This window comes from Aquarana catesbeiana, linkage group LG09 (assembly GCF_042186555.1).
Source record: "Aquarana catesbeiana isolate 2022-GZ linkage group LG09, ASM4218655v1, whole genome shotgun sequence".
NCBI lineage: Eukaryota > Metazoa > Chordata > Amphibia > Anura > Ranidae > Aquarana > Aquarana catesbeiana.
The window spans coordinates 64,777,973-64,833,120 of NC_133332.1; the positions used below are offsets into that span (position 1 = coordinate 64,777,973).

General features: G+C 45.6%; 1 protein-coding gene across 1 annotated transcript; it reads right to left on the minus strand.

Annotated features, from left to right (window-relative positions):
* Window positions 1–29,893: 29,893 nt before the first annotated feature.
* On the minus strand, window positions 29,894–40,692 carry B9D2 (B9 domain containing 2). Its single transcript, XM_073598671.1, has 4 exons — window positions 40,541–40,692; window positions 37,986–38,075; window positions 33,796–33,921; window positions 29,894–30,501 (listed from the first exon to the last, which is right to left on the minus strand). The coding sequence occupies exons 2-4, from the start codon at window positions 38,071–38,073 to the stop codon at window positions 30,188–30,190; spliced, it is 528 nt and encodes a 175-aa protein (XP_073454772.1). The 5' UTR covers window positions 38,074–38,075; window positions 40,541–40,692; the 3' UTR covers window positions 29,894–30,187.
* Window positions 40,693–55,148: the final 14,456 nt, after the last annotated feature.

The window sequence follows — 55,148 nt, forward strand, 5'->3', positions numbered from 1 at the left end:
GGCAGTGAAAGTAATTTACGGTTAGACGTGGTGAGTAATTAACATGTGATGCACTTGTAGAACATTAGGGAGAGTTACAATTATGAGTGGTAAATATTTACTGTAAGTTATCGCAATGTGCCGTGGCTTGTTCCATCGGCAAGTTTTAGCAAGCTGAACCCGAGCGGCTCCTTCCCGAGTGATGCACGAGGTATGCGGAGAACATCTGGTTTACTGGTAACTATGTCAAGACAGCAATGTGTACACCTTGTAGCACCTCATTACATGTCGCTGCGCAGCCAGAAAACAACAAGCCCATTCTGAGACAATGTGCAGATATTCCCACCGGACGGACTTCAGCATCGTCCGCATTAAAGCTCAACTCCGGGGAAAGGAAAAATACTCCTGTACAGTGGGGCCGCTCCTGTACTGCAAGGGTTAAATGCTTGTTATGCCTAGGGGAACAAGAAAAGCACTTTTAGGCTTCCTTAACACTTGTGGTTGGTGGGCAGAAAAGAACATGCAGTTGAGCCACATTTTTAACACTCCCCACCCTCCGTCAAAGTGGGAGTAAACTCCCATCTCTGACTTTTACTTATAGGTAAGCCTATAATAAGGCTTACCTATAGGTACTGTAAATATCTCCTTAACGTGCACCGTTTAGGAGATATTTACTGTACATGCAGCCAGTGATGTCACCGGCACATGCGCTCTGAAGGAACAGCCACCCGGGTCATTCCTTCAGAGCCCTGTGCCATAAGCAGTGGCGCCTGTGCACATGCGTGAGAGTGACATCATCACGGCTCCAGCCACTCACACAGCCAGAGCCTGCGAACCCAGAAGGAAGACGGATGAAGATGGAAGCCCTCTCAGCAATGACAGCGTGGTGCTGGAGAGCTTTGTAGTAAGGTAAGTTTCACATAATGTGCTAATATGTGATGCACATTATAGCTTTACCTTGCAGGTTGCAAAAAAAACACACACAGAGCGGTTTACTACTGCTTTAAGCTACAAATGTAGGAAACGGGTGTACACATGGCATGGCTGTGATGCTTTGATCCATTTTCGGTGGGTGGTATCACCACCGCATGCAACCCATTCAAGCACATGGGCCGTGTGACAAAAATGTTAGTCGTATTATCATTTATTTAAAAATAAATTGTTCTTTGAGTGTGCAGTGCACTGTACGGGGTGCTGGACTAATGAGAGTCTATTATGCCTGTCATTTTTGACAAGCATGTGATTAGAGCCTGAGGCTCTAATTGGCTGGTTTTAAGTTGTCCTCGGGGCGCAGAGGACTGCGCCCCAAACCCTCCCACTTTTGATTTTGGCAAATCAATATTCACCATTGCGTCACTTCTGGTTTTCAGCTTCTCGACCCCAGCCAATCAGGAGGCTGAAGATTTGGAACCCAGAAAGAAGACTGGGTTAACACGGAAGCCGCAGAGGGGAGCTGTGACCCTGGTGAGTGAGGACCTGGAGGTGTTTGTTTGCGCCCCCCCAAAAATGTTTATAGGTAAAGGTGCTTTTCCTGGACAGAAATAAAGTTTTAACCCTTGCAGTGCAGGGGGGCAGTCCCACTGTAGGGGACCATTTCTTCTTCCTCTGGAATTGAACTTTAATTAAGGAAGCTAAGCTTGTTCACCTGCACAGCGTGTAATGCAGAGCACGCAATGCATGTGAGCAATGCGTTGTTATAACACATTGCAGTAACAGTTAAGCAAAGGATAAAGCCCATGAAGCCACACATCAATGCATACCCACTGGTATTGGAATTAAATGGCAGTGTCAGCCTGGCAACGCCCCCAGCAACCAGGCAACGCCCCCAACGTGTTTCACTCTGCCCCTCAGAGCTTAATCATGGGCATTTCATTAACTGCTTTTCTTATTTTCTATTTTTTTTATTACTTTTGTGTTATTAATTCTATGTGCTGCATTGTGTTGTAACATGCCGGGATAAAATGACGCCTCATTTGATCATAAACCACACCAACATGGTATGAACACTTTTCAAGGGACAAACCTTCTTCTTCTTTGCTCTGAAGAAGAGGGCTTTTTCCTTGAAACTCGTCAGCTGGCAAGTCTGATTGATGTCAAGGTCATGTGAGTTTCATCTCTAATCAAGAACCACCTTGCCCCCTGGTTTATGTACATTTGTTTTTTAGCCTACGGCTATTGTGACTATGCATTTGGTTGATTTAAATTTTCTAATAAAATGTTGCTAATGCACTAGACCTCTGCGCCCTTTTGTTTCGTTTAATTTGTTTCAAGATTTGCCGTTCTGAAGAGGGCGGCATTGGCGCAGATTACCAGTCTTGGATGGGGAGCCGATACTAGAATGGTCATCTCTCACAACTGCTTGAGTTCTCAGTAATTCCTTAGGGCTACGGTGTCAAGTGTGTTCACTTTGGTATATACAATGTTTTGTAGTCAGTTTTATAAGCTGAATGTGAATGCGATCACCTAAAGGGGAGCTGAACCCGTTTAAATACGACAATGTTTTTTACTATGCCAGCACCCCAGATTTCCTCTTCCCCCTCCTCATGAAAATAAAATGTGTAAACCCTGACTTCAGATAGGATCATCTGCTCTGCCGGTTAACCTCAGTAGCATCTTCAACTTCTGCTAGCCTGCAGGTTGCGTAATATTGTGCATGCAATAATTTAAAGATAAACTTTATCAAAAGCACAGCCCTGCTGCAAGGGTCAAATGCTTGCTTATGTCTAGAGCAGGGTTTCTCAACCAGGGATCCTCCAGAGGTTGCTACAGGTTCCCTGAGCGATGAACAATTTCTACCTCTCAGATAAGTTCCCACTGACACCATTGATCTTTTTAGCTACAGTATCTCATTTTATGTGACAACACTGAAGAAATGACACTTTGCTACAATGTAAAGTAGTGAGTGTACAGCTTGTATAACATTGTAAATTTGCTGTTCCCTCAAAATAACTCAACACACAGCCATTAATGTCTAAACCTCTGGCAACAAAAGCGGGTACACCCCTGAGTGAAAATGTCCAAATTGGGACCAATTTGTAATTTTCCCTCCCCGATGTCATGTGACTCGTTAGTGTTACAAAGTCTCATGTGTGAATGGGGAGCAGGTGTGTTAAATGTGGTGTTATCGCTCTCACTCTCTTATGCTGGTCACTGGAAGTTCAACATGGCAGCCCATGGCAAAGAACTCTCTGAGGATTTGAAAAAAAGAAATTGTTGCTCTACATAAAGATGGCCTAGGCTATAAGAAGATTGCCAAGACCCTGAAACTGAGCTGCAGCACGGTGGCCAAGACCATACAGCGGTTTACCAGGACAGGTTCCACTCAGAACAGGCCTTGCCATGGTCGACCAAAGAAGTTGAGTGCACATGCTCAGCGTCCAATCCAGAAGTTGTCTTTGGGAAATAGACATATGAGTGCTACCAGCATTTCTGCAGAGGTTTAAGGGGTGGGGGTGGGGGGTCAGCCTGTCAGTGTTCAGAGCATACGCCGCACACTGCATCAAATTGGTCTGCATGGCTGTCGTCCCAGAAGGAAGCCTCTTCTAAAGATGATGCACAAGAAAGCCCGCAAACAGTTTGCTGAAGACAAGCAGACTAAGAACATGGATTACTGGAACCATGTCCTGTGGTCTGATGAGACCAAGATAAACTTATTTGGTTCAGATGGTGTCAAGTGTGTGTGGCGCCAACCAGGTGAGGAGTACAAAGACAAGTGTGTCTTGCCCATAGTCAAGCATGGTGGTGGGAGTATCATGGTCTGGGGCTGCATGAGTGCTGCCGGCACTGGGGAGCTACAGTTCATTGAGGGAACCATGAATGCCAACATGTACTGTGACATACTGAAGCAGAGCATGATCCCCTCCCTTCGGAGACTGGGCCACGGGGCAGTATTCCGACATGATAACGACCCCAAACACACCTCAAAAACGACCACTGCCTTGCTAAAGAAGCTGAGGGTAAAGGTGATGGACTGGCCAAGCATGTCTCCAGACCTAAACACTATTGAGCATCTGTGGGGCATCCTCAAACAGAAGGTGGAGGAGTGCAAAGTCTCTAGCATCCACCAGCTCTGTGATGTCATTATGGAGGAGGGGAAGAGGACTCCAGTGACAACCTATGAAGCTCTGGTGAACTCCATGCCCAAGAGGGTTAAGGCAGTGCTGGAAAATAAAGGTGGCCACACAAAATATTAACACTTTTGGCCCAATTTTACTTAGGGGTGTACTCACTTTTGTTGCCAGCGGTTTAGACATTAATGGCTGTGTGTTGAGTTATTTTGAGGGGACAGCAAATTTACACTGTTATACAAGCTGTACACTCACTACTTTACATTGTAGAAAAGTGTCATTTCTTCAGTGTTATCACTTGAAAAGATATAATAAAATCTTGTAAAACTTTAAAAATTTTGTAAAATCTGTGAGGGGTGTACTCACTTTTGTGAGATACTGTGTATATATTGCATGTAGTGCTTTTGCTCAGGGGCTTAGAATTCTGTTCAAACTTTCACTTTTGGTAAAAAAAAAAAAAAATAACATTATGGGTTCCCCTTGGTATGTTCATGGGGGGTTTGATGAGTAGTTATGTAAAGTAGAGGACACATAAAGTAGAAACGTCATTCAATACTTATTACTCAGCAGGGTCGGTTATTCACATCTGTAATAGATTTAGATTTTAGAATGAAAAGTAAAACTTTGAAACAAGCTGAACCCTTTGATGTACCTAGAGTTTGTGAGTCACGGAATTCAGACCATGTGTGAACGTATATACTGTTGATTTTACTGTGTAATGCCATGGGAAGATTGGCGTTGCATGTGGCCGGTCTGATCAAAAGGCCAGAGAATAAGTCACAAACAAAATCAGTGCAAGTGAATGATGCAGAGCTTATGAAATGTTTGATTACACGCTGACCACATAAGTGACTGTCCAACGCCTGTCACTGATCCCCCTCTCTGAGTAACCTGATGATGGAAGGGGGGACCCCCGGTCTGACCAGCGGTCAGTATAAATATGATTAACTGCGGCAGCGACATAATAACAGGTTGCAGCTCAGACAGACGGAAATGTTTGTCCTTCTGTAGAGGAGAAAGCCAGACGCTTCCTTTCCCTGCCAGACAGGACTCAACCATTCCTGTACTGAGTTATTGTACGGCATGGTGATGCGAGGGATCTGCGCACTGATGATGCTGGATATCTATGATCTGTAATCATACTGCTCTGTGTATTGGTGTTCAGTATCTATTTCGTGATAATGACCACAAACAGCTCTGTACAATAATGATACAAATTCTCTCTATGGTCTTAGGCCCCTTGCACCTTGGGGCCATCCAGTTGCAGTGCATCACTCCCAACATTTTAGTGCACCCAGGAAGGAAAGTTGCAGCATCCAGCCCTACTGCCTTTTAAAGTTAATGGCAGGCTGCGGCTGAATGCTGTACCAAGGGGTACCTGTGTTTAGTGCGCTCTGTATTCAGGGACACAGGTCTCCTGCATTCCGGACATTCGTCCCTGAATGCATAGGGCCATAAACACCGGTACCACTTGGTACAGCATTCAGGCTCATACAGCTGCTGCCTGCCATTTACTTTGGCAGGAAGAAGGGCTGGACACAGCAGCAATCCCCCCGAGCACACTAAAATGCTGGGATGCACTGAGGCTACATGACCCTGTCTGCAAAGGGCTTTTATAATGATCATACTGCTTTGTGTAATAATACAGAGATAGTCAGAGAGTGTGGGTATGATACAATAGCTGGCCAGAGACTGCAGACATGGTACAAGGGATGGCCAGAGACTGCAGACATTATACAAGAGATGGCCAGAGACTGCAGACATGATACAAGAGATGGCGGCCAGAGACTGCGGACATGATACAAGAGATGGCCAGGGGCTGCAGTCATGGTACAAGAGATGGCGGCCAGAGACTGCGGACATGATACAAGAGATGGCCAGGGGCTGCAGACATGGTACAAGAGATGGTGAGGGACTGCAGACATGATACAAGAGATGGTCAAGGACGGCAGACACGGCAGAGGCTGAGATCATGATACAAGACATGGTCAGAGACTGCAGACATGGTACAAGAGATGGCCACAAACGTCAGACATGGTACAAGACATGAACAGGGACTGTGGTCATGATACAAGAGATGGTCAGGGATTGCAGACATGGTACAAGAGATGGTCAGGGATATCTTTTGAGGATATCTTTCCTCGCCCTCTGCCCATTCTGAATCCCATATTGGTCCCCATTGGTGAACCCCGTCCTCACTTTGGATGAGTCGGAACTCCTACCATTGACCTGGCCAGTGGACACTCTGGCCAAAAGGTCCATGTCCTTTCCCTTATCCCCTTCCCCTTTTTTGATACACGATACAAGAGATGGCCAGAGACTGCAGACATGATACAAGAGATAGCCAGAGACTGCGGACATGACACAAGAGATGGATAGAGACTGCAGACATGATACAATAGCTGGCCAGAGACAGCAGACATGGTACAAGGGATGGCAAGAGACTGCAGACATTATACAAGAGATGGCCAGAGAATGCGGACATGATACATGAGATGGCCAGGGACTGCAGACATGGTACAGTAGATGGTGAGGGACTGCAGACATGATACAAGAGATGGTCAGGGACGGTAGACATGGTACAAGAGATGCCCAGAGGCTGAGATCATGATACAAGACATGGTCAGAGACTGCAGACACGGTACAAGAGATGGTCAGAGACTGCAGACATGGTACAAGAGATGGCCAGAGACTGCAGACATGGTACAAGAAATGGCAACAAACGTCAGACATGGTACAAGACATGGACTGTGGTCATGATAGAAGAGATGGTCAGGGACTGCAGACATGGTACAAGAGATGGCCAGAGACTGTGGTCGTGATACAAGAGATAGCCAGGGACTGCAGACATGGTACAAGAGATGGTCAGAGACTGCAGACATGGTACAAGAGATGGTCAGAGACTGAAGACATGGTACAAGAGATGGCCAGAAACTACAAACATGGTACAAGAGATGGCCAGAGACTGTGGTCATGGTACAAGAGATGGTCAGGGACTGTATACATGGTACAAGAGATAGCCAGAGACTGCAGACATGACACAAGAGATGGATAGAGACTGTAGACATGGTACAAAAGGTAGCCAGAGACTGCAGACATGATACAAGAGATGGCCAGAGACTGCAGACATGATACAAGAGATGGCCAGAGACTGCAGACATGATACAAGAGATGGCCAGAGACTGCAGACTTGGTACAAGGGATGGCCAGAGACTGCAGACATTATACAAGAGATGGCCAGAGACTGCAGACATGGTACAAGAGATGGCCAGGGACTGCAGACATTATACAAGAGATGGCCAGAGACTGCAGACATGGTACAAGGGATGGCCAGAGACTGCAGACATTATACAAGAGATGGCCAGAGACTGCAGACATGGTACAAGGGATGGCCAGAGACTGCAGACATTATACAAGAGATGGCCAGAGAATGCGGACATGATACAAGAGATGGCCAGGGACTGCAGACATGGTACAAGAGATGGTGAGGGACTGCAGACATGATACAAGAGATGGTCAGGGATGGTAGACATGGTACAAGAGATGCCCAGAGGCTGAGATCATGATACAAGACATGGTCAGAGACTGCAGAGACGGTACAAGAAATGGCCACAAACGTCAGACATGGTACAAGACATGGACTGTGGTCATGATAGAAGAGATGGTCAGGGACTGCAGAGATGGTACAAGAGATGGCCAGAGACTGTGTTCATGATACAAGAGATGGCCAGAGACTGTGGTCATGGTACAAGAGATGGTCAGGGACTGTATACATGGTACAAGAGATGGTCAGGGACTGTATACATGGTACAAGAGATGGTCAGGGACTGTATACATGGTACAAGAGATGGTCAGGAACTGCAGACACGCTTGCGGAGGCGTCGGAGACTGTGATAAGTGATAAATTGTTGGAGACTGGGGACATTCTTCAAGGGAGTCATAGACTGGAAACACATTACATGAGACTGCTAGAGATCATTGCTAAAACAGGGCAATAGGGAAACACAGATTAGGGCCTGCAGGTTGGGCACCAAGAATCTTTACACTGATAATGGCCACACAGCTCTGTATAATAATATTGAGTATCTATACACTGATAATGATCATACACTGCTCAAGGTGCTGAGTATCTATACACATATTGATCACTCTGCTATATATATATAATAATTATGAGTATGTAAGATAAAGGTCATAATGTTCTGTATAATGATGTGGGATTTCTATGCATGAATGAGCACATTGACTTGTCAAATGAAGCTGGGTAGCTAAAGTTATAAATCCAAAGTGCACTGCATAATGATGTGTAATGATGCGCTGTCTCCAGCATTTTACCATCTGCAAAGGTCTGTGTAATAATGATGCATATCTATAGCCTTAACACAGCCTCAGCGCTTAGTTTAATGAAGAAGATTGTCTATGCAATAATGATCAGACTGCCTTCTATAATGAAGCTGAATAGTCAAGGTGATCCATCCACATTGCTCTGTATAATGATGCTATCTGTACTATTTTGCTAATCTCAATGTTCTGTGTAATAATGAGGCACGTCTTATCGCCACACTGCTCTGTATAATGATGTCTAGTTTCCAAACACTGACAATAACCTCAGTAGTTTAAAAAAAAAATATGCCAGCTATCTGTACCATAGAGTGGGGCTTTTAAGCATATTTGAAGAATAAATATATAGCAAGGTATCGGGTAACAATATATAGTTTGATTTTCAATGTCATTCTTAGAGGTGTTTTCCTAAAAAAAAAAAAAAAAAGAAAAACTTTCCCAGTGAAAGTGCATGTGCATTTAGTCTGTGCGAAACGGGCAAAAAAAAAAACCTAATGTTATTAGGCAATTTTATGCACACGTTGAATGTTTTAAATTGATTTAACAGAGAAAATACTGTATTTGGCCACTAGGTGGCTCTAAGTATCATAGAAATTCTACTTGACCACCCAGTGGTCAAATGCAATATTTTCCATTATAATCAACAACAAAAATTTGACTAGCACAGGAAATAGCCTCATAACATTACAAACAGGGTGGGTGGGGGCTACGGAATCATGCCATGTTCCACCCCAAAATATAGGTGTAAAATTTAAAAAAGTCATAAAGGTGGAATTAGCCTTGTTTCCCCTTTATGTATTGGTTAAAAATAATATTACTTTTAGACAAAGCTAATATATTTAGGTGAATCTTTTTTTTTGTTTTGTTTTTTATTTAGCATGTTGTATTCATCTGAACAGCAGGACTGGTAAAAGGGAGGGGCAGCAGCATGTAAATATGCCCTCAAACTAATAATTAATACTGCACTGATGCTGCGGGAACAAAGTTGTCACACTAGGAAGAACGCTATATTACCAAAAGTATTGGGACACCTGCCTTTACACACACATGAACTGTAATGGTATCCCAGTCTAAGTCCTTAGGGTTCAATATTGAGTTGGCCCATCCTTTGCAGCTATAACAGCTTCAACTCTTCTGGGAAGGCTGTCCACAAGGTTTAGGAGTGTGTCTATGGGAATGTGTGACCATTCTTCCAGAAGTGCATTTGTGAGATCAGGCACTGATATTGGACGAGAAGGCCTGGCTTGCAGTCTCTGCTCTAATTCATCCCAAAGGTGTTCTATGGGGTTGAGGTCAGGACTCTGTGCAGGCCGTCAAGTTCCTCCACCCCAAACTCGCTATCCATGTCTTTATGGACCTTGCTTTGCGCACTGGTCCAAATCATTTGGTGGGGGGGGATTATGGTGTGGGGTTATTTTTCAGGGGTTGGACTTGGCCCCTTAGTTCCAGTGAAGGGAACTCTTAAGGCATCAGCATACCGAGACATTTTGGACAATTTCATTCTCCCAATGATGGCCCCTTCCTGTTCCAACATGACTGCGCACCAGTGCACAAAGCAAGATCCATAAAGACGTGGATGAGTGAGTTTGGGGTGGATGAACTTGACTGGCCTGCACAGAGTCCTGACCTCAACCCCATAGAACACCTTTGGGATGAATTAGAGCGGAGACTGTGAGCCAGGACTTCTTATCCAAAATCAGTACCTTACCTCACAAATGCGCTTCTGGAAGAATGGTCAAACATTCCCATAGACCCACTCCTAAACCTTGTGGACGGCCTTCTCAGAAGAGTTGAAGCTGTTATAGCTGCAAAGGGTGGACCAACTCAATATTGAACCCTACGGACTAAGACTGGGATGCCATTAAAGTTCGTGTGTGTGTAAAGACAGGCGTCCCAATACTTTTGGTAATATAGTGTATTTCAGTGCTACAGAAGGCCTTCCCCTCACCTCATCTCTATAATAATTAAGAGAGAGGTGTTCTGTAATCCACAGAGAGAGCTGGCAACAATGCTAACTGATAGCAATAAGCAGATGAAGAGAACACAGAAAGTTATCAGCTCACTAGATTTCTGGAAGGATTTAAAGTGGTTGTAAAAGCTGAAGGTGTGTGCTGCTCCCCCCCACAGCCCCTCACCTGAGCTCCCTCTTGCTGAGCATGGGAGCTCCGGTTGTCCCAGGTGTCTCTTTCCTCATTGGCTGAGACACAGCTGTGGGAGCCATTGGCGCCCACTGCTGTCAATCACAGCCAGTGAGCCAATGAGGAGAGAGTGGGCGGGGGCTGGGCCAAGGCATGGCTCTATGTGTCTTATGGATGCATAGAGTGGGGCTTGGGAGTGATCAAACACCAGTGCCCTCATAGAAAGCGGCTTCCTATTGGGGGCATTGTTCAAGGTGGACGAGTAAGGAGCGCCGGCAGGGGACCTGAGAAGAAGAGATCGGGCTGCTCTGTGCAAAACCATTACACAGAACAGGGAAGTATGCATAGCTCCCAACTGTCCCTGATTTCGAGGGACTGTCCCTGATTTCGAGGGACTGTCCCTGATTTGGAGCAATGTCCCTCTTTCCCCCTCATTTGTCCCTCATTTTGGTCTGATTCATATAGTTGTATATAAAATGCACTTTTTATCTTTCAAAAAGTGTTTCCCAGTGCTAAACCTTTCATCCAATTCTAAATGGCTGCATTTGTACATTTTAAAAGCCAATATAAAGGAATAGTAGTGGTAAAAAAAAAGTCCTTGTGGATTTAATTAACTATTTTTTTGGTTAATTCTCCTTTAAGGGGGTGTGGCAGGGGGCGTGTCCTATGCCTATATATACGTTTGTTAGTAGGTGTCCCTCATTCCCATCTCAAAATGCTGGGAGGTATGAGTATGACAGGTTTGTGACTTTAAAAACAAACTCTTAATATCATTCAATGGGGACACTTGTTTCAGTGACGTTAGAAAGATATCCTCTCACTTCCTGTTGTGTCTACAGTACAGGAAGTGAATGGAAATCTCCCAAATGGGACACAAAAAAAAAACCTGACATCTCCCTTTAGTTTATCCTCATAAAGTAATATGGAAACTTTTTTTTTGGATGAAATATAAGAAGTGTCCAAGAACAGTTCTATAAACAACCAATATAGCTAGAGTGCTGTTTTCCATAGAAGATTGCAAAAATCGTGATTTTAGAGATCCAATCATGGTGAGATGGCTTGAAAATTGCTTTGTACATTTTGTGCCCACAAGGATTTTGGTACAATTTTCTACACATGACCTCACAGCCTTCCCTTCAGATTTATTTTTTTGCCCATAACTCCAGTATTAAATCACCAGGCAATTAAATACTTTTGATTGGTCCATACGCACCAGTGGAGGGATTATGGAATAACAGCAGTAATTAACGATCAAAGGCTACTAGGAGGAAATCTAGGGGTCTTACGTAGCGCTGCGGGTTGCAGCCATTAATTGTATCCCACGCGGTAATTAGTGGAAAGGAACACAGCCGGACAGTCCATTAATGGGCGCCCTATAGAGTTACAATTACAGATTTATCCAGCTGACCAGAGATTCCCAGAAGTCACCAGTGGAGGAACCAGTCAGGCGAGAACATACCAGCCAGTTATGGGAACACATTTTGTCACTTCCAAAAAGTGATAAACATTCAGTATGTCCTTATTTCTGTGTCATACTCATCAAAATATAATGCATCCTATGGGCACGTTCAGACCATGTCTGTTGAGCGTCGGTGATCTGCATAGATTTATTTTATTTCTTTATTCCAGGTACTTATATAGAGCCGTCAAGCAGAGTCCACCAATAGCATCACTCTCTATGCACGGGATTGCATAGCCAAAAAATATTTTTTTACAAGGCTTAATGACAATCTCTGAACATTTTTTTTTATTATTTTAGATACAGTGGGAAAGAATTAGATCAGGCATCACTAAGTGGCGGCCCCCCGGTTCGGACCCGGACCGAGCCGCTGTCCCATCCGGACTCAAGGTTGCGCCATTTATGAGCCTTTCTTCCCCCTGGCCTCGGCCACTGTCATTCTCAAGGCAGGACAGAGAGCAGGAGGCAGGGGATAGCAATGAGAGAGTGGGAGGTATAGCTGCACTGGCACTGAATGGAGGGCGGGAGCTGCATGAGTTAACTTTCCAGATTATCTAGCAGGTGATTGGTTGCTAGGACACTGAGTGGCCCTAGCAACCAATCACCAGCTTTTTAATAGGGAAAGGTAACCTTGGCAGCCCCTTGCTCCCACCCTCCATTCAGTGCTGCTGTGCCTCCCCCCACTTTCTGCTCTGTGTAAGGTAGGCAAGAGGACATGGTTGTGAAGGTTGTGGAGGAGGGGCAGAGGGTGACGTGAAGGCGGCAGTGCTGTGTGTGTGTGGGGGGGGGAAGGGTGGTGGCACAAGTGAAAGGGGACAGAGCACATTCTTGTGTGGGGAGGATAATGTGGAGGGGGCAAGTGGGGGGAGATGTAAAGGGAGCAGTGATTTGTAGGGGGGCAATGCTGTGTGTGGTGGGGAGATGTAAAGGGGGCAGTGCTGTGTGTGTTGAGGGGGGGGAAGGGGGGGGGGGGGTGGCAGCACATGTGAAGGGGCAGAGCACATTTTTGTGGGGGGAGGGTAATGTAAAGGGGGGGCAAGTGGGAAGGAGATGTAAGAGGAGCAGTGCTTTGGGGGGTGATGTGAAGGGGGCAAAACCTGGTTGGGAGGTTGATTTGTAGGGGGGCAGTGCTGTGTTTGGTAGGGGGGTAGTGCTGTGTGGGGAAGTTGTAAAGGGGCCACAGTGCTGTAGGGGGATGTGAATGGGGCGGGGTTGTGGAGGTAAATCTGAAGGCGGGCAGTGATGTGGGGGGGGCTGGAGATGTGATGTAAAGGGGGGGGCAATGCTGTGTAGGGGGCTGTGATTTGAAGCAGGCCAGTGTTTTGGGCAGGGAGATGTGATGAAAAGGGGGGCAAGTGCTGGTGGAGAGGTTGATTTGTAGGGGGGGTGTAAAGGGGGGCAAGTGCTGTGTGGGGAAGATGTAAAGGGGCACAGTGCTGTGGGGGGATGTAAATGGGGCAGTGCTGTGGAGGGAAATCTGAAGGCGGGCAGTGCTGTGGGGGGGGATGTGATGTAAAGGGGGCAATGCTGTGTGGGGGGCTGTGATTTGAAGCAGGCCAGTGTTGTGGGCAGGGAGATGTGATGTAAAGGGGGGCAAGTGCTGGTGGAGAGGTTGATTTGAAGGGGAGGTGTAAAGGGGGGCAGTGCTGTGTGGGGAAGATGTAAAGGGGCACAGTGCTGTGGGGGGATGTGAATGGGGCAGTGCTGTGGAGGGAAATCTGAAGGCGCCCAGTAATGTGAGGGGGGGGGGAGATGTGATGTAAAGGGGGGGCAATGCTGTGTGGAGGGGCTGTGATTTGAAGTGGGCCAGTGTTGTGGACAGGGAGATGTGATGTAAAGGGGGGCAAGTGCTGTGGGGAGGGGCGATGTGAAGGGGGGGCAGTGCTGTGGGGGGGTGATGTAAAGGGGGGCAGTGGACACTAATGTGAAGGGGAAACCAATGTGCAGTGGGTGAGTGAAGTGCGGGGGACTGAGGACACTGATGTGAGAATGGGATTGTGATATAAAATGATGGGGCTGTGAAGGGAAGGATCTGAGACATCGCACAAACATGCGATTTCAGGCCTCTGCTGGATGAATATTTTACTGATCAGACCTCCATGAATTCAAATTTAATACCCCTGGTTTAGATTCTGTGTTTGGTTTTTACTGCAGTGTTTGCCCCTACTGAGGAGATTTCTACCTCACTTTCTGCCCCAGGTGGCACAAGACACCAGACAGGAAGTGAGAGTAAATCTTCCCAGCTTTAACACATAGAGGTCCAATCCTTTCACGCCCTATTAAAAAAGGTGCTTTTATTCACAATAGAAAAAAAGAGAACATAAATGTTTAACTGAGAAAATATACAATTTTAAGAAAAAAAATAAGGTAATTTTGAAAATAATGGCAGCAACACATCTTAAAAAAGTTGGAACAAAGCCATGTTTAACACGGTGCAGCATCTTCTCTTCTTTTACCAACACTTTATAAACGTCTGGGAACTGAGGAGAACAGTTGCTGGTATTTTATTGTTGTTCCATTCTTGCCAGATATAGGATTCTAACTGCTCAACAGTCCTGGGTATTCTTTGTCATATTTTCACAATGCACCATATATTTTCAACTGGTGAAAGGTCTGGACTGCAGGCGGGACATTTAAGCACCCAGACTCTTCTACTACGAAGCCATGCTGTTCTCATAGATGCAGTATGTGGTTTAGCATTGTCCTGCTGAAATATACAAGGCCTTCACTGAAAAAGATGTTATCTGGATGGGAGCATATGCTGCTCTAAAACCTGGATATACACTATAGTACCAATAGTATTGGGACACCTGTCTTTACACGCACATGAACTTTACCGACATCCCAGTCTTAGTCCGTAGGGTTCAATATCAGCGGCGGCCTGTCCATAAGGGGCGCTGGATGCATAGAGTTCTACTGGGGTTTTTTTTTTTTTTTTTTTTGCGAAGCACATGATTAGAGCCGGAGGTTGGGCTCTTGGCGCAGAGCACTATGTCCTGAGCCCACCCATTTGTGACAATAGCGAATCAACATTTGCTATTGTCTTCCTGCTTCTCCTCCCAGCCAATCAGGACAGGAAGCGGGTCCTGAGACCATATTGGCCGGGAGGAGAAGCCGGGGAAGCCACCCGGGACCTGGATGTGGTAAGTGCAGAGCTGGTGGGCTTGCGATTAGGGCTGGCGGGGGGTGGGTGCAGGGTTTGTTTGCTGCCCTCCCCCCCCAAAAAAAAAAATGGAGCACCAGCCAACACTGTTCAATATTGAGTTGGCCCACCCTTTACAGCTATAACAGCTTCAACTCTTCTGGGAAGGCTGTCCACAAGGTTTGGGAGTGTGTCTATGGGAATGTTTGACCATTCTTCCAGAAGAGCATTTGTGAGGTCAGGCAGTGATGTTGGACGAGAAGGCCTGGCTCCCAGTCTTCACTCTAATTCATCCCAAAGGTGTTCTATCGGGTTGAGGTTAGGACTCTGTGCAGGCCAGTCAAGTTCCTGCACCCCAAACTCGCTCATCCATGTCTTTATGGACCTTGCTTTGTGCACTGGTCCAAATCATTTCGTGGAGGGGGGATTATGGTGTGGGGTTGTTCTTCAGGGGTTGGGCTTGGCTCCTTAGTTCCAGTGAAGGGAACTCTTAAGGCATCAGCATACCAAGATATTTTGGACAATTTCATGCTCCCAACTTTGTGGGAACAGTTTTCGGATGGCCCCTTTCTGCTCCAACATGACTGCGCACCAGTGCACAAAGCAAGGTCCATAAAGACATTGTCCCACTCCTCTTTAGTCCAAGGGACGCGGCACCCATGGTTACCAAAAAGAATGTCACATTTTGATTACAAACTATGGTATATATACTGGAAATTTTATTTAATTTTTATATTTGTAACGGCGGTGATCAGTGACTTATAGTGGGAGTGTGATAGTAATGTGAAAGTTAACTGACACTTTTTTGGGAACCAGTGACAGTGACCAGTGCTAAAAATATTCACTGTCACTGTACTAATGACACTGGCTGGGAAGGGGTTAACATCTAGGACAATCAAAGGGTTAAATCTGTGCCTAACAGTACTTGGTGTGTTTACTGTGAGGTGTTTTCACTAATGATGTGCTGGTTTTTATTCCCTGCTTTGCTGGGAAACAAAAACAGCACATCCTAGCGGACAGGACAGAGCTCTGTATTGTTTACATTGACAGAGCTCTATCCTGTGTTCCTCTTCACCAATCAGCAGGTGTCAGCGGTCATCCATTGGCCCCGCAATCATCTGGGACGTGTAATGTGTCCCAGATGATTGACAAGAGGGAAGGGCAGGGCTGGTCTCCCTTCCTGCGCCGAGGGAAGTGACGTCAGGAGCCCAGACGTAGAAGGAGGCAGACTACGAGGGACCCCCTAGCAACAGGCTTTTAGAGGTGAGTAAAAAAAAAAATTTTTTTCCAAATGTTTTTTTTTGTAATTTTTTTAAGCACAACAATAATTTTTTTTTTTTTGAGGGGAACTCCACTTTAAATCTCCCCCTCTGGCCTGTTAAGGCCTGGTTCACACCTCTGCATTTTTTAGTATGTTTTCAGTTTTGCAGAAACACACTACAGTCCATTTAACATGGTTTCCTATGGATGTAGTTCACATCTTTGCATTTTATGGAAAGGGCCAGGGATGTTTCTCTGGTTTTTGGTTCCATAGATTTCAATGGATCAAAAGCGTATATTGAAAAATTCAAAAAAGCACTTGGAATATGCAAAGTGCAACCTGCATAGGTGTGAATCAGGCCTGATACCCAATCATGTTACTGACCTGTTGCCAATTAACCTAATTAGTTGCAAAATGTTCTTCCAGCCCTTCCTTGTTAATACCACTTACTTTGCCAGCTTTTTGTTGCCCTGTCCCAACTTTTTTGAGACGTGTTGCTTTTGTTAAAATGATACATCTTCTCAGTTTACACATTTAATAAGTTTTCTATTTTATGTTGTGAATAAAATACGGTTTTATGATATTTGCATATCACTGCATTCTGTTTTTATGTAGATTTTACAGTGGGGTTGATTTACTAAGGCCTGGTTCACACCTCTGCATTTTTTAGTGGATTTTCAGTTTTGCAGAAACACACTACAGTCCATTTAACATGGTTTCCTATGGATGTAGTTCACATCTGTGCATTTTATGGAAAGGGCCTGGGTTTTTTTTTTTTCTTCCGGTTTTTGGTTCCATGGTTCAATGGTTCAATGGTTTAGAGATGTGTATTGAAGAACGCAAAATGCACCTGCAATATGTAAACTGCAACCTGCACAAGTGTGGATCAGGCCTGAAACTGGAGATTGCAAAATCTGGTGCAGCTCTGCATGATAGCCAATCAGCTTCTAACTTGAGCTTATTCAATTAAGCTTTTACAAAAAGAAAGCTGGAAGCAGATTGGTTTCTATGGAGCGCTGCACCAGATTTTGCACTCTCCGGTCTTAAGCTGGCCATACACCATACAATTTTCCTGTTCAATTTTCTTTAGATTTACCTTCAACTATGTAGTACAAGGGCCTGCCTGATTGCATCCAAATTGAAAGTGTTTAGGTTTGACCTCCTATTATATGGTTTTGGTAAATCTAAAGGAAAGTTGAACAGGAAAATTGAATAGTGTATGGCCAGCCTAAGTCATTGTCGCAACTTTTTTGGGATTGTCTAATTAAAACTTAAACGTTTAGATTTGAAATGAGTTATTAGGGATTTGAATCTCTTTTGAGTATTTATTGCTGTGTCCCTGTGAAACAGAACAATCATGCCCCATACACACGGTCGGATTTTCCGACGGAAAATGTGTGATAGGACCTTGTTGTCGGAAATTCCGACCGTGTGTGGGCTCCATCACACATTTTCCATCGGATTTTCCGACACACAAAGTTTGAGAGCAGGATATAAAATTTTCCGACAACAAAATCCGTTGTCGGAAATTCCGATCGTGTGTACACAAATCCGACGGACAAAGTGCCACGCATGCTCAGAATAAATAAAGAGATGAAAGCTATTGGCTACTGCCCCGTTTATAGTCCCGACGTACGTGTTTTACGTCACCGCGTTTAGAACGATCGGATTTTCCGACAACTTTGTGTGACCGTGTGTATGCAAGACAAGTTTGAGCCAACATCCGTCGGAAAAAATCCTAGGATTTTGTTGTCGGAATGTCCGAACAAAGTCCGACCGTGTGTACGGGGCATTAGAGTGAACCTCCCTAACAATTACATCAAGTGACAGTACCTATGTAAGGGAGTCCCCTGGCCCACCAACACTGCCTTGCCAGCTCCCCCCCCCCCCGCCCCCCCCCACACCTGTCACAAATACCCGGTGCTTCTGTGTCTAGATAAGAATGAGACCTCCTTACATGTCACAGTACTCGGTTCTAGAAGCCAAATCGCTAGGCCCTTGACACAATAAAGAATTTTGCAGTTGTTTTTGACCAATGTACATACAATTTGGATACTGTGAAAGTGATACAGATCTGAACTGCACTCATTACACTGTTGCAACCAATGTAACGGGATGGTGCTAGTAGTGGCTACAACAGATGGCTCCATGTATATAACACATAAAAGGAAGAAGATACACCAGCACTCAGTTGAAGATTCCTATGTGTTTTAGTGGAATGTCACATGTCAGGTACAGTAAACATTTTGGGGTCACGTAGAGCTCCTTCTTCAAGGTGGCATAGTGACTGACCATCATCATAATCAGCCTTGAGGAAGGGACCCTGATCAGCCCGATATGTCAACTGTTCTTAAGCCGTAGCAAACGCAGAATATTTTGAAAAAAAAGGCCAGTCCTCCTGCAAGATAATGTCATAATGTGCTAGTGTGCATCGCATTCTAGCACATTATGAGAGATTTACCTTACAACGAAGCCCTCCAGCAGCATGCCATCACCTCTGACAGGGCTTCCATCTTCACCTGGTCTTCCTTCCGTCCAGGTTTGCGGGCTCTGGCTGTCTGACTGGCGGAGCCACGATGACATCACGGCCGTGGCACACAGCGCCAAACGAACGGCACAGGTGTGACGTCACCGGCGGCTGCTCACTGGAATATCTCCTAAATGGTTCACGTTTAGAAGATATTCATTTTACTTACAGGTAAGCTTCATAATAAGCTTACCTGTAGGTAAAAGTAGAAGAACCACTATAAGGTATGTGACATTCCAAGAATAAATCATGTATGTTCAATTGAGGACTGGTTCACACCAGGTGCAGTCCAGTAAGAGTTGCCACCTCCTCCCTTTAAGATCCCTTTCACACTGAGGCAGTTTTCAGGCGTTTTAGCGCTAGAAATAGCGTCTGAAAAGCACCTGAAAACTGCCTCCCATTCATTTGCATGAGGGCTTTCACACTGGGGCAGTACGCTTGAGGGACATTAGAAAAAGTCCTGCAAGCAGCATCTTTGGGGTGGGTTTGGAGTGCTGTAAAAAGCGCTCCAAAAACGCCCCTGCTCATTGAAATGAATGGGCAGCGCCTAGAAAGCGCTGCAAAACAAGCGTTTTTTTTTTTTAATTTTTAAGGTCACGTTGTCATCTGACCCTAAAAGAAACACCCCGCTAGTACCCGAAAAGAGCTGCTAAAACACCGCTAAAGCAAGGCCAAAAACGACTGGCGCTTTAGCGCTGTTTTAGTGTTTAGTGTTTTTTGGACTTTTTTTTTTAAGGTAACGTTGTCATCTGACCCTAAAAAAAAAAAGCCCTGCTAGTGCCCGAAAAGCGCTGCTAAAACGCCGCTAAAACACGGCAAAAATGAACAGTGCTTTAGCAGCGCTTCAGTGTGAAAGGGGTCTAAACCGGAAGACACATGAATTACACGGGTTCTAAGGCTAATTTAGTTCAGCTAATGCACTAAGTGAGTTTAATTAGCACCTTAATCAGCCACAGAAACTGTGTAATTAAAGTGATTGTAAAGGTAAATAAAAACAAATAAATAACAAACATGTCATACTTACCTCCACCGTGCAGCTCCTTTTGCCTTGAACCTTGTCTTCTGGGGTCCCTCGGCAGCTCTTGCGGCTCCTCTCCATATCTGATAACTCCCTCGGAGAAGCGCTTCCCCCGAGAGGGTTACCTTGCGGGTGCTCTCCTGAGTCCAACATTCGGCGTCATAGAGGCTGAATGCAGGACCCGGCCCCGTCCCCCAGCACTCACATCATTGGATTTGATTGACAGCAGCAGGAGCCAATGGCTGCGCTGCTATCAATCTATCCAATCAAGAGCCGAGAACCCCAGGCAGAGAGACAGCGCGTCTCCGCCGGGTCAAGTTCTAGGGCTCAGGTAAGTAAAACAAGGGGGGGGGGGGGAGCGATCACTGACAGGTGTTTTTTCACCTTAATGCATAGGATGCATTAAGGTGTTCAGGTTTAAAGCATGATTCACACCTATGCATTTTTTGTGCTTTTTGCATTTTGCAGATTTTCACTACAGAATGTGTTGCATCGGAAACCATGTTAAAGTGGAGGGCCACCCTGAAAAAAAAAATTCCACCAAAAATCCTAAAAAAAAACATTTGGAAAAAAAAAATGTTATACTTACCTAAACCCTTGTTGCTAGGCAGTCTTCCTAATCTGCCTCTTCCTATTCCGCGGTGTGTTCTTCTCCTCGGTGAGCGGCCCCGTTATCTTCTGGGAACTGTGTCTGTTCCCAGAACACCACGGGGCCATTCACAGATCGCCGCACTGCTAGCGCGCGCGCAGTAGGAAACTGGCAGTGAAGCCGCAAGGCTCCACTGCCTGTTTCCCTTACCTAGGATGGCGGTGCCGGGACCCGAGAGCCGAGGGATGGGTCGGCCTCAGGCGGCCGACATTGCGGGCACCCAGGACAGGTAAGTACTTATTTAAAGTCAGCAGCTATAGTGTTTGTAGCTGCTGACTTTAAATTTTTTTTTTAGCTGGCCGGAATCCCGCTTTAAATGGACTGTAGTGCAAATCTGCAAAATTCAAAAAACGCAAAAAATCCATAGGTGTGAATTGGGTCTTAAGGGATGAGGTGGCAACCCAAAGTCCAGTGTGTTTTTGATCTGCTTTAAAAAGTGTTTTCCATGTATTCCAATGGCCCTAGTTCACACCAGTGCAGCCAACAAAAGTTGAATCTTCTGCATTTTGTTTTGTACGGAGTGCATCTGGAATGCAGCAAAAGGCATGTAAATGAATCAGAATGCACATTCACTTGAGATTTTTCAAAAGCATCAAAATAAAAAAAAGAAAACACATTAAAAACGCATCAAAAACACATGTAATGCATATGCAAAAACACATCCGAAACACAGAAATTGAGGTGTGAACCAGCCCTGAGTGCAGTGTGTGGTATATATACATGGCAAAAGAGGCTCATAAGGCTAGGTTTCCACTAGTGCGTCCCCAAAGTCGCGCGATTTTGCCGCGATTTTTTACCGCGATTTTACCGCGACTTTTTACCGCGATTTGAAGCAATGCCTGTATCTATGGACCTCAAGTCGCATCAAAGTGGGACCAAAGTAGTGCAGGGACTACTTTGAAGTCGCTGCGACTTGAAGTCGCACAGATATGAACGGTACTCATTGGAAATCATGGGAAACAATTTGTCATGCGACTTTTCAGTCCCAAGTCGCATGAAAAGTCGCACTAGTGGAAACAGAGCCTAAGACCTCCGCAGTAATGAAGTCCTGCTTGCTCACTCCTCCAGGGTCCATTTCTTCTATACACCAATTAGGAAAGTCCTGAAGCTGCACAAATAAAAACATGAGAATCTTCAATCCTGTAACGATGACTCTCCTTCGTTTTCTGTGGATTGCTGGCGCTTTGAAAACTCACTTTTAAAAGTACTAGTAGGCACATTTCTTAAAGCTGAGGGATACTGCTAATTGGCAGTCAGCATTTTATCCATACAAAAAAATTGCAAAAAATCATAAGTGAAATTCATAAGAAACATATATGCTAAAACACTAAAATAAACGTCCATGTGATTTCCAAAGAAATTTGTCCATGAACCACCACCATGAGTCTTCTATCAATGTGAGTGATGAGAATCCCTGCAATCTGGGTGAGAAAACGTCTTCCACCACCACCAGGCAAACAATCTACTCACCAGAGGGAGTTGACAGCCGTTACAGGTAGTCAAACCAGGCGCAGATACCAATGGAAGTATGCCTTATGAAGAGAGTCCACAACCCGATATGCTCCAATGATTGGTCATATGTTTAACCTGTTCCCGTCCGTGCTATAGCCGAATGACGGCTACAGCACGGACCTACATTGCCGGGAGGTCTTCAATAGACGTCCTTCCCCTTTGCACGCTGTGATTACCGAGTCAATGAGACTCGGGTGATCACACATCAGAGTAAGGGGCCGATCTCGACCCCTTACCAAGTGATCAGCTGCCAGCCAATGACAGCTGATCACGTAATGTAAACAGATCGGTAATCGTTTTTTTTCTCCTCACGCTGAGGAGCATGAGGAGAAAAAAAAAGCCGATCACCGGCTTCTGTGTAAGGGATATTGGTCCCGAAGAGGAAGAGGCACAGCCGCCTCATCTGTGCCAACCAGTACCAACTGCCAGTGCCCACACAGTGCATATCAGTGTAAATCAGTGCCAACTATCAATGCCCAGGAGTGTCACCTATAAATGCCCACTAGTGGTACCAATCAATGCCTCATCAGTGCCACCTAGCAGTGCTGCCTATCAGTGTCACCTACCAGTGCCCATCACTACCATTCATCAGTGCCCATCACTGCCACCTATCAGTGCCCTTCAGTGCCACCCCTCAGTGCCCTTCAGTGCCACCTATCAGTGCCTATCAATGCAGCCTATTGGTGCCCATCAGTGCAGCCTCATCAGCGTACATCAATGAAGGAGAAAAATTACCTGTTTGCAAAATTTTATAGCAAAATATAAAACGGTTTTGTATTTTTTTTCAAAATTTTCGTTTTTTTTTTTTCATTTTTTTAACAAAAAATAAAAAAACCCAGAGGTGATTGAATAAGACCAAAAGAAAGCTCTATTTGTGGGGAAAAAATGATAAAAATGCCATTTGGGTACAGTGTTGTATGACCGTGCAATTGTCATTCAAAGTGTGACAGCGCTGAAAGCTGAATATTGGTCTGGGCAGGAGGGGGGTTTAAGTGCCCAGTGAGCAAGTGGTTAAAAGATAACAAGAAGAAGGGGCTCCTCATTGCGTAGTCTCCCTTCATAAGGCATACTTCCATTGGTATCTGCGCCTGGTTTGACTACCTGTAACGGGTGTCAACTCCCTCTGGTGAGTAGATTGTTTGCCTGGTGGAGGTGGAAGACGTTTTCTCACCCAGATCGCAGGGATTCTCATCACATTGATAAAAGATTCATGGTGGTGGTTCACAGACACTTAATTTGATTTCAGATTTCTTTGGAAATCATATGGACATTTATTTTAGCATATATATGTTTGTTATGAATTTCACTTATGATTTTTTGCATTTTTTTTGTATGTATATTTGAGTACTTGGAGCGCGGTATGAAATTTATTTGATTTCTTTAACACATTATTAGACTTTTGGTCTCACTACCAGCTGCTCCCAAAAAGTTATTGAACACACTTATTCACGTTGATTATTGTCCAGGGTGCGCAGCTTACAGGATTCTCCTATTTTTTCATTCAGCGTTTTATGACTTGCCTATGCAGCTAAACTTCTTTTTCATGTGGTATTTCTTATTAGCCCAACCCCCTATAGGTGCTTGATGAATTGCTGGTATGAAGCACCTATGTGGATTAGGGCCCTTTTACATGGGCTGTCCGATCAGTTCCACCTGCCAGTTTTTCAGGCGGACCTGATTGGACGCTCCATTCACCCCTATAGGGCAACGGATGTCAGTGGTGACAAGTCTGCTGACACCCGCTGCTATCCGATCCGATCCTGTCCGCCAAATCCAGATCGGATGAAAATAGACTGGCGGTCTGTTCTCATTCGATCTCCCCATAGAGGAGAGAGGAACTCTGAAAGATCCATCTCAGCATAGTGATCGTTGACAAATCTGTCATCCGCCTGTTTAGCGGGGATCAGCAGATCGATCCCCGCTGAGCAAGTGGAGTCCATCCAACGGAGGTGGTGGGTGAAACGGGCCTTAAAGAGAAGTGACATTGAAGAGGATGCAATGCTGGGTTACTTCTGTGAACACAAAGGAGTAGATTTACTAAAAGCAAATACACTGTGCACTTTGCAAAGTGCAGTTGCACACTGCAAGAGCGGATGCTCCAGAGCTTAGTAAATGAGTTCTGACTTCCATCATCCAATCATGTGCAAGCAAAAATGCTGTTTTTTTTTTTTTTTTTTTTTAATTTTCCTTCCATGTAATTGGGTGTAATTTGAAAAGTGAAGCTTTACCTCATTTACTAAGCTCTGGAGCAACTGCATTTGCAGGGTGAATCTGCACTTTGCAAAGTGCACAGTCTATTTGCCTTAATATCTGCCTCCTCCCCCCTCAGGTGCCACATTTGGGGGGGGGTGAGCGGGTACCTGTTTTTGACAGGTACCCATCCCCACTTCCGAGGGATCTTGCTGCGGTGAGATCACTCGGACTTTTGGCCCCCCTCCTCCTTCCCCCGCCACTGGGCCATTCAGAAAGTGCAGCTTCGCACATGCGCAGTAGGGAACCCGCCTGTGAAGCGGAAAGGCTTCACTGCCGGTTTCCCTTACCACGAATGGCAGCATCCAACGAAAACATTGCCTCGGGTGCCGACATCGCTGGATTCCAGGGCAGTTAGGTGTCCTAATATTAAAAGTCAGCAGTTACAGTATGTGTAGCTGCTGACTTTTAATTTTTTGCTGGGGAGAACGCCTCCTTAAGTAAATCAACCCCACAGTTGCCCAAAGGCAGTTGCTCCTTTCCTCCACCTGCTAGCACTGCCCTGTATTCTACAATGCTAGGCTTGCTTCTGTACCCTTAGTAAAATGGTCCTTGAATATCTAGTGCCATCTCCTGGACAGGAAAAGCAATACATCAAAGGAAAGTGATATTTTCCTATGTACACAGATTTCTGCTATTTTACCTCGACAGCCGTAAAAAAAGAAGGCTCTGTTTGTACAAGAGGAAAAATGCCAGAACAGAGCTTCATCCATACTGTATCCAGCTTTAAGGTTTATGTATACACATACATGGTTTCCATTTATATAAAAACTTTCTGAAGCAGACATCTAAAAAAGGTGAACAGGAAAGGTTCTCCACCTACAGAGCGCTAATCCAGAAGACGGTACAAACGGCTCTTTCATATAGGGAAATGGAAAACGGATATGTCTGCTTGTAATAATATAAAATATAAATAAATATAGATGGAAAGACGGACTGGCCCAGAGAAGCGGCTGTGCACTGGATAATGGATAGAAGAAGACAGGAATGCTTCCAATTCATAGTGAGTCACAGACAGCTGCTGGTGGCCGAGTATAACAACTTGACTGTTAGCTCCACTGCCAAGAATTAATCAGGTTCACATGATACTAATAAGACAATGGTGGACGGACTGTGGGAAAGAATACACATGCTGGTTGCACAATATGTTAGTGACATTTTATAAGACATAATTGATTTTTAACACAGAGCCCTTGTGCTTCCATGGACCTCTTACCTGTCACCTCTGTGCACTTGGAGGGTGGGCACGAGCCAATCTCTAGGACAGGAATATGCAATTAGCGGACCTCCAGCTGTTGCAGAACTACAAGTCCCATGAGGCATAGCAAGACTCTGACAGCCACAAGCATGACACCCAGAGGCAGAGGCATGATGGGACTTGTAGTTTTGCAACAGCTGGAGGTTCGCTAATTGCATATCCCTGCTCTAGGAAATCTAAAAATCCTCCCCATTCCCCGTGCAGTGGGGCTGCCCCTGCACTGCAGAGGTTACCTACTGCAGGGGTCTTCAAACTACGGCCCTCCAGTTGTTCAGGAACTACAATTCCCATCATGTCCAGTCATGTCTGGGAATGTCAGAGATTTACAATGTCTCAATGGGATGTGTAGTTCCACAACAGCTGGAGGGCCGTAGTTTGGAGATCTCTGAGTCCTGGGGATGTAAAAAGATATTTTACTTACCTGATCCTCAGACCGCATTGGCCTGTTCCTCAGCATCCTCCTGTTCAATGCAGGACTATGGCTTCTACGTCAGTCTTGATGACATCAGAGTACCTTAGACCGCTGCAGCATATATGGAAAGGAGGCTCCGAGACCGGTTTAGCAGTGCAAAGGAGCAGAGGTAAGTGCTTTACCAAGTCCCCTAGACCCAAACAAGCAGTTAACCCTTACAATGCAGGTGCAGCCCCCACTACAAGGGAGGATTTTTAGGTTTCTGGTAGTTCAGCTTTAAGTAAACGGCAACAGCAATTAGTGTAGATTCTCTTTCATAGGGGCTCCAGAAGCACAAGGGTCTTGTTCAGAGAGGAGAAGAAAAAAAAAAAAAAAAAGACAGTAGATCCTAAAATGTCTTACCCTGTGAGTTAGAAACGTAAAGCTGGAATTGGATCGGGTGAGCTGTTTTATTAAAGCGGACTAAGACTCGGATCCTGGAATTAATAAAAAAGTGTCACAGGCAGTCTTTAGAATTGTATTGGACCTCTTCTCAATAAATGTCGGTGGCTGTGTCACATTCATGTCAGAAACAGGTGCATTCATTTTATCATATGGAGGCCTAGTGGTGGGGGAAGCAACAAGGCCAGAGTGTCCATACCGCAGAGAGTCTGTCCTCCGTGCAGGTTTTGACCCCCGGGGCACACAGAGTCCTAGCAACCAGGGATGGTTTGTAGACGACAGTGTCTTAGAAACCAGGTGGTTGAGAGTGGGGGGGTGGGGTTTACACAGAGGTGTGTATGTATAGACTGTGGCCCTGCTCTGAGCGCTCAGTCCTGTTTCCATATGCCAACATAAAATTGGTCTAAAGCCCACCATAGATGCTTCTAATCTCGACCGGTTCAGCAGGGACCAGGTGAGATTCAAACCATCTATGGGCAGGTTGATTGTACCCAGGTTAATCCATCAGTCAACTTGAGTACAACCAGCATGCCGGATTTTTCTCATAATTATTGCCAGCTGCTATCAATAACTGTGTGTTCTTCTGGCAGGGAGGGCTCCCCGCCTCCCTCCTCCCCTGCCAGAACACAATAGCTCCATGAGAGGGATCTCCCCATCAAAACTGACTGTTGGACTAACTGACTAACCTGTGATTGCAGGAAAGAAAATTGCACCATCTATGGCCAGCTTTAATTACCTTTAGTTTCCTTATCTATGAATGGTAATTGTTTTTCAATTTGTCGCAGCTATGGCATCCCACTGTGAAAGTAACACAAGAACTACATGAATCTGTTGCACGTCAGAACTTTTAATTAAACTGTTGCAAGGCTTTCATAAACTAAGCACAGGACTTATTAAAGTGACCCTACCACCAGAAAAGTGTCACAAATGCTTTACTGAATCACTCCGGCATGCAAACTTTCCCTTATCTGCAGTCATATTATAGTTCTTATATATACCTTCAAAATGCTCTAGACTTTTGCCATTATTGAGATATTCCTGTACATTGTTGTGTATATAATAAAGTGCAGCGCTATAGTGATATCGGTGAGATGAACCTCAACCGCCTAATGAGTCGCCTAATGAGTCAGAAAAGCTTGTGGTGTAATACACCCAGGAGAACCGTACATCAGCATATGGGAGACCCCAGATGAGGTCTCATTCGACGAAACACGTTGGGACGGGCTCTGCTGATGCCACTGCGTCACTATCCATATTTTATCACAAGCGCTTTTTATCTTCCTAAAATGTGAGTGCTCATTTTTTTATATGCAATTAAATGTCTTGTATTGAAATGGAATGACACTATGTTGCCTATTTCTTCTCCTCCTTATAAACGCACCATTGGAAGAAAGTTTTCTCATCCAATCTCTGGTCACCATTTTTCTGGTGAATATCCATTGGAAACAACACTGTGACAGATCCTTGGAGTCTATATCCACAAACCGGAAGCTGTGTATGTTGATGTACGGTTCCCCTGGGTGTATTACACCACAAGCTTTTCTGACTCATTAGGCGTATGCCTATTTGGGTTCAACTTGTCCGGTAAGCCTTTTACCTACTGGTGGTGGATTATCTACTGGCAATCTGTCTACACCAAACACTTATTTTGAAGTCACTTCATATTGTGATCACCGATTTATGCACTTTAATATGCACATGTACCTTATATAGTTTTCAGTTAAATTTTGTTTTACAACTGCATTGTTTTACTATGCACCAATCTTTTTATTGTTTATGCAAAATATTGAGATTATTTATCACAATACATAGCTTTATATGACTTTCCATGCAATTAGGAAGTTCTTGTATTATGTATATGGTTGTTTGGTTGAGGTTCATCTTACTGATATCACTATAGCGCTGCACTTTATTATATACATAGTCTATTTACTTTACAAGCTGAGACAGCGCGGTTTATTTTTCTCTTTTATTCCTGTACATTGTTGCCTCTAAAAAAAAAAAAAAAATTCCTCCTAGCTTTGCTCAATTGCTGTGTGCATGCACAAGACTACTGGAATACATTCACCTAAGGGTGGAAGTAGGGCTTGGAGAAAAGGAACAGGGAAAAAATATACAAGATGGTGCCAGATTCAGCAGGCACAAGGAATATAACCCGACTACACCACCAAACATACTAATACGAAGAAAAATGCTCCTGCGCACAAGTGGGTAACCGAACAAGCGGTGTAAACACACAGGCCTTGCTGCCCTCAAGGATGGGGGATCCTAGCAGACAACGAGAAAAAAGAAAGAAAAGGGCGCACCAGCCATGTGCATTCTCCTTTAGATAAAATTTATTAAAACTAATGATAAAAAGGAACTACTTACAGACAGTAGTGGAAGATCTCAAATGTATAAAAACAATCTTCAAATCACAGCATGCAGTCAAGGAGCAGCAGAGCCCACCAGAGGTGCCGGAGGAGCTCGCAGAAATCATTGCTGGCTGACGCGTTTCGAGGGGTACATCTCCTCTGAGTCTTTATAAATGACATGGTGAAATCTGAAAATGGTGTTATGACTTTTTCTGGCAGTGGACTTTGTTGGTTTATTCTCACTTTACCAGTAAATCACAAAATGCACCATGTATCCCCCTAAATGGTACAATGTAAGCAGACATATTTTAAACTGTGTACTGTATAGTGGTAAGGGGGGGGGGGGGGGAAACGACTAAATCCTCGAAATCTACTTGCAGCCACAATCTAGGACTAACCGAAAATCGCTATACATACCTTTTCTAAAGCCGCTCCGATCTCCAGCGGCAGATTCTGCATGCAGGAGACAGCCGACAACGGCTGGGAAATACCTGGGAAGTGTTGTCACCCATAAAGTTACTATGGGGCTTCCGTTGTCAGCTGCCTCTCCTGTACCCGCCTCCAAACTGAAGTCGCCACTGACAGCTGATTATTGGACCGGATACGTTTAGTAAAGGTATGTATAGCAATTTTTGCTTTACAGGGTTAGATAGGTTAGTCTTCGAATATGGCTGCGAGTATATTTCGAGATTTTAGTTTTAAGCTGAACTTCTACTTTAAATAATGGCTGTGCGCATTGCAACATTTAGGGGTTGATTTACTAAAAGCCAAATAGACTGTGCACTTTGCCCTCTGCAAGTGTAGGTGCTCCAGAGCTTAGTAAAAGAGGTAAGGTTTCACTTTGCAAAGAACACCCAATCACGTGCAAAAAAAAAAACCACAGCATTTTTTGCTTGCACGTGATTGGGTGATGGAAGACAGCAGTTTCTGCTCATTTATCAAGCTGTGGAGCAACTACAAAGTACACAGTCTATTTCACTTTAGTAAATCAACCCCATGTCTTTGTACAATGACCGGTGCAAGTGTTTTATAATCAGATTGCAAAATGTGAACATATTTAGATAGTAAAATCTCAAAAACACAAATTCTTTTTTCAAAAGACATTTTACTGTACAAAAATATTTAAAATTATTTTTGAAATAAAAACACATTAATATAAAAAACACAACAGATTAAAAAATACAAAAATCATAGTTGTCACTATGGCCATCAGTTAATAACTCAGGTACCAAATGTATGCAGTACCTTGTAGACAAAAAGTGCCCGATTAGAAGCTTTACCTCTACATACTGAGGTATTGTGCTTGGAAGAAAATAGATTAGGAGTTCTTCTGGAGAATCTTTGGATGTCAGTGTGATAAGATCCATGAAAACAAATCTCTAACATTCCACACCATACCGCTCAAAGTTCCTGTGTAGGACCGTTAGTTCCAGGTGAACCTGCCCCATGCTTGTAGTCTGCAGGCGGTAGCGGTCGGCACCTCCATATATGAGGCTTGGAGATTTCAGCTGAGGTCCCCCACCCACAAACATCTGGGAGATCTGCTCCTGCCAAGTGCCCGAAGGTCGCCATGTGGGGGTCAGCAGAGAGTGAGTGCCAGGTGTGGAAGGAATATGAAGGAAGCCATAGCCGTAAAGCTCATTCCTTCCAAAACTGTCTTGGTGCCAAACCTGTAGATGGAGCTTGGGCCAACCTGAGGAGAAAGAATTAGCAGGGTTACACATTATCATACAAAACCTGTTACTTACACGGCAGGGTGACAAAGGCAGAAGGGTTCTATGAAACACAGAGACGGTGTGTGTCATTCCCACCGCAGGGAGAAGGGAGCTGAGACATGGGGGTCTCACATACATCTCAGAGTTACAGTGTGAAGGATGTATAAAGATCAGATACTATCCTTGTGTTCCTTCCACTGCATGGAGACATTGGGGGTTATTTACGAAAGGCAAATCCACTTTGCACTACAAGTGCAAACTACAAGTGCAAAGTGCACTTGAAATTGCACTTGGAAGTGCAGTCGATGTAAATCGGAGGGGTAGATCTGAAATGAGGGGGAGCTCTGCTGATTTTATCATCCAATCATGTGCAAGCTAAAATGCCCTTTTTTCATTTTCCTTGCATGTCCCCCTCAGATCTACAGTGACTGTACTTCCAAGTGCACTTTCAGTGCAATCTCAAGTGCACTTTGCACTTGTAGTGCAAAGTGGATTTGCCTTTAGTAAATAACCCCCATAAGGTGCTATAAGACACAGAGTCGTTTCTAACAATGCATGGAAACATAGGGAGAGAGGAACTAGTATAAGAAATGGAGCCATCATTTGCCCCCCCACCCCCCTCCCCTCAAAGCTAAAGGGCTCATGTACACAGGATGTTTTTACAGCTGCTGTTGGGGGCGTTTTACTTTTTTTTTAACTTTTTTTTTCTAAAAGCCCCTCCATGTTAGCCTATGAGTCTATGTGTCCATGCACACCATCTGTCAGAGGCGTTTGGAGGCATAAGCGTTTAGCACAGGGGTCTCAAACTGGCGGCCCTCCAGCTGTTGCAAAACTACAAGTCCCATTAGGCATTGCAAGGCTGACACTTGCAAGCAAGACTCCCAGAGGCAGAGGCATGATGGGACTTGTAGTTTCGCAACAGCTTGAGGGCCGCCAGTTAGAGACCCCTGGTTTAGGGGCAGTGGAAAAAAAAAAAAAAAAAACGACAGCCTGTGCTTCCACACAGGCTAAAGCCAAAAAACGTGGGAAAACGCGTAAAAACGCTAATGTAAAAACACGGCTAAACGTTAAAAAACGGGCGTCTTTAGTGCTGCTGTAGCGTTGGCGGTTTTAAAACAATCTGTGTGCATGAGCCCCTTAATTGATATTAAAGGGCTTTTTTTTTTTAAATAACAGAAATGTCATACTTACCTGCTCTGTGTAATGTTTTGCGCAGAAGAGCCCCATTCCTCCTCTTCTTGAGTCCCTCGCCGATGCTCTTGGCCCCTCCCTCAAGGGACTCCAGAGCATGCAGCTTCCAATAGGGGTACCCAATCAGGCTTGTTCCTGAGTTGCAGCTCTGCGTGTCCATTCACACACAGAGTCGCTGATCGCCCCCCCCCCCTTTCTCAATGGCTCACTGCCTGTAACTGACAGCAGCGGGTGCCAATGGCTCATGCATAGAATGCATGAAGGTAAAAAAAACTTGAGCCTTTAGAATCACTTTAATTGAACAAACTGAAGTTAGAAGCTGATTGGTTACTATGTATAGTTGCACCAGATTCTGAGTGCACCAGTTTTAGTAAATCTCCCCCATGGAGTTTGTCTCTTACACCCCAGGATGACACAGAGAGAAGAGAGCCATGAAGCATTGAGCCTGTCCCTTACCCCCTAAGGTGACACAGGGAGAAGGGAGCTGAGACACTGAGTCTGTCCCTTACCCCCTAAGGTGACACAGGGAGAAGGGAGCTGAGACACTGAGCCTGTCCCTTACACCCTAGAGCAGCCTTTCTCAAATGGGGTTCCATGCAATGCCAAGTTGCTCCAAAGACTGCTAGAGGGTTATTTGAGCAATAAGAAGTTTCTGCCACTTTGATTAATAACCACTGACAACAATTATCTTTTTAGGCATCTATAACAGAGGACTAATCACAAAAGTAACGAACAATCTTCCTATTGACCTTTCCGACAATATACCATGAGTTGTAGATACAGTATTTATTAATAGGGGTTCCTTGAAAACAGAAAGTTTTTTCAAATGAAAACGGTTAAGGAAGGCTGAGCTAGGGTGACACAGGGAGAAAGGCGCCGAGACATGCAGCTTGCCCCTTACACCCCATGGGGACACAGGGAGAAGGGAGCCGACACATGAAGCCTGCCCCTTACACCCCATGGGGACACAGGGAGAAGGGAGCCGACACATGAAGCCTGCCCCTTACACCCCATGGGGACACAGGGAGAAGGGAGCTGACACATGAAGCCTGCCTCTTACACCCCATGGGGACACAGGGAGAAGGGAGCTGACACATGAAGCCTGCCCCTTACACCCCATGGGGACACAGGGAGAAGGGAGCCGACACATGAAGCCTGCCCCTTACACCCCATGGGGACACAGGGAGAAGGGAGCCGACACATGAAGCCTGCCCCTAACACCCCATGGGGACACAGGGAGAAGGGAGCTGACACATGAAGCCTGCCCCTTACACCCCATGGGGACACAGGGAGAAGGGAGCTGACACATGGAGCCTGCCTCTTACACCCCATGGGGACACAGGGAGAAGGGAGCTGAGACATGGAAACTGCCCCTTACACCCCATAGGGACACAGGAAGAAGGGAGATGAGATATGGAGCCTGCCCCTAACACCCCATGGGGACACAGGGAGAAGGGAGCTGAAACATGGAGCCTGCCCCTTACACCCCATGGGGACACAAGGAGAAGGGAGCTGACACATGGAGCCTGCCTCTTACACCCCATGGGGACACAGGGAGAAGGGAGCTGAGACATGGAAACTGCCCCTTACACCCCATAGGGACACAGGAAGAAGGGAGATGAGATATGGAGCCTGCCCCTAACACCCCATGGGGACACAGGGAGAAGGGAGCTGAAACATGGAGCCTGCCCCTTACACCCCATGGGGACACATGGAGAAGGGAGCTGAGACATGGAAACTGCCCCTTACACCCCATGGGGACACAGGGAGAAGGGAGCTGACACATGGAGACTGCCGCTTACACCCCATGGGGACACAGGGAGAAGGGAGCTGACACATGGAGACTGCCCCTTACACCCCATGGGGACACAGGGAGAAGGGAGCTGAGACATGGAAACTGCCCCTTACACCCCATGGGGACACAGGGAGAAGGGAGCTGAGATATGGAGCCTGCCCCTTACACCCCATGGGGACACAGGGAGAAGGGAGCTGAGATATGGAGCCTGCCCCTTACACCCCATGGGGACACATGGAGAAGGGATCTAAGACTTGGAGTCTGTCCCTCCCAGTGTAGCTCTTACCTTGTAAGCCTTTGGTAGCAAAATGAATGTCAATTGGGTGTGACCAAAATGCCATTTCTTCATTTTGCGGATTATCCACCTGAGTTTGACCTTCCACCACCCCAGACAGAAGTTTCCAGGCTCCACCTGAATTAAAATACATAGAAAGGTATATAAGAGACCAATGGCTTATAGACACGTATCATTTTTTAACTCTCTCCAGATGAAGTTTGAGGACTTCCAAAAATGCCCTTCACAGCTGTGTATAAAAAACGCATGCCAAATACCAGGCAGATCTTTATTGTATAATATCATTCTAATACATGTATATATGTTTTTCTTGTGGTTCTTTCCATAAGGGATTTTATGAATGTTTGTGTATTAATAAAATTGTATATTTTTTATCAATTTTTCTATACATTTTTTTGTCAAATTGCCTTAAAAATCCAATTTTTGAGGTTCTTCTTTAATTTGTAAGGGGTGATGGCAATTTACACACCAAACCATGAGAGTCGGTTAGTTTTCTACGATCTTAGTACATTTCCAAAAAACAAAACGTCTTGCTTAGGATCAGTGATGAGCTCAGGTACATTCAGACACGAGTCCAAACCCACCTGAGCTATCCCACCAAGAAGCTGTCAAAGAAGGCAGCCAATCACAGGCAACAAAGGCATTCTGTGCCCCACAGCTTCCAGTATACACGCCCTTTGCACATGTGCAGCTGTGGACCAGGGAATACCTCGGCCGCCTATGATTTGCTGTCCGCTTTGACAGTTTCCCGATGTCCGGACACACATGAGCTCATCCTTACCTAGGATCTAGAACTGGGAGCACATTTTGAGAAGATTTCATGCAATGTAAATCTCCTATAGAACACCCCAAAGACCCCTTCACACTTTTGAATGCTTAATGCAAGGATTTTCATCCATTGCGGTAAGATGCTTTAACACTGAACTCCAGGGAAATGACTAACTACACATAAAATCCATACATGAGAACGGTTCTACCCACCAAAAGATTTTTATCTCTGTCCATCCAGGTCTGAGATTTAAAGAGCTCTACCACACAGCAGAGTCCTTTCTGGCAGGGCAGGAGACCTGACTTTTCTCTGCTGCAGTTCAGATACACTTACAGGTCTCCTCCCTACCCCCTCCCTGTGATTGGACAGTGAAAGAAAATGCACCGCACTGATAAGCTAATCTCTCTGCTCTCTCCCCCCAAGCTTCTTGCACTGCAGCACAGCTGATTGTCTTCTTGTGCTTCCTCACCCTTTCCCAGTCTGGAGCTGCTGTACAGGGACTGCAAGAGGCTGATATGAATTAAAATTAAAGTGGTTGTAAAGCCTCACGGTTTTTCCTCTTAAGGCAATCTATGCATTAGGGTGAAAAACCTTCTGTGCTGCAAGGCCCCCCCCCCTTCTTTCTTACCTGAGCCCGATCCAGTGATGTGCACGAGAGCTGTCTCTCACCGCACTGGACAGATTGAGCCATTTGCTCCTGCTGCTGTCAGTCAAATCCTGTGACATGGGAGCAGGGGAGCGGGGCTGAGTCCCACTGTCTGTGTCAATGGAGCGAGCCCGCATGGGTGCCCCTGTGCAAAGCAGATTTCTTTAGGGGCGACCAAGGAAGAGGAGGAGCCTGGCCCCCAGAAGAAGAGGATCCGGGTTGCTCTGTATCGGGGCTACTCTGTGCAAAACCACTGCACAGAGCAGGTAAGTATAGACATGTTTTTTTTATTAATTAGTGATCGACCAATTATCGGCGCGGCCGATATTCACTTTTTTAGAAGTATCAGTCAAAAAGCTGACTGATATTGCTTTACGGTGTTTTACCGGGGCGATGCATGCAGCTGCAGGCATCACCCCGATAGCGTTCTTTAGAGCGAACGGTCAGCTTTATTGTAATGACAACCAATGCGGCTCAGCAGCCTCTCAGCTGTTATTACAAGGAGCGACAGGGGACACCCCCCCCCGCGCTGCCTTCCGCCGCTTGCCCAGGCTCTCCCGTTCCACCGGGAGGCCCAAGCAACCAGCCAGCACATCTGCCGGCTGGCCAAAGACCCGAACAATGCCGATGCTTCATTCGGGCCTCGGATCTAGTAATCCGGAAGCGATGTCATGACATCACTTCCCGGATTACTGGCATCTTAAAGACGCCAGTTTTAAAAAATAAAGTATTCAAAAACGCTGATCTTGACGTTTTTGAATACTTTGAAGGGCAAAGGAGGGGTTTGGGGTCCGATATCTCCATAAAGAAGACCTGTCACGCACTATTACTGTCACAAGGGATGTTCACATTCCTTGTGACAAAATAACAGTGATTAAAAAAAAAAAAAAAAACAACAAAAATGTAAAATGACAGTGTAAAATTTTTATTTTAAAATGTACAAAATATCGGCAAAAAATATTGGCTATCGGCAGGAGAGGTGGCCAAAATATCGGTATTGGCACGGAAAAAACGATATGGGTAGATTCCTAATTTTAATACAAAAAAAAAAAAAAAAAAAAAGCTTTACAACCACTTTAAGTTACTTACCCTGCTTGCAGTTATAACAAAAAAATACATTTAATGATGTCTAAACTATTTTTAACTCAGTGCTACCACAAACCACAGTATTCACATTTATTTGTGGTTATTGCAAACAATAAGCTGGATACAAGAGCTAACACGTTTCAGGGAACACACATCGTCTCCTCATTGGGGCTTATGAAATTGGAAGGTCTATTTGTGAAAGCCTCCAACAGCGATTTATACTTTGTTGTCAAAAAAGGAACTCAGTAACATTCATCCGCACAGCCAGGAACTGGACCTTTCTGTAGACTACAATGCAGATATAACAACACATTCAGGACATGTCACAACCAGTGATTGAACAATGAAGGAGCAGCACATCTGATCATTTGAGGTTTAGTCTCCTGTAAGCAGGTTCAGTGTGTTGCAGCAGCGCTATGCCGGCGGTATAGCCGCGCTGCCCCATTGATTTCAATGGGCAGGAGCAGTGTATACACTGCTCCAAAGATGCTGCTAGCAGGACTTTTTTTAGCGTCCTGCTAGCGCACCGTTCCAGTATGAAAGCCCTCGGAGCTTTCACATTGGAGACACAGCAGCGGCTTTTTCGGGGTGCTTTGCAGGCGATATTTTTAGCGCTGTAGCGCCTGCAAAACGCCCCAGTGTGAAAGAGGTCTTAAGCGGAACTAAACCCATCGATTTAATGGTGTGAAAAAACAGTTACATTTTCAGCATACCGGGAATGCTAACTGTCACATTTGCTTGTGTTCTGAGCCAAACCATCAAATGTCTGGTGTCATAACTGATCACATGTGCAGCACCATGATAATTGCAGATCAAACAGAAGCCAAGATGGCAGCTTCCTTGGCTGAAAAGGATAGGAGGGTTTACTTCCACTTTAAGTCCAACACATGATGTTCTGTTGATGTGAGTGCAGATGGCTAAAGCATCCAAACATGGATGGAAATTAGGCCGGTTCAGCAGGGATTGGTCGAATTTAATTTTGTGTATGGGCAGGGAGGCTGCAGAAAAGTTGATCTACTGATTGATTTCTGTACGACAGCCTGTCAAATTTTTCCCATTCGATCAATGCCACCGGCTATAGCTGACAGCGCCGATCAGTGTATTCTGATGGTGGGGAAAAACCCTTCTCCCTCAGCATCAAAAAGCAATAGATCAGTGGAGAGGATTCCCCCATCCACCTCAAATGTGTGGATGGAGGAATCGAGTCATCAACCCCTCTATGGGCTGCCTTAACCATTTGCTGACATTCTGGTTGCACCGCCTAGGCATACTGTATTTGTTATGTACTGCAGAAGGTCCATAAGCCGCACATCATGAAGCAGATCCATGTACATGAAATGAGATTAATGGCAGCCTCGGCCTGGACTCCAGCCAGGCCACGTCCCCAATGAGTTTCACTACAACCTTGTGCTGCGGTCTCCTAATTTAGCTGAAATCTTTCTGCCTGGATTCCGCCCCTTACCCGTCCATCATAATCTTCAGATGCCGCAGGGAGCTGTGAAGGCACTCATCAAGACAGCCAACTGTACGCCCCCTTTCCACCCACCTCCACCAATCACAGACAGATCAGTCAACTAAACCAGGAGACGGCACTACAAGGAACTCATCGCAATAATACTAATTAATGTCGATTCTGATGATTTTCTTTTCTATGCTTTTATTAGGAGATCAGATGTATACCTGTGTGTACACCCCATTTGCAAAACAGACTGTGCTGTGGGAAACCACTGGCCCCGACGATCTGTCCAATAATGTGTACTTCTGCCATCGCTGTGAAAAGAAAAGAGAACATATCATTAGCACTAATGTCACATTCACACTGACATGCGTTTATAGAACATTTGTAAACACATATAAATGCATATAACTTTTACTGATCTTTATCGCATTGTGTATTTATCAGCTTTCAGGTTCAGTTTAGCTACATTTAGGCCTCATGCACACGGCAACTTTTCTAAATGCTGGCAGGAGAAAGCAGTAGAGGTGCACCGAATGGACATTTTGGTGCCAAAACGAAAACTGAAAATTAGGGATGCACTTGGCCAAAACTGAAAATGACAGTAAAAAAAAAAAAAAAAAAAAAAAGAATGATTATATATATATATATATATATATATATATATATCTCATTCATATATATAGGTTTACAAATGTGTTTATCAAATATATGATATATATATTTGTATTATATTCGACTCTTTAATTAATATCATGAATTTAAATGAATATGAATTTATTGTCGGCCCTTATTCGGTACCTTTCAAGGAAGCTAAAAAAAAAAAAAAATCCCTTTAAATTCTATGTATGTCTTCACACTGGTGCATTGCTCTGCCGTTGCGGTGTTAAGAATCTTGCTGGCTACATTTTTGCACTTGGAAAGAAGAAACGTGTCTACGTGACCACGGTTTGGCATCTTTGGTGTTATCTTTGTGAAACAAAATAAAAGGCAATTGGAAGTCCTGGATGTGCAGCCATTTCTTTCTTCTTTCCAAGTTTCCCACAGAGGCGGGCCGGGGCTAGCACTCTGCAAGATACTCCAATCAGCCTTATCTTTATACACCTGGAGCAGCGGTTCCTTTTCTTTTATACATTTTTGCACTTCCTTGTTAAAATGCATTGAAAACGCTGCAAGAACGCATCAATAACACACCCGTATTTCATTTTTTATGCGTTTTTTAATTCACATTACCTATGAAAAACACACCGTAAGCACAGTAAAATCATGGTAAAACCACAGCAAAATTGTGTGCATTTTTGGCGCCATTATTGGCACCTTTTTCTCTATTGGCAAAATGCTGAAGATATGTTTCGGCCACCGAAATTTCAGTGCATCTCTAGAAAGCATCATTAAAAATGCATATAAGGGCTAGTTCACACCGCATGCAGTCCAGTGCATTTTTCTGCATGAAAAACGCATGGAAGAAGGAGAAGGAATATACAAAACATTTTCCGAAACGCGTTGGGTTCGGGTTCAGCTGTGAACGCTTTGAAGCCTGTTGTGCCATTATTCCATCCTGGCCGGCTCAGTGCTCCGGTCCACCTTATGAATTGGATGCTTGTTTTGTTATTTTATCATCATGCTATGATCTTATGTATTTTACTGTCCCCTCTTGGGAAATACCGCCACGCCCCATCCCGACGAGCTCGCGTGCAGAAGCAAACGCATAACCCCCCCCCTCCTGCGCCATCGGGGACCTGGAGAAAGAATCCGCCTGGTCACCAGTCATCTCTATGACTGTCGGAGGCCCGGGCGCAACGTTATGACGTCACATCCAGGCCACAGATGTAAACAAAGCCGAGATCTCGGCTGGAAAGCATCAGATCTGTGATTTTATTTTTTGGATTTGATGCTTTTTAGTCTGGAGGAGAGATGTGGGGTCTTATAGACTCTCTATAAAGAGGACCTGTCACACACCGTTCCTATTACAAGGGATGTTTACATTCCTTGTAATAGCAATAAAAGTGATCCAAAAAAAATTAGAGAAAGTTTAAAAAAAAAAAAAAAAAATTAAAGTAAAATAAAATTTTGAAAAGCGTCCCCATTCCCGTGTGCTCCCGCACAGAAGCGAATGCACACGTAAGTCCCGCCCACATATATAAACGCCGTTCAAACCACACATGTGAGGTATCGCCGCGTGCGTTAGAGTGAGAGCAATAATTCTGGCATTGGACCTTCTCTGTAACTCTAAACATGTAACCTGTAAAAAATGTTAAAGCGTCGCCTATGGAGATTTTTAAGTACCAAAGTTTGCCGCCATTCCACGAGTGTGTGCAATTTTAAAGTGTGACATGTTAGGTATCTATTTACTCGGCGTAACATCATCTTTCACATTATACAAAAAAAAAAAGGGCTAACTTTACAGTTTTGTTATTTTTTTTAATCCCAAAAAAAGCATTTGAAAAACTGTTGCGCAAATACCGTGTGACGTAAACATTCAGGGAAGGTGGTGAACGCGCGGAAACGCTGATTTCTTTTTACTGATCTCTACGCATTGCAGATTGCCGTGTCTGTGTGAACAGGCCCATTAAATACAATGGGCTGCATTTAGATCGGTAAAGAAAAAAGCTGAATGCCCAATAATAATAACATGACGTTTTTAGTCGTCCTGTGTGCCGTTAGAACAATTGTATTCGTCTAACCGCAGTATACCGGTGTGCTGTGAATGGGCCGTACATGAAAAGCTCCATATTGGTCTATAACTGCCAGTCATCCCCATCCCCTCCGGTACACATACCCCTCAATCACACACCGATCCGGTACATAAGTACACCGGCCGTTACTCCAGGAGCTTCGGTAAGATTTCTGCTGTTGCTTGGCAACCCGAAAGGCGCCCTTCCCTATCAGAGCCAGGGCGGAAGTACGCCGTGGAAGGGCAGCGGCAGCAGAGGAAGTGAGGTCAGATAAGGCGTTCCTGATATGAAGCGTACGCGGCCATGTTAAGTGAGGGCATGTGGACCATGTATCTCATTGTAGTGTGAAGGTAGCTTTCTAAAACGAATAAAACAAACAAAAAAAAAAAACTGCATCCAGATAATTTATGTGGTGTGAGCATTAGGAATTAACGCTCCTACCTGTCCACTATTATTCTACCCTTTCATAGTTGCCAACATTGCAAAAAAATTTATAGGGACACTTTTTTTGTCTGTAGGTGGAGTCTTGCTATAATTAGGGGGCTGGGCCTTTGCTTGAAGGCGGGACGCAGTGAGGAAAAAAATGGGCGTGGTTTCATCTGGAAATCAGGAGTGGCTTAAATAGGGTGGGGTGTGGTTTGAGTCTGAGATGAACGAGGGATGGAGGGAGAAAGAAAGAATTATGCTGCGTACACACAATCGGAATTTTCGTCAGAAAAACCTTGGTTAGTTTTTCCGACAGAATTCCACTCAAGCTTGGCTTGCATACATACGGTCACACAAAAGTTCTCTGAGCTTTCGACCGTCAAGAACACGGTGACGTACAATACGTACGATGGCACTAGAAAAGGAAAGTTCCATACGAAGCGCGCCACCCTTTGGGCTCCTTCTGCTAATCTCTAGTTTATATTGTGTTAGTAAAAATTTGGTGAGAGACGAATCGCACTTTTCAGCCTCGTGCTTTTCAGATCGTTACTGCTCTTCAGTTTGTGCTTGCGGGTTCGTATCTGTTCTTCAGTGCATGTAGTGAGTTAGCATCTGGGTTTCAGTGCATATTATTATAGTATGTATTTGCTTCTCAGTGCGTTCTTGTCCGCTCGTTTCTGATTTTCAGCTCGCTCTTCTCAGGCCTTTCTGTTTTTCAGTGCTTTCTGTTAGTTCGTTCTGACCAGCCGACCATTTTGAAGCCATGTTGCAGGTACGTACTCGTCGTAGAGTTCATGCTGTGCGGGGGCTTGGCGTTGGGGTTCCTGCTTTGACCCAATCCCAGTCCATGAACAGGGTGGGAAGGAGTTCATGGACCAAGAATTGGTTGCTCCAGCGTGACCAGTTCTGTTATATGCCTTTGTTGCGGGAGATCCAGGAGAATAATCCTGATAATTTCAGGAATTTTCTCCAGATGACAGAACCCGTTTTTCACCGTCTGTTGGCTCTGCTGTCCCCTTATATTGCGAAGCAGGACACCTGCATGCGGCAAGCCATCACTTCTGAACAGAGGCTTGTCGCCACATTGCGGTACTTGGCGACAGGGAGAAGTCTGCAGGACCTCAAGTTCTCAACAGGCATCTCCCCCCAGGCTCTGGGGATCATTATTCCAGAGATCTGTTCTGCCATTATACAGGTCCTGCAGAAGGGCTATATTAAGTTAAGTTTTCTCCTTTAACATCATGTGTATGGCTATGTATTTAATGTTTGCTAATGTATTGTATTTCTTTCATCATTCCCTAATTACCATGATTGTAATATGCTGTGAATGTCCCCTTTGCCCATCAGGATGAGGGTCTGGAATGTGGCAGCCAGGAGGTGGCAGGGGGAAGTGGCAGCCAGGAGGTGGCAGGGGGAAGTGGCAGCCAGGAGGTGGCCGGGCCCAGTGGACTGACCCAAGCCCAGGTCCCTCCCCTCCGCCTTCCACCCAAAAGGCCCAGGAGGGGGAGGAACGTGGAGGAGGCAGCACTTGCCCTCATTCGGGATGCTCATGTGACTCTGAGAGACACCCCCAGTGTTCAAGAGGGCTATGGCTGCATAGTAACAGCGAAAATGCAGGAAATGGAGGAGGCTCAACGCCTCATCTGTGAGAACATCATTTTCCTGACCGTAAATAAGGGGTTGAGTGGCCAACTGACAGAAAATACACACCTTTCTGAGTTTGTCCATCCTCCTCCTCCTCCACCTCCTGCCACAACTCGACGAACAAAGCCACAGCGTGCAGGGTAGTGTGTAAGTAAGACAAGAAGGGGATGGCCTGGGTTCAGTCTGGTCTGACAGAAGACACAGGCTGTGGTAATACCACAGCCTGGGGACATATGTGTCATCTGCTGCTGTTCCTGATCTCTCGGAGTCCAGGACCAGATTGTGCTCCCTATTGTATGGGCTCCTCAGGCTACCAATTTTCTTTTTCAAATAGCTTATGTGTGCCCTGGGGTCCAAAGGCTTCGCAAATTTCTGCAGTTTCTCCAGTGTTGCCTTCCCTCTTTCTTTTATTATGACCCAGAATAAATGGTAATTTTGTTTCCAGCAAATACTTGCCTATGTGTTTTTATTAAAAAAGGACGGTTTGTTTCTGAGTAGGCAGGTATATTTCAAAAATACAATGTCAAATTAACAAGGGACACCAACCTCCTTGAGGTTAAAATATACAAGATAATAATGTTGTTGTGGTAACTTGACACACAAAAAAATAAATAAATTATGGAGATCACTAGAAAATAATTTTAAAATAATCAAAAAAAGGAGATCTTGATTTAAATAAAAAAAGGAAAAAAATCACTATAAAAAATAATTCTAAACATTATTATGGAGATCTGGCTTTAAAAAATAAAAATATTTGTAGCAATAACTCTCGGTGGAGCTGCTGGTTTAAATGGGCTTGTTACCTTCACTCTCCTTCCCTCTGTTTCACCGGGACCGGGTCTAGGGTTCTTTTGAGCTTACCTCTGGACGACACACGCACCAACACTCGAGTACGTTTTCAATGCTTTATTAAACCATCAACGAAGGAAGTAGCAGGAAAGAGGCAGAAGGGAAACTGCAGAGGAAAAACTCAAATACCTTTTTAGTAAGATTCTTGACAAATGTCCTTTGGGGTTGGATATTTCAGTAGAATGCGCTCCCTTGGTGGGACACACTCCTTGCATGCCTGGATAGGCCTCTCTCACTAGCCTAGCAGCCAGCACGCAGCACGAACAAAAGTCTCTGCCACAGACTTGTTTGGGATGAACCCGTACGATCCTCTGCAACAGAATGTATTGGTTCCTTTGGTAATGAATGTCAGTCACAGTGCTTGAACCTTTAAGCCAGGGGTCTTCAAACTGCGGCCCTCCAGGTGTTCAGGAACTACAATTCCCATCATGCCTAGTCATGTCTATGAATGTCAGAGTTTTACAATGCCTCATGGGATGTGTAGTTCTGCAACAGCCGGAGGGCCATAGTTTGAGGATCCCTGCTTTAAGCCAACCTGGCAACACTATGCTGTATAATCACTTTAGGATACGTCCTCCAACCGAGTCACCAGGCCCCTCTCCAGACCAGCACGTTGCATGATCCTTCCATGACGGGTCCTCCCCTGGGATCTCCTTGGTTGTCCAGCTTCTTCACTCTGGATAGACAGCTCAGGACCATTCCTCGGCAGCTGTGGTAGGCTCCAGACAAGCTTCTAGGCCCACCCCTGCGCCGCAGCAACGTGGGCCTCCGGAACGGAGGACCACGAGATAGCTCTCTAACGCATACCTGTCGGCCAGGAGGGCCAGCAGGTGGCTGTAAAACGAACCCCAAAATATGGTGTCTGTCCCATAAATACCCTCGCCCAGAATGCAACTCGGAGGACCACCTCCACTGAGTTGTCTCCGGGACAGAAGAGCATCCATACGCTTAGACACGTTGCCTTTCCAACACTAGCCAGCGGTAACAGCGACACCCATGGCCCAGTATGGAAACACACACAACGTCAGCCAAGCTGAAACAGAGGCAAATCTAACCTTCCTAACGAACAAGTTACTAAATTTACCTATCAGATGGTAGATCGCAAATCTACCAGCGCTACATATTATTAAGGAGATCACAAGAAATAATAAAGAAATAAGTTTGTCAGAACTCTGTGTGAATATCAGCAGCAAAACAACTTCATTCTTCTAGCATTAGAAAGAACTAGGGATGAGCTTCGAGTTCGAGTCGAACTCATGTTCGACTCGAACACAGGCTGTTCGCCAGTTCACCGAACAGCGAACAATTTGGGGTGTTTGCGGCAAATTCGAAAGCCGCGGAACACCCTTTAAAAGTCTATGGGAGAAATCAAAAGTGCTAATTTTAAAGGCTTATATGCATGGTATTGTCATTAAAAGTGTTTGGGGACCCGGGTCCTGCCCCAGGGGACATGTATCAATGCAAAAAAAAGTTTAATAACGCTTAAAGTGAAACAATAAAAGTGTAATATTCCTATAAATTTCGTACCTGGGGGGTGTCTATAGTATGCCTGTAAAGTGGCGCATGTTTCCCGTGTTTAGAACAGTCAGACAGCAAAATTACATTTCAAAGGAAAAAAGTCATTTAAAACTACTCGCGGCTATTAATGAATTGCCGGTCTGACAATACACATAAAAGTTCATTGATAAAAACTGCATGGGATTTCCCCACAGGGGAACCCCGAACCAAAATTTAAAAAAAAATGACGTAGGGGTCCCCCTCAAAATTCATACCAGACCTGGATTTTAAGGGGAACCCCGCGCCAAAATTAAAAAAAAAATTGGTGTGGGGTCCCCCCAAAAATCCATACCAGACCCTTATCCAAGCACACAACTGGCAGGCCGCAGGAAAAGAGGGGGGGACGATAGAGCGCCCCCCCCTCCTGAACCGTACCAGGCCACATGCACTCAACATTGGGAGGGTGCTTTGGGGTCCCCCCCAAAGCACCTTGTCCCCACAACCCTTGGCCGGTGGTTGTGGGGGTCTGCGGGCGGGGGGGGCTTATCGGAATCTGGAAGCCCCCTTTAACAAGGGGACCCCCAGATCCCGCCCCCCCGTGTGAAATGGTAAGGGGGTACCCCTACCATTTCACAAAAAAACTGTTAAAAATGACAAGAGCCCGTTTTTGACAATTCCTTTATTTAAATGCTTCTTCTTTCCATCTTCTTTCTTCTATCTTCCTCTTTCGGTTTCTTCCTCCATCTTCTTCTTTTTCTGGTTCTTCTGGTTCTTCTGGTTCCTCCTCCGGTGTTCTCGTCCGGCATCTTCCTCTGCGGCGTCTTCTTCCCTTCTTCTTCTCAGGCCTCTCCGCATCCATGGGAGGCTCCCGCTGTGTGACGCTTCTCGTCTTCTGATACTTCTTAAATAATGGAGGGCGGGGCCACCCAGTGACCCCGCCCCCTCTGACGCACAGGGACTTGACGGGGACTTCCCTGTTGCATTCCCTGTGATGTCAGAGGGGGCGGGGTCACCCGTTACGTAACGGGTGACCCCCTCTCAACCAAAAGCTCACATCGGACTTTTGCTGGCGGAATTTCCGATCGTGTGTACGGGCATTAGGGAGGGAAGAGAGAAAGAAGGATGGAGGGACATAAGGCCCGGATCCTACACCACAATAGAAATATGTGTATTCCAGAAAGTTTAACAATCAGCAGATAAAGATACTTCAAACACCTGGTGTTGGCGCTTCAATCATCACGCCACCATGGTTGTTATGGTGTCAGGATGATTGAAGCGCATTATTTCTATTATTACATTACATTGAAATAGTTCCACTCACCATAATGCAGAATCAGTGGGAGCTCCGAGTGTGTCACTTGCCACGTCGCTTGCCACTAGATGCCATCTGGTTTCCCCAGCGGTGTCCCCCAGCAGAGTCCCTCCTTCCATCAGGTGCCCCCAGCAGACTCCCTCCTTACATCAGATGCCCCCAGCCAAGTTGCTCCTTACATCAGGTGCCCCCAGCAGAGTCTCTCCTTACATCAGGTGCCCACAGCGGAGTCCCTCCTTACATCAGGTGTCCCCAGCGGAGTCCCTCCTTACATCAGGTGTCCCCAGCGGAGTCCCTCCTTACATCAGGTGTCCCTAGTGGAGTCTCTCCTTACATCAGGTGCCCCCAGCAGAGTCTCTCCTTACATCAGGTGTCCCCAGCGGAGTCCTTCCTTACATCAGGTGTCCTCAGCAGAGTCCCTTCTTACATCAGGTATCCCCAGCGGAGTCTCTCCTTACATAAGGTGTCCCCAGCGGAGTCTGTCCTTACATCAGGTGCCCCCAGCAGAGTCTCTCCTTACATCAGGTGTCCCCAACGGAGTTCCTTTCTTACATCAGGTGCCAGTCCCTCCTTACATCAGGTGTCCCCAGCAGAGTCCCTCCTTACATCAGGAGTCCCCAGCAGAGTCCCTCCTTACATCAGGTGTCCCCAGCAGAGTCTCTCCTTACATCAGGTGTCCCCAGTGGAGTCCCTCCTTACATCAGGTGCCCCCAGCGGAGTCCCTCCTTACATCAGGTGCCCCCAGCGGAGTCTCTCCTTACATCAGGTGCCCCCAGCGGAGTCTCTCCTTACATCAGGTGCCCTCAGCGGAGTCCCTCCTTACATCAGGTGTCCCCAGCGGAGTCTCTCCTTACATCTGGTGCCCCCAGCGGAGTCTATCCTTACATCAGGTGTCCCCAGAGGAGTCCCTCCTTACATCTGGTGCCCCCAGCGGAGTCTATCCTTACATCAGGTGTCCCCAGAGGAGTCCCTCCTTACATCAGGTGCCCCCGCGGAGTCCCTCCTTACATCAGGTGTTCCCAGCAGAATCCCTCCTTACATCAGGTGTCCCCAGCAGAGTCTGTCCTTACATCAGGTGCCCCCAGCAGAGTCTCTCCTTACATCAGGTGTCCCCAACGAAGTCCCTCCTTACATCAGGTGTCCCCAGTAGAGTCCCTCCTTACATCAGGTGTCCCCAGCCAGCAAAGTACCTCCTTACATCAGGTGCCCCTCTTTCATCTCAGACTCTAACCACACATCCTTTAAACCATGCCCAATATTTAGTTTAGACCACACCCATTTTTCACTGCGGCACGCTGGGTGTTGCATTTTTCCACCCCTGCTACACCACGCCTACAAATGAATGCCCCATCTAATTATAATACGACTCCGCCTACAGACAAAAAAGTGTCCCTATACATTTTTTGAGAATGTTGGCAACTATGCCACCCCCCTCTACCCCCCTCACCCCTCTTTTTCATACTAACCCTCTTTCTTCTCCGACTCTTTTTCGATTTTTCCCTCTCTTACCTTATTTCTCTCTCTTTCACCCCCTTTCTTTATTTCTCTCTCTCTCTCACCACCCTCTTTCCTTTGCTCTCTCTCAACCCCTCATTTTCTCTCTCTCACCCCCTCCTCTCTCTCTCTCTCTCTCTCTCACTCTCTCTCACCCCCCTTCTTTCTCTCTCTCCCCCCCCACTTTCTCTCTCTGCCCCCCCCTCTCTCTATTTAATTTATTTTGTTTTAACAAAAAATTAATATTCTAATTGAAAAAGGCTATTCAGGAGGCTCCTGAACAACTATCAACTGCCACCATGCCACTATGTGAAAAGCACGCCACTGCAGATTACATTGAGGCCTCATTCACATGGCATATCACATATTATTACAACGAACACCGATGTGAGTGCTTTGCCCACACGGAGATGCACAGTTGTTCTGTGCATCCCCATGCAGGACATCCCATTCATATCAATTAGGATGCAGTAGCTGCACGTACACAGTCGCTGCTCCCAATGTGACAGCTGTGTGGGTGTACGGCCCCTAATGCACACTCTCTGCATTCAAGGCTGTGATCCTGCACCCGCGCAGCTATCTAATAGTGAGCAGTGGATGTGTTCCTGCAGAACTCATATGTGAGAAGCCTCTGATTGAAGCAGCCATTCCCTGGTTGTGCTGCATAATAGTTCCAGAGCAACGAACATGCAATGATTGATTGTTCCAGGGCTAGTTTACAGTGCAAAATTCAGGAATGGATTCTTCCAGAAGAGCCAGTTTTTTTCTTTAATGACAGGTTCTCTTTAATTCCATGTGCTGTACAATAGCGTAAGGAACAATCAAATTAAGGAGCAAAAGGCACACATGCTGATTTATGGTAATTGGTTTGGATCATTCTCTGTTCTCAGTCCCAAAGAAAGAATAAACGAGTCATTGGTAAGACTTACCTAATCACCTGATTCATATTTTACCCAAATCAATTCATAAATTTACAGCAAATCTGCAGGAATCCGCTGCAGGACATCCTCTTCATGCTCGCCGCGCATGCTGAGAAATATATTTCTAATTAATTGTAATCACTCAACTGTTTAAATGGGCTCGCTATACGGCCAGCAGTAACACTGCCCGGCGTCTTATCTCCCCGCCATGCCCAAATCCTATTATTTCTGCCGAGCTGAGCTCACTGCTAGAGTGAAAATCCTTCATTTAGAGGGAATTCTGAGGAATTGCAGAACTCATTTGAAGCCTTTATTATTTTTTGCAAAAAAAAACCATACTAGCCCCGACTCTCGAGGGGAAATAAAAGATTGACATTTACATATACTTAAAGGGGGATTTCAATCTTAATTAAAAAAACTGTAAAATATTCTTCATTTCCTGTACTACTGCTGCAGGAAACTGAGAGCCAAAGCAGAAGTGAGAATATTAAAAGCGGACCGTCAATCCTTTCCTTAAAGTGGTTGTGAACACTTACATATACCCAGGGAAGTGACTGGCCTCAGGTGATACACAGAGATCAAACAAATCATCCTACTGTACTTTTTATCTGCAATCTTCTCTACTCTACAGCCATGTAAAGTCCAGAATTTACACAGCATTTCTGAACTTCAGACAACAGTGGACGGGGATTTGAGGTCACACTGCACAGCATAGATCAGTGAGCTTAGTGTAATTTTAAACCTGAGTGGAGGGAAAGTATATACCCCCCCTCTACATAGTTTCATAGCGAAACATGAACAGCTGAGGCTGCCAGCCACCTGCTGTGCGCTGGGGGGGGGGCGGGCGTCTGGTGTTGGTACAAGCATAAAAGGCGTTCTCTGATTGGATGTGGTGGAGGTTGTGACCTCACCATCCTGCCTCTCCACCTAGTCAAAAATAGATGTAGCCCCCTGTTTCTAAAATTGGGGCCATAGTGTAAATTTCGTTTTTGGCTGAGCTGTAAACAGCTCAAATTTAATTGTATATTTGGTTCTGTTCTAAACTTGGCTGAGTTGTGCATTTCCCACTGTTGCCAGTAGGTGTCACTGGTACCACAAGACAGTGTGAAAATACAACTAGGTTGAGCTGTAATAAATATTCTTTTTCCGGAAACAGCCCAGTAGGAGGTGCCTGGCCGCTGTGCATTCTGGGAAGGGGTATTTATTGGACAGATGCCATGTGCTCTGATCATTCGTTACCTCGGGGCCCTTCTGGCCCGAGGATGTGCTGCTGCATATTCTGCCCAGAAGCCTGTCTGGGGCCTACTAATTCTGAAGCGGTCCTTAGGCTGTTTTGCCTGTGTGGAAGAAGCCGAGCTAAGCTGAGGAGATCCAGGGGAGAACCCTTGCTGGAGAGAGCCAGGATGAAGGCTGGTCTCTCAGGAGGGCCTGGTGACTAGTTTGGAGGATGCACCTATATCTAAACTACCCTTATAGTATCGCCGGGTCAGCCTAAAGGTTCTGGTACTGGTACTGTCAAGCTGTTCTACAATTTAAACAAGGTAACTAGCTCCTGGCTGCTAAGTCTGTGAGAGAGACTTATCCAAGAGTTCTGCTGGCTGCTAAGTCTGTGAATTATCCCCAATGTCCCTGCTGTCTCCCCACTGCCCCCCCAATTATCCCCAATGTCCCTCCTATCTACTCACTGTCCCCCCAATTATCCCCAATGTCCCTCCTTTCTCCCCACTGTCCCTCCTGTCCCCCCAATTATCCCCAATGCCCCTCCTGTCCCCCCAATGTCCCTCCTGTCTCCCCACTGTCCCTCCTGTCCCCCCAATTCTCCCCAATGTCCCTCCTGTCTCCCCAATGATGTCCCTCCTGCCCCCCCAATTATCCACAATGTCCCTCCTGTCTCCCCACTGTCCCCCAATTATCCCCAATGTCCCTCCAGTCTCCCCACTGTCCCTCCTGTCCCCCCAATTATCCCTAATGTCCCTTCTGTCTCCCCACTGTTCCTCCTGTCCCCCCAATTCTCGCCAATGTCCCTCCTGTCTCCCCAATGTCCCTCCTGTCCCCCCACTTATCCCCAATGACCCCCTGTCCCCCAACTTATCCCCAATGTCCCTCCTGGGCCCCCAATGTTCCATCTGTCCTCACACTTATCTCCAATGTCCCTCCCATCCTCCCAATGTTTCTCCTGTCCTCCCACTTATCCTCAAAGTTGCTCCTGTCCTCCCCACTTATCCCCATTATCCCACTTATCCTAAATGTCCCCCCTCTCCCCCCACTTATCCCAAATGTCCCCCCTCCCCTCCCACTTATCCCCAATGGCCCTCCTCTACTCTCACTTATCCCAAATGTTCCTCCTCCTCCCCCCCACTTATACCCAATGTCCCTCCTGTCCCGCCACTTATCCCAAATGTCCCTCCCTCTACTCCCACTTATCCCAAATGTTTCTCCTATCCCCCCATGTATCCCTAATATCCCCCACTTATCCTAAGGTGTGCCCCTCTTCCCCCACTTATCCCAAATATCCCCCCACTTAGCACCAATGTTCCAACTCTCCCCCAAGTTAGAAATGAGCACATTGCCAACTCCCCCCCCCATTTAGCACCAATGCCCCGTTAACTTGGCACCAATATCATCGCCTATACCCCCTCTGCACTAATGCTCCCTCTCCCCACCTAACATTGCACTCCTACTGTAAGTTGTAGCTGCTCTTCTGTAGCAGTCCTTCTCTCTGATACTTTGTAGGTGGGGAAGAGAGGATTTGGGGGTGAGAGGAGAGCTCCTACTGGAAGGGGGGTTGTAAACTGTCCTGTGAGACATGCATTCCTGAGCCCTGCAATCTGTACATAGCACACTCATGAACTCTGCAGTGCACTCTCTACGCAGTGCACTTCTGAACTCTGCTCACTCTGCGTAGCACACTCCTGAACTCTGTGCACTCTTGAGCTTCTCACTCTGTATATAGTGCACTCCTGAACCCTGCACTCTGTACCTAGCGCTCTCCTGAACTTTGCACTCTGTACGTAGTAGAATTTTAATCTTTTCTCTTTGTATATAGCACATTCCTAATCTTTGCACTCTGTACATAGCGCACTTCTGAAGTCTGCACAGTGTATGCAGTGCACTCTGAACTCTGTACCTAGCACTCTCCTAAACTTTACACTCTGTACGTAGGGTACTCCTGATTTTTGCACTCGGTACGTAGCATAATCTTCATCTTTGCACTTTGTATATAGCACACTCCTGATATTTGCACTCTGTACGCAGTACACTCATGAACTCTGTATGTACTGCACTCTGTGCAGAATACACCAGTAGTATTTAACAATGCCCCATTAAGACTCTCCCACTATCCTGCAGTTATTCTCTGAGAAATAATGCCCTGCCTATAGTATGTCTGCAGTCTCTGACCATTTCCTGTACTATGTCTGCAGTCTCTGACCATCTCCTGTACTATGCCTGCAGTCTCTGATCATTTCCTGTACTATGTCTGCAGTCTCTGACCGTCTCCTGTACTATGTCTGCAGTCTCTGGTCGTCTCCTGTACTATGTCTGCAGTCTCTGATCGTCTCCTGTACTATGTCTGCAGTCTCTGACCATCTCCTGTACTATGTCTGCAGTCTCTGACCATCTCCTGTACTATGTCTGCAGTCTCTGATCATCTCCTGTACTATGTCTGCAGTCTCTGATCATCTCCTGTACTATGTCTGCAGTCTCTGATCGTCTCCCGTACTATGTCAACAGTCTCTGACTGTCTCCTGTACTATGTCCGCAGTCTCTGACCATCTCCTGTACTATATCCGCAGTCTCTGACCATCTCCTGTACTATATCTGCAGTCTCTGAAAATCTCCTGTACTATCTCTGCAGTCTCTGATCATCTCCTGTACTATGTCTGCAGTCTCTGACTGTCTCCTGTACTATGTCCGCAGTCTCTGATCATCTCCTGTATTATGTCTGCAGTCTCTGACCATCTCCTGTACTATGTCTGCAGTCTCTGATCAACTCCTGTACTATGTCTGCAGTCCCTGACCATCTCCTGTACTATGTCTGACCATCTCCTGTATTTTGTCTGCAGTCTCTGACCATATCCTGTACAATGTCTGCAGTCTCTGACCATCTCCTGTACTATGTCTGCAGTCTCTGACCGTCTCCTGTACTATGTCTGCAGTCTCTGACCGTCTCCTGTACTATGTCTGCAGTCTCTGACCGTCTCCTGTACTATGTCTGCAGTCTCTAACCGTCTCCTGTACTATGTCTGCAGTCTCTAACCGTCTCTTGTACTATGTCTGCAGTCTCTGACCATCTCCTGTAGTATGTCTAGCACTAAATAATATGCACAACCCTTATACCTGGGTTATTATTAGCTGCCTGCTCTGCTGTATATAGGCGTTCCTTGTTATTTGCAATCTAAGCCTCTGATTAGCTGCCCGCAGCCTTTTATTATTGGTTGATACTGAGAAGATATCTCTTTGACTACTGTAATCAAATAGATATATCAGCTCTAACCAATAATAAAAGGCTGCAGGCAGCCAATCAGAGGCTCAGGCTGTGAGTGGAGGAACCTGGGCCCCCATTCTAGGGTGCTAAAAGTCCACAGGTTAGGGGGCGTAAATTACCTGCCTTGCCCCGGGTGCTTACAACCCACGCTACACCACTGCCCTTAGGTAGATGCAATATTAATTGGCAAACTCAGAGACTTCTATATACAGACAGCTCCTGAGGTGAAGGCCTCCCGTCGGACACCACTTCTGTATAGGTAGGATGCTGTCTCCTATGGCAACAGTCTTGTAGATGTTACTATCTCTAATTGTATCCAACTATTTGCAACTCGAACAGTTCTCCGCTTACCCCACAATCACTCACTGTGGTTCTTCACTCAATGAGCTCCCAGTCTCTTTCACTAGGCTTCAGATCCAATACCACTGGATCCCCTTGAGCTCTTCCACTGTTAGCACTCAGTATATTCCTCAAGCGTCACCCCCGCTTCCCTGCTGGGTCCCTGGTTTGGCACTCACAGATACGTTTTAAGTTTCACCCCCGCTGACATGTTAGGTCTCTGGCTTGGCACCTGTTGAAGTTTTCCCACTTCTTCACTGTCTCCAGCTGCTGAGAAGTCTGCTCTAGTACTGGCCTCATCTTACTCACAGTGGTCTCCGGTAACAAGGTGGATGGTCCCGTAGTGGCAACAACTTCCCCTTTACCTCCGACCACGACTGCTTCCCCAGCCAGCAGAACCGTTACTTCTGGTTGGACTACAAGTCCGCAGTCCCAACCGTCCACTGCTCTCCTGCTTCTGGATAGGCCCTCAGACAGCCTAGCAGCCAGATGTCCCCAGGATAGGCCTAAGGCTTACGACCTAGCAGCCCGGGGCAACATAACATACGTCCACCCAGACAGCCGTCCAGGTGGCACAGCACCCCGATTACCTTACTCCACCCAAATAAATAGGCTCTCCCAGCAGGCCAAGTGACCCAAGAAAATCCCTGCTCATTGGCTGAGACACCCTATTCATTCATATTCTGTCCTTGCTATGCCTTTGTCTTATCCAATGTCAACAGCTACCAGGCCACCTAGTGACAGAAGGGAGAAGTGCAGCAATTCCAGAATTAGGGGGAAATCTATTGATCTCCTAACAATTGGCCAAGGCAACTATAGCCTGGCAACTAAATTTAATAGCAGCACTGCCTAAACATCAGGGTGCTACATCAACAAACATAAGGCAAAAGACAAAGCTAAATAATAGTAAAAAGGGAGACGTAAGCAGTGGCATTACACAGGTTTCAAACAGAATGACACAGGTAACAAAGAGAATAAAGGGAAGTCCAAAAGTAACCTTCCGAGGTTTCATAGGAGTCGTGTAATACCTACAAGCATAAATGTCCATTTACAGAACCTGACATATCTAAGTGAAGACATTTGTGGTCTAGAGTCTCCCTATTGGGGAGGATACAACATGAAAAATAAAATAAAAATAATATAAAAAGCATAAACAAACTTTTTTCAATGAAACAAAAAAGTATGTCGTGCAGTACTTTTTGCAGAGCAGCGTGGTACTTCGCATCGCAATACATTGTATCGCACCATTTTGCAGTCAATAGTCAATAAAATTCTAACAAATAAAAAGACAAACTGCACTGTGCCAAGATCAGCACATTGGCACATAACTACGTCCGCAGGTTCAGCCCAGCCGCTGGTGTGAAGGAGCCCTAAAGAGCTACATATTACGTTTGAACTAAATGAATTTAGGAAGTAAAAAATTGAAAAGAAAATTTTCCAGAATATAATTTTGTTTTCCACTTCCCGTGCAGCTGTCAGATGATGATGATTAATATGTAAAACGGTGGAAAAAAGTGGTTTCTTACTCCTGAGGATCCAGCTGCAGAGTTTGCGCTATATTAAAACATAAAAATAAATGAGATGATCATTAGCGGTCTGATCAAATATAGAAGTAGCAACACAAAAAACAGTTGGTTTTAAATGATATGAACACACCGCCACCTAGTGGCTTTATCATGATATTAATTTGGATTATTCTTAGTTTATAAATTTAAAGCAGTAGTAAACTCTTCTCAAGTAAAAAA

What these genes read in the sequence shown, in the direction of transcription:
- B9D2 (XM_073598671.1), bottom strand. Translation starts at nt 38,073, where the DNA reads ATGGCAGAAGTACACATTATTGGACAGATCGTCGGGGCCAGTGGTTTC. An exon ending in CAAATGGGGTGTACACACAG is followed by an intron (nt 33,922 to 37,985) that starts GTATACATCTGA and finishes ATTTTAATTCAG; the next exon opens with GTGGAGCCTGGAAACTTCTG. An exon ending in TGCTACCAAAGGCTTACAAG is followed by an intron (nt 30,502 to 33,795) that starts GTAAGAGCTACA and finishes CTTTCTCCTCAG; the next exon opens with GTTGGCCCAAGCTCCATCTA.